Source organism: Pygocentrus nattereri, chromosome 25 (genome assembly GCF_015220715.1).
Source record: "Pygocentrus nattereri isolate fPygNat1 chromosome 25, fPygNat1.pri, whole genome shotgun sequence".
NCBI classification, from domain to species: domain Eukaryota; kingdom Metazoa; phylum Chordata; class Actinopteri; order Characiformes; family Serrasalmidae; genus Pygocentrus; species Pygocentrus nattereri.
In genome coordinates this window covers 4,915,028-4,987,116 of record NC_051235.1, presented here as the reverse complement: position 1 = coordinate 4,987,116, position 72,089 = coordinate 4,915,028, and the positions used below count along the sequence as shown (strand labels likewise).

General features: G+C 40.9%; 1 protein-coding gene across 2 annotated transcripts; it reads left to right on the top strand.

Annotated features, from left to right (window-relative positions):
* Positions 1-12,344: 12,344 nt before the first annotated feature.
* On the top strand, positions 12,345-48,854 carry vasna (vasorin a). 2 transcript variants are annotated; one of them, XM_017684059.2, is made up of 2 exons: positions 12,345-12,562; positions 45,249-48,854. In XM_017684059.2, exons 1-2 carry the CDS (start codon positions 12,459-12,461, stop codon positions 47,350-47,352), a joined length of 2,208 nt encoding a protein of 735 aa, XP_017539548.1. In that variant the 5' UTR covers positions 12,345-12,458; the 3' UTR covers positions 47,353-48,854. The 2 variants fall into 2 exon arrangements, with proteins under 2 accessions (XP_017539548.1, XP_017539549.1); XM_017684060.2 differs by having other exon boundaries at positions 45,244-48,854.
* Positions 48,855-72,089: the final 23,235 nt, after the last annotated feature.

Below are 72,089 nucleotides of genomic sequence, written 5' to 3'. Positions count from 1 at the left end.
CTGATCACAGCCAATGAGTAAAGAGATATAACAACTGGAGTGAGGCCTTATTGACGCTACATTAGGGATCGATTGCTATGTCTTTTTAGGGCCAATACCAATTATAAGTAAGCAGGGAAATTAATAACTGAGATTTAAGGCCGATACTCAGCAGCACGGCTTTGTCTGATCCACTCAGACCAGCGCAACACACACTAACACACCACCACTGCAGTGCTGAGAATGATCCACCGCCCAAATAGTACGCGTTCTCTGAGGGTCCATTGGGGTCCACTGAAGAACAGGGTAAAAGGGGGTAACAAAGTATCAGAGAAACAGATGGACTACAGTCTGTAACTGTAGAACTACAGAGTGCAGCTATACAGTCAGTGGAGCTGATAAAGTGGACAGTGAGCGCAGAAACAAGGAGGTGGTCAGAAGGTTATGCCTCGGCGTATATCAGTGTTTCTTAACCCTGTTTTAAACCGAATTTTTTGCTTTCGCTATGCATAAAAGCACAAACAGGTCTGGTCCAGCAAGTTTTGCTTAATTTGTGTCTAGCCGTAGTCAGCGCTCTCCACCACTGTTACATAAACACCAACTGAGGGAATGTTTTTTGAAAGAATGATGTTCCATGTGGTTTGACCAAGAGTGCCAAAATATGTGAAAGAAACTCAGGAAATTTTCAAATCAAAAGCACAGAGATCCAAACAACACTAACATATGCCTTCTTTACTGTGAAACTTTAAAGCAGTATAAATGCACACTCAGAACCAAAGAGTACACTCACAAACAGCTGATACTAATCACGGAGTCAATCGGAACCAACCAGTTCTGGGACAACTGGAACAAGCTTGAAAAATTGGCAATACAAAATGGTGATATTTGGACAAATCATTTCAAAACATTCTTCAGGAAAGTAGAATCAAACTTCAAAAGCTTGAAGAACTAGAATTGGCTGTAAAGGATAATCAGAAGCCTTTAGACTCCTCAATTACTGAGCAGGAACTGAAGGAGAACATTAACAAACTAAGACCAAAGAAAGCCTGTGGGCCTGAAGGAGTATTGAACGAGATGATAAATTTCTAAATTTAAACTGGCTATTCTAAGTTATTTAATCTGATTCGGAGTGTAGGTTACTTCCCGGAAATCTGGAATCATGGACTAATAACCCCAATGTTTAAAAATGGAGATGAACTGGACCCTAATAATTACCGAGGCATCTGTGTGAACAGTAATCTGGGGAAGTTGCTGTGCAGCATTTTAAGCTCTAGATTTCTGAAATTCCTTATGGTGCACAGCGTAAAGGTGGGGAGTGATGAGGCGGACGCACATGCTGAGATAAGCGACTTTTATTATGGGCAAATCCAGGGTCATGGTCAAAATGGTCCAGGTTCATATAGCCGACACGAAGAGCAGGAGGGACAGACATGACAAAAATGAACACAGAACTCCAAACAGCATAAACATAAAAAACCAGCACAATTAAACAGAACAAATACCAACACAGACCAGGGCAAACACAAGGCTTAAATACCCGAGGGCTAACAAGGGATCACAAGACACAGGTGGAAACACAGGGCGGAACAATCAGGGGCAGAGTAACCAAACAAGGGGCCGGACTGGGATCAAAACAAAAACCAGGCGGACTAGACCAAAACACAACACAAACACATGGACAGGACTGGGAGGGACCAATCGTGACACACAGTGTCTTGAGTAGAAGTCAAATTGGATTTTTACCAAATTCCCACACCACCAATCATATTAACACCCTACACACCCTAATTGATAAATACATCATCCAAAATAAAACCCAAATTTTTGCATTTTTTATTCATTTCAAAAAGATTCAATTTGGCACCAAGGATTATTCTACAAACTTACAGGAAGTGGTGTAGGGGGTAAAACATATGATCTAATTAAATCAATGCATACAGGAAATAAATTCAGCATAAAAACTGACAATAAACAAACAAATTCCATATCTCAGGAGCACGGAGTGAGACAGGGCTGCTGTTTAACCCCAGCACTATTTAATATCTACATCAATGAATTGGCGCAGATTTTAGAGGAGTCCACAGCTCCCGGTCTCACTCTGCACGACGAGATTTAATTCCTGCTCTATGCAGATGACCTGGTTCTGCTGTTCCCCACAGAACAGGGCCTACAGCAGAACGTGGACCTAAAGACAAATATAATGACATTTCAGAAAGGATCCAGATTTCAGGGAAAACAACACACATTTAGTTTAGGTATGAATAATATTCAGTATTCAAATAGTTACAATTATTTAGGTTTAAACATCAGTTCTTCTGGAAATTTTAACCTGGCAGTGAATGAACTGAGAGGCAAAGCTCGCAGGGCTTTCTATGCCATAAAACAACAAATTTCTGTGGAAATTCAAATCAGAATTTGGCAATCAAACTTTTACACGTTTAAAAGACGGCGACCCCCACTCATATCATTATAAAGCCCTGCAGTACCAAGAGATGAGCAAAGACAACAGTCTCCTCATTCAGCTGGTCCTGAAGCACAGTTCAACACAAACACACACTAACACCTCACTAACACTCACCAACACAAAACACTCACACCTCACCAACACAAAACACTCACACCTCACCAACACAAAACACTCACACCTCACCAACACAAAACACTCACACCTCACCAACACAGACTCACACCTCACCAACACAGACTCACACCTCACCAACACAGACTCACACCTCACCAACACAGACTAACACCTCACCAACACACACCAAAACCTCGCCAACACACACCAAAACCTCGCCAACACACACCAACACACATTAAAACCCCACTAGCACCCCCACTAACACTTCACAGGCTCAGGACCAGAACACACCAGGAAACCTAAAAAGAGTGAACCAAATTACAAAACAGCTCAAACTGAATTACCTCACCTATTGGGAAACTGAGTCAAACTCACAGAGCAAAACGCAGTGTTATTTGGCCTTAAATCGTCAGTACAGCGGAGCAGATTACCTGAGCACACTGACTGACCCTAAACTGAGGTGCACCTGAGACAGGCAGACACAGGAAATCTTGGCTACCCAAGGATCAAAGACTGTGCCAGCAGAATAGCCCTGAGATAGAGCTGCTCACATTTACTCACATTAGAACAGAATTCTTCACCAAAATCACCAAAACATGTCCCGTGTTTGAGAATCTTCCCCTCACAGAGAAGCTACCGTAGAGTAGACAGAGAGAGAAAGAGTGAGTGAGAGAAAGAGAGAAAGTCAGAGAGAGAGACAGACAGAGAGACAGAGAGAGAGAGAGAGAGAAAGAGAGAGAGAGAGAGACACAGAGACAGAGAGAGAGAGAAAGAGGCTCTCTGTGATTCTCTGTGATTTTTGTTGTGCTTTGACAATACAATTGTACATTTGTCATGTCAATAAAGCAGATTTGAACTTGAGACCGAGAGGGACAGAGTGTGTGAGAGAGAGACAGAGAGACAGAGAGAGAGAGAGAGAGAGAGAGAGAGAGAGAGAGAGAGAGAGAGACTGAACTGCTGAAAAGAGCCAATATTTTCTACTGATTTGAGTCTGATACCCACTGATACCCATACACCATCTCTATTAACAGCACAGCACATATTAGCACTGTGTTTGTGTGTCAACTGAGAGAGTAGCTTCATAAAGAGCTAAAAACCCAACACACACACACACACACACACACACACGCACACGAGAGACTGTGCAGATAGGAAGTGGTTGTGCGTCCAGCTGCTACTTTCTGTGTTCAGTACTGCTAATCTCCACTTCCACTGCCGTTAAAGACACACCAGCTCATGTTACTGCAACAACACAGGCTTTAAATCAACAACTACAACAACAAAAACAAAGCTGCAACACTGCACATGAAAAGAGCTGCTGTGGACGTCTAAAAACAAACAAACACCACAGAAAGAGGTCCTTGTAGGAAGAATGCAAGAGCAGCAAAACAAACTACCTTTGGTTTTATAAAAGAATAATTAGCAAAAATCACTGTTTTCCAGAGTCGACCCTCGCAGAGTCGACCCTCGCAGCAATCAGATTTCTGCTTTGTAGCCAGTCAATACACAGAAGACCACGTGACGTAAACGTAACGTACAACCCCAATTCCAATGAAGTTGGGACGTTGTGTAAAAAATAAATAACATAAATACGACAGCGGAGACCCCGGACTGCTGAGCAGCTGAAGCTGTACATCAAGCAAGAATGGGAAAGAATTCCACCTACAAAGCTTCAACAATCAGTGTCCTCAGTTCCCAAACGCTTATTGAGTGTTAAAGGAAAGGTGATGTAACACAGTGGTAAACACGCCCCTGTCCCAACTTCTTTGGAACGTGTTGCAGGCATCAAATTCAAAATGAGTGAATATTTGCAAAAAACAATAAAGTTTATCTGTTTGAACATTAAATATCTCGTCTTTGTAGTGTATTCAATTGAATACAGGTTGAAAAGGATTTGCAAATCATCGTATTCTGTTTTTATTTATGTTTTACACAACGTCCCAACTTCATTGGAATTGGGGTTGTAAAACTCAAACTTCATGCTGTGGCTTATTTTTTAAACATCAAGTCACTTTACCTGAAAATATGAACACATCATCTAGAAGGTGAAGAAGATTCAAATCATTTATTTTGTGTTTGGTTTCAGCGCCGCGCCAACAGCGTTTTGCCGCGTCTCGCGATGTCCACTGTCTGATCTCGGGCATGTACAGACTGAGAAATCTGATTACTGGGCTAAATTCCAGCCTTTTTATCAGATTTCTTAATCGGATTTCTAGATCGGAGTTTGGTGCCTACATGACCATTTGAATAATCAGATAACTGCAGAAATCAGATTATGATGGGATTATTGAGTGCATGAAAACACGCTCGGTGTGTCCCAATTCAGGGGCTGCATCCTTCAGAGGACACTGTCCACGAAGATGCTCTGCCCTATGACCCTAACCCTTTTGACTCACCCTGTATATTGAAATCTTACTATACTTATAATTTGAAAACTGACTTTCAAAACTGCCCCACAAAATGTTGTACAAGGAACTCCAGGACTGTATATGCTCTTAAAAGCTGGTAGGATGATGTGAAAAATCAATTCCAATACACGAGACATATTCAAAACACACAATATGCATTGTTAAGCATTTTTCTGAGATATAATAAATTGGAACAGACAAAACAGAACCTGTAGTATGATGCATGTTCGATGTTTTATAAACAGCACTGCACTAAACCCAATAAAACAGGACTAACTGCGCCCACTTTATAATGAAATGGAGTCATTCAGTGTTCTTTCAGTGCTGATGATGTAAATATGCTCAGAAAAGCTCATTGTGGTAGAATTTAGCACAATAATGAAGAAATATCATCATATTGGCCACCAACAAAAGCTACATACAGCAGTAGCAGCTGATCTGGGATCAGCATCCAGTCACCCAATGCTAAAAAAACAGCAAGGCAAAGCCAACATGCTCACAAGTCAACGCTGCTAACAAGTAAATCTAGCTGTAAAGGTTACCAAAGGCAGAAAAGGGGTTTCAAATAAATTACCGGTCGCATTATCTTTCCTGCCATGACACCACTCTGTTTAACACACCTAAAAGACCCTCACCAGGGATCGATGAAACGCCCACAAACTCATCAAAATTCAGCAAAAAAATCCCCTAATGCCCTTAAAAGTTACTCAGATGTAACTTTACACCTCTGTGCTCATTCAATATGCGCAGAACTATGAATATGCAAATAGAAGTTAGCCTACAGGGCTAATGCACTAACCTTATCTTGCTAACGCTATACTAGTAGCACTAGCAAGATAACCATGACAGGCTTTCTTCATGAACAGCCCCAAAGTTGTGTTTTTTTTGTCAGAACTCACGTAACAAATATTGTGATCTTCTAATTCACCAAGCTTCTCGCTGTTGTCGGAGGAAAACCTCGTACCTCCAAAATGGTAACTTTACAGGAGAAGGAAAAAACCTGCTTTACTTTTAATGCAAGTCAATGGAACCAGAATTTTTGCCAAGTCATTTTAGGCCATTTGTTTCAGTCCATTCTTCATGAAATTTACACACAGCGTAAAGGACAACAGGTACTTTTAAATAATGTCAAAAGCTGAAAAACAACAAAAATGGAGCTACGTGGTTTTGTTCCGACAGCAGCGATATTCTAACCGTACGCCAAACAGACACTGAAAAGACTTCTGAAAGACTAAAGTCTGACACCCTCTCACATCGAAAGACCATCTCAGTTTTTAGTCACACGCTGATTTTGACGACGGGGAATCTTGCAGTCACTATTCGCAAGTCTGGAAGTAGATTTTTGAGATTATTTCCCATCATGCATCTGGGGGAGATTTAGAAGCAGAGAAGGCCTTTTCCATCCACTCTACAGTCTAGCTTCAGCAAAGCTTTAGTGGCATCACCATCTGTTTTCGAGTAAAATATACAACGGTCCTCTACGCAACCTGAGCGCTCTCTGGACGTTTGGCCGGGGACAGTCCGATTTCTCCAAATAAACTCTGCCTGTTTTTCTCTGATTTTCAGACCCTTTCACATCAGCAGAAGGCTCGTCATTTTCTCCTTAAACTTTGCACCTGAAAAACAGGACACGGCTCTGCCTTCTTTTGGGAAAAATTCCAAAATTTGGCTTGACATTACGACACGTAGCTGCACCTGACTCCTGATCCACCACCGTCCACCTATGTTTATGCTAATGATATGGAAATACTCACCTCTCCAGGAGACGGGATTGGTTCCTTACGTTTGTGACGTATGAAGCCCTGGCATCTGTGAGACTGGCGGGCTGCGGTTTCAAAGCAGAAACACAGAGTTTATCGCTCATAATGTGTTTTCTAGCCTGTAAAACACGCCACCTGGACATTTCAGCTAACAGGTTTAAAAACTTGTTTTTCACTGTTGGGGTCTTACAGAAAAAAATACCTCATTATATCAGTATATCCTCAGCCTGCAGGCGTCAGCTAACGGCGTTAACGCTAGCTATCTGGCTAAGCGAACACAGACTCGACTAACGCCGGCAACAGGTCAAATGAACACAGCCTAGAGTTGATTTCAAGTCACTAAATCACTCAAATAAGATTCCCATACGTCTAATAATTAGTAAGAGTGGAGATAAATCTGAGAATAACGTCAACATGAACGGTTTTCTTCACTTTTCCTCACCTCCCCAAAGACGGCTGCGTCCGTTGAGAGCGCAATGTATTCTGAACGGTAGCTGACTCCTGGTCGGGCTCGCGCTGGTCCGTTAGATTTTGAATTTTGAAACGTGCGCGTGACGGAGCGCGCGGCTGCCAGCCGTAGACATACTTACCTAGATGCCGCGTTGGCGCGAACCAGGCACGTCAACAGCGCCGCCATCTTGAGGCGGTCAACATCGCAGCTGGACCGCATTCAGTGCCATTACAGAGCGGCTGTTTAAGAAAGATACTGTCCAAAATGACACTATTTCAGGAATATTGCTCTCAGAAAGAGGCACAGGATTATATAACATCAGTGATTCACACTCATGTTTGTGTGGTGTTTTTGTGTAGATATGGTCGTGTGGTTGGTGAAGCACAGAAAACCTGTTTTTCCTCTGGTTTTCTAAAGATTAAAGATTAAGAGACCCTTATTAGTCCCACAACGGGGAAATTCCACCTCTGCGTTTAACCCATCCGTGAAGTGAAACACTCTAGTGAGCACACTTGTCCGGAGCGGTGGCCAGCCCAATCCAAAGCGCCCGGGGAGCAGCTGGGGATTAGGCGTCTTGCTCAAGGACACCTCAGTCACACACTGTCGGCTCTGGGGATCGAACCGGTGACCTTCCGGTCACGAGGCTGGTTCCCTAACCTAACCCCATATTAAGCATATTTTATCGTGTAGTCTATTTACCACCTTAAATGGTGCATCCGCCAGCTCCTTGTTCAAATTTTCCCATTCAACCTTAAATGGTGCCATTTCAGGCAGTGCCTGCTGCACCATTTAAGGTGGAATGGGCAAACTCAATCAAGAAGCTTCGTCCATCTTACTGTCTTTTGGGAGTTTATTTTATGAATATGTGTATTGAGATTAGAAGTGATTCACTCATTGATGGATGTGCTGATGTGTGTGTTTGTGATTTTATTGGCGCTAAACTCTGTTTTTAACGTCAGGTGAAGACTGAATGTTTTACTGCTGGTCTGGATGGCAAATTATCACGATCAGTTATGAAAATAATAAAAGCTACAGAGAGCAGCAGTGCAGTCTAGCATAATCTGTGTCTGAGGATTATAACAAAACAAATTTGGCAAAAATCGGTTGAGTAACAAGGAAGTTGTGGCCGATTTAGTCGCCTCTCAATACACAAAAATTCACAAAACGTGAATTTGTTCACAAACGGATCTTGACCTCTCCAACATGGTGGACGTGCAGACGTATTGCCTCAGATAGAAAACAACTGAAAATGCAGCATCCATATATGTTTATGTTGATTGCGGCTGTGCTGGATTTTAAGTGCTGATTCAGTTTATGTATCTTGACAAACATTATTATAAAGCCCTGAAACTCTGCTCTGTATAACTGCTTTAAAACCTAAACCAGTGTGATGGATTAACTACTTGCCTGGCCATAATAACAGTACAGCAGCAGTGCAGAGCAGAGCTGGGATATGTCACTGAGAGCTCCAGTTGTTCCTGATGAAGTAAGCTAACTGGGGCTGATTTGTGAGGTACACAATGTTAGCTGGACCGTACAAGCTGATTTACAATTGGGAGATGTGCCCACTACTCCTTTTAGGTGGTTCATTGTACAAAAAACTTTTTTTACACTGGTGGTGATAGGAACCATGGGTTGCCAGGTCTTCATGCAAGTATAGCCTTTTTATTTACAACCCCATTTCCTTAAAAAGTTGGGACACTATGAAAAATTTACATAAAAACAAAATGCAATGATGTGCAAATCATTTACATCATTGAAAATGCTTCAAAGACAACATATCAAATGTTGAAAGTGAGAAATGTTATTGTTTTTTGGAAAATATATTGCATTTGATGCCAGGAACACATTCCAAAAATGTTGGGACGTGGGCAACAAAAGGCTGGTAAAATTTGGTAATGCTTAAAAAACACCTGGTGGTTAATTGGTGACAGGTCAATAACAAGACTGGATATAAACAAAGCTTCTTTCAGAAGTAAAGATGAGGAGGGGTTCACCACTCTGTGAAAGACTGCACGATAAAATAGTGCAACAATTCAAGAATAACATTTTTCATTGTAAAATAGCAAAAAACTTTTGCTTTTCATTGTCTACGGTACCTAATAACATTAAAAGATTCAGAGAATCTGGAGAAATCTCTGTATGTAAGGAACAAGGCCGAAAACTAGTATATGCTGACTGTGATCTTTGGACCCTCAGATGGCACTGCATTAAAAACAGACATGATTCTGTAGTTGCAATCACTGCATGGGCTCAGGAACACTTCTGAAAAACACTGTCTATGGAAACAGTTTTTCGCTGCATCCACAAATGCAAATTAAAACTCTAAAACACAAAGAAACCACTTATGAACTTGATGCAGAAACACTGCCACCTTCTCTGGGCCTGAGCTCATTTAAAATGGACTGATGAGAAGTGGAAAAGTGTCCTGTGTTCCAAAGAATCAAGATCTAAAATTATTTTTGGAAATCACAGACACTGTGTTCTCCGTGCTAAAGACCACTCAGCCTTTAATCAGTTCACAGTTCAAAATGCACTGAAAAATTAAAAATACGACAAAGTAAACCCTGAACTGTTGAGCAGCTGAAATCATATGTTAAGCAAAAATGGGAAACATTTCATTTCCAAACCTACAGCACTCGGTCTCCTCAGTTCCCAAACGCTTTCCGTTCCCAAACGCTTTCAGAGTGTTGTTAAAAGAAGAGGTGATGAAACATAGAGGTAAACAGGCCCCCGTCCCAACTTTTTTGGAATGTGTTGTTGGAATGAGGTTTTACTATCCACCAGTGAATCTACATGTGTCTTGTGTTTTATTATTTTCAAAATTAGCAAACAAATAGTAAGTGTGAATTTAAAAAGTGTGTTCACTGTAGAGGGTGTGTTAACTTAGCTTCACTTAGAAAATCAACAAAATGTGTCATTTGACCTGGACACCCACATTTTTGCCTACAACTATGCTGAATTTAGATATTAAATAAGTGCTGTTAGCTACCAGCACTAAAATCAAAACTTAACAATATTAAGTTATTGTCTTATAATCAAAACTTAATATAAAATATTTAGCCTACGGCTCATAACATGGTCATTTCATACTTTTTTCCTCACTGTCATTCTTGTCCCAATCATCAATTTTCAATAATGATGAATGACCAACTGGACAAGACCATTTTTCCCTGATTGGTCCCCATATAAATAATGCCTATTCCTAAAGCCTGGAAATCATCAAAAAGTGCTGGACTCCAGCCATGCAGGACCTTGGACCCCTGGGCTACTAGATTATAGGACAGTAGAGTGAGCGACAGTTCATGCATGAGGAAGAGGAGGGAGGGAGGAGGTAGGATTGTGTTTCTGTTCCTCGTTGCCTCCTTGGCATTCGCCGACTCAAATGGGGCCTCACATGCCACTTTGGGTGACAGGCGGAAGTACAGAGCTTTCCCAAGACACCGAATAAAAATAGGCCAGCTGCTATTACGAAAATAACAGACGCACACTTGGCACTGTTCGGATTTATGGAATAAATATGGATAAAGCAGATACAAGGGAAAAGGAATTAAAGTGCATCCAAGACATGACAGTCAGATCCAAGCATTCTAAACACACCTCAGAGAAATTCTCTCTCTCTCTCTCTCTCTCTCTCTCACACACACACACACACACACACACACACACACACCTGGAGGATTATTCACAAATGAATCATTATTTTTGAACTCTTTTTAGGGAGTTGCATGAATCGATTCAAAAGAATCACTGAATCAAAAAATGTGAATATCCCCATATGGAAGTCTGATACCTGGAAATATGTGGATTTCAAATATGTGACCTATATTACCACATAGGAATTTCCTTTGTCCAACATGTAAAAACACATATTGATATATATGCAACATATATGGCAACGTTTTTCAAAATTGGCCATTTTCAACTATGGGACATTTCCATCATATATTAGCGTGTACAAACATATGTACCTCATATATGCAACAACATATGATAGAAAGTAATAATCCAATAGAGATGGGATATATTACTCATACATGCTAGCATCCTGGTATATACATTTTTTATTGCATTTATGTTGCATAATACTTTTGAATACTTTTGGAAATATAGTGTGCATATATATATATATATATATATATATATATATATATATATATATATATATATATATATATATACACTATACACTTATTCAATTTACACACAATTTACACACAATTTAAAGGACAACAGGCATTTTTAAATCATGTCATGTCTGAAAAACAACCACCAAGGGGTTACCATAGCAAACACTAAGCAACAATCTAGTAACCACCCAGCAGCACCCTAGCAACCACTTGGGATTCCACAGCAACTACTTAGCAACACCATAGCAACCACCTAGCAACACATTATCAGCCACTGGCAACACCACCGAAACGACCTCACAATACTTTAGCAGCCAATTGGGATACAACTGCAACTGCCTAGCAACATCGTAGCAACCACCGAGCAAAACCTTGGCAACCATTTGGGATACCATAGCAACATCTTAGCAAGCAGCTGAGCAATCACTCTGTTTTTCAAGGAAATGCTTTATGTAGTTGCTAATACTAGAGAACCTGTAGAATTTCCACTCTGCAATATCTTCCAGGTTTCTCGAACGCTAGAGGGCGCTCCCGAGCGAGTCCAAAATGAATGGAGCATTTGAACAAAATCATAGTTTATAAATTTCCTGAACAGCATAAAACACTTTTTAATGTTTTTAAACTCGACTTATAAGAGTTTAAAATGGCACCGCATGTATGTCCATGACGTCAGTGAGCGCGAACAGCCAATGAGCTGCTCCACTCGCCAGTCAATCGTCAAGCCTAAACCGAGACTTCTTTCCAAAGGTGATTCAGGCAAGGCTTATGGCGTGAAACTGGAATGCCATCGCCACGTCATACTCCTTCTTACCAACAAAACGGGTTGATATATGAACAAAACGACAGCATGAAACATTAAAATGTGGCATATTTCTGTCCACAGTGCGCGGTGAATCAAAGGAATCGAAACACGCGGAGTTCGGTTCACTTACGCGGGCGCTTCGAAAGAGTCGAGTCAGTGAAGTGACTCGTTAGGCTCCTCCTCCTCCTCCTCCAGACTTCAGCGCTGTTGCACAGCGCGGCTTCACTCCAGCCATTCACAAAATATCACGGTGTGGAGAGCCAGCGCGTCCGGACACGAGCAGCCCGCGGACCCCTTCACCGGACAGCCGTACTTTCTTCTCTCGCCTTTCTCTGGATGCTCTAATGGTCAGCAGTGGCGACTGCAGAGGAGCAGCTTTGAACTCGGCTTTATTGCGAGCTTCTCCACTGAGCCAGGGGTGCATTTGCTTTTGCAGCGTTGAGGCTGGGTGAGTGTTTCAATGGACCCAAGTTCTCTGTGGACACACAAGTGTGGTGGAACATGTTGTTCACATCCTGGTGGATTTAATAGGTCAGCATGAGGGAGAAGCTGCAGGAGGACCACCTTAGTGTGTTATAAACGATTACCCCTCTCTGTTTGAAGCAGAGCTTCATGCTTTGCCACTGAATCTACTTGTATTGACACCTGGGCCGTTTTGTCCTCTGATAATTGGCTTGTAGAAGTCAGTAAGGTTGGTTAGTGTGGTGGGTAACACGTCTGCCTTCTATGCTGCAGACTGGGGTTCAATCCCCCACCAGCGTAAACACCTAACACTGTACCAATTAGAGTCCTTGGGCAAGACTCCTAACGCTTACCTGTGTGAAATAATCAAATTGTAAGTCGCTCTGGACAAGAGCGTCTACTAAATGCCATAAATGTAAGCATGTTGCTTTAAAGAGGAATTCCAGCAGTTTTCCAAAATTTCTGCATAATTCAATCACTCAAGTGTAAACAGGCATTCCGAGTGATTTGGTGTGATGTGGCTTGCTTGTAGAGAAACTTACACACTCTGATTGTCCTTATAGTGGTGGTGATAGGAACCAGACGCAAGTAGAGACATTTAATTTATTATCCAAAGCCACAGTGCAAATATGAACGTTTATTTACCATCCAGAACCACCGGTGAACACCCACATGTGTCTTATGAGTCTTTATATGGGACATTGAAGATGGTAAAATAGGCATAAATCCGGAAAAGTAAGTTTTTCTTGGGGACTATTTTGCCTTTTAACGCTGTGCATGGATCCCTCCACCATGAATGAGTTTAAAAATGATGCCAATTTTTACATTTAAAAAAATATTTTGAGTTTTCCTGTATGCGTATATCATTCATATTATTTAACGTAAACAACAATATAAATAAATTACAGGGATAAAAGTAATAACACTAATAATAGTACAGAGTCAATTGGTTGTTGTGATAATGGATTCCTTTCATTGCCTGTCATTATACAAAATTATATCATGGTACCAATAAAATTCTTTTAGCACAATTACATATGAATCATTGCAGAAGATTATAGTAATTCAACAAGCAGCTAAGGTTCATGTTTCCATGTACCCAATCAAAGGTAAATCCTAAAGAACACCATATCTGTTTCTCAGAGCAGGTGATTGGTTTCGAAGGCCGAATATTTCTAAAACTATTTCATGTAGTAACTTTCTGTGAGGGGGCTTTTAGAGGCGGACGTCTGGTTCCTATCACCGCCACTGTGAACAATGCTGACTCTGCAAGTTTCTCTAGAAAGATGCTTTTCACACCAGACCACTCTGAATGACTCGGTTTATTACGTAGCCCATAAATCCTACAGAGGTTTTGAAAAGCTGTTGGACTTGCCCTTTAAAATTCTGATTTCAGTGAACCTTCTGCAGTTAGTGAACGCCTACACAAACCCAGGCAGTGCTGGTGTCCAGACACTGTTGGGGAATTTGACTTGGCTTGAGAAAAGAGGAAAAGTCATGACGATAAAGTCGGAGTCAGCGAATTATGTGTTCCGATCAGCTGAAAAAAGTCAGCCTTCGGTTTTGAGTCGAGCTAAAATGCAGTAGCAGCCGAACGTCAGCCCGGACTGTGGTGGCGTCTGAGCACCACTGGGACTCTGTTAGGGACGGTCTGGATGACGCGGTCATTTTTGTAGCGTCAAAACCTCATTTAGACTGAAACAGTTGTTCTCCATTACAGTTCATTTCAAAAACGACCAAAGAAAACTTCTGATTAGTGACCAAAGCTTATTGTCAGAACTCACAGTTCAGCTGCGTGAAGCTTTTTTTGGTGCTCACCTGAAGCTGTTTTCCTGTAAAAAGCTTCCAAAGTGCACAAAGTTGCTACTATATTATAAACAATCATACTTTGTAGTCCTGTGCAAAAGTTTGCACCCCCCCCCCCCCAAATAATATCATTTTGTTATTTTCAGTCCTTGTTACTATTTATTACTGTTTAATTGAACACTTTGGGGGGAGAGATTTCCTGTAAAATCTGTAAAACTTTGTTAAACTTAGCAAATGTATCACAAATACTGGGAAATATTCAGAAAAATGGCACATTTACGCTCCCTTTACTGGAGATGTCAGCTTATCAACAAAACCAACGGCATTGGACGGGAGGCTGCTCAGACGCTTGCGTTGGACTGTGAGTAGGACGGCGTATAAGATAAGGAGTTTGGAAATGGCACACAGCTGCTTTTGAGCAGATCCCCGGCCCCTAGCGAAGGTCCGCGTGCTGCTCTGGCGCTAATCTGTTTAGTTCCACGGGGCGTAAAGGAGATTACAGGCTGTTATTCCGCTTTTTAAGTCCATTATACTTTTCTCTTTTTTCCCAAGCAAGACGAGGAGTTTGAGAGAAAGGCTTCGTTTTTGTGAAGTAAAGTGTTAAGAAGTACTTTGGATCTGGCGATTTTGGCCCGTAGGCCGCTATTAAATGGGTGTACATCTTGCTTTAATAAGGTTTTAAAAGCTCGATTAGATGAAATAAAATACACTAAACCTCCAGAAAGGAAGGGTTCCATGACCTTCTTCATGGTATCTTTTCTTTGGAATTGAATGGTTTTGCACAAAAAAAGCAGTGAATGTGGAAAAAGGCTTTGTTGTGCTTTTAAACGCACTGGTCACTGGGAATGTTCATGTGTTTTCCGTGGCAGATTTCTTCCATGTGGTTTCTTACGGCTTTTGGAAGCCTTTCTCAGAGGATTCAGCTACGCTGCCAAATGATTCTATTATTCTGTTATGCTTTTATTCCCAGGGGTCAGGTTGGTTCAGCACAGTAAATTGAGTGGTGTCAGATGAACTCACCTGTGTCCAGTTGAACCCTGTACGGTGTAACGTTTTCTCAATGGGACACTCGCGTTTGTTTCATTTGCTTTCACTGGCGTGTGGGGGCGGCACAGATTTGGGAACTGGTACCGGGTTTTCTTCCGACAACAGCGATACGAAGAGTCACGTATATATATATTCATGTGTGTGTGTATAATATCTAAACCATGTGGCCAAGTTCTAAAACGCAACTTTTTAAAGGGGCCAAATTGGAATGAAGACTAGGGGGTAATACACATATTTTAAGATGGATATGATTATATTTGATTTTTCAAATTTTAAGTGTTGGTTTGACTCAGATTAACAAAATTCTTTCAACAAATCCAGAAATCACAACTTTTAAGTGACTTAGGAAGGAAACAAGCTCAGTCATTCAAGCGTGAGTGAGTGAGTGAGTGCCTAGCATAAGCCCCGCCCCTTATCCGCCCACTTCGCCCTGATTGGATGCACCCAGATGCCCAGCTCTGTTCGCTGATTGACAGCGAATAAGGGACGCCCACTTTATTCGATACTGTGTTGAACTGTTTCATTACATTTCTTTCTCGCATGTCGAGATATTTTAAAAGATCTATGAAGTGAATATCGCCCGACACTAACGATACCCGATATATCATCAGATCGGTGCAGACTGTCTCAGAGGTGACTGGAAGGCCAGGGAGGCAGCAGGATGCTGGCTGGCTGCCAAGGTGCCCATTTGCGTGAGGCAAACTTTAGCGAGGGATGACCGTGTGAGAAAAGCAAAGACAGGGATGGAGGGATATGGGAGGAGAGCAAACGAGGAGAAAAAGCAAACATTCCTGACTCAGTGTCTCAGCAATTTAATTAAGGGGCTGCGAGCTGCTGGAGTGGGCACTCAGAGGTGAAGGCTTTAAACCCCCCTTCCACTACAAGCACCCGCCCAACCCCGCTCTCAGCTTGGACTAATCCCAGGGGTCAGCTAATAAGTACTCGGGTCAGGCCACCGTGACAGCTAAATAGGGGGAACATCAGAGTGGAGGCTTTACCAGCCACAGAGTTAATAACTGGATGATGGACGTAAGGAAACACTGAACAGGAGGAACTGTGTGCAGTAAAGTGTGAGAGCGTTGGTGGAGATGATAGCCAGAATGATAATGAGGATAATGAGGTGACTTTTAATTAACCTAAAAGTCAGTCAAGCGTCAACCGCTTAGTGGGAACAGTGGAATCCATACAGCATGGCATACTGTACTATACTATACTGTAATATACCATACTACACTTCTGTAATAGTACATATCATACACCATTTAGCATTGTGCTATTCTTGACTATGCGTACTTTATGTCAGTTAGCATCGTGCTAACCTATAGCATACACCAATTAGCATCATGGTATACTATAATAATTGCTGTATGGTATACTTAGTATTGTGCTATACTATATAGTAATTAGCACTGTGTTATACTATACATACTATATTATTTACCAGTTACCATAAATACTATACTACCAAATACACCAATTAGCATTGTGCTGTATTATACTTACTATACCATTCACCTGTTTGCATTGTGCTGGACTGTAGACCATTTAGCATTGTGCTATACTGTACATACCATATTTTATGCTGTTACACCAGTTGACCCTGTGCCCAAACATAGCTTGGCCAACTGACTACATAGATTTTTTGCCAAAGTGTCGCTTTAAAGGCTCTTCCTTACAGCCAGTAGAGGATTGGACTTGGACTGGAAGCTTCCTAGTCATAGAATTAGCAAGGTTGCTGGATGATGGAGGTAAAAGACTTAAAAAGAAGGAACGGTTTGTGTGCTGTCGGAAGAAAACCTCGTATCTCCATTTTTGTTGTTTTTCACTTTTTGAGATAATTTGAAAACGCTTGTCGCTCTTTACATTGCATGTAAATTTCAAGATGAACGGAGCAAAAGAAACGGCCCAAAATGACTTGGAAAGACGTCTGGTTCCATTGACTTGCATTAAAAGTGAAGCAGGTTTTTTCCTTCTCCTGTAAAGTTACCATTTTGGAGATACAAGGTTTTCTTCCGGTAGCAGCTCTATGAAGAGTCGCTCAAGTGTCAGCCGCTGAATTAGAACAGTGTGCTCTGTTTCTGGACGAAAACATACTGTATTGCCTCAGCATGTTACCCCACCGCACAGGAAATAGCTTTTCCATTTTGGCAAGGTGAGCTCATGCTCCCAATTTTCTTCCAGTGAATCATAACCATATGTGGAGGAGATACAGATATTTATGGTGAGTGTCATCAGTTGCTCTTTAGCACTACTACTATGTCAGCAGCATCTATTAGTTATAACCGATGTGTATTCTTCTAAGTAAAGGCTGTAGAAGTAGTCTCATTTATTACACATTGCTATAACGTAAGAATAGCTCAACTGGTTTGTATTGAAGTCCCTGTAGTTACTGATTAATAAGTATTAGTGTTTAATAAGCCGGGATTTTAAAGGGTTAACCTGAAGTCTACAATGTCAGAAACCATGTAAACAAGTCTGTATACACCGATCAGGCTCCAGCAGCACTGCTGTGTCTGATCCTCTCGTACCAGCACAACACACACTAACACACCACCACCACGTCAGTGTTACTCCAGCACTGAGAATGATCCACCACCCAAATAGTACCTGCTCTGTGAGGGTCCATGGGGGTCCTGACCACTGAAGAACAGGGTAACAGAGTATCAGAGAAACAGATGGACTACAGTCTGTAACTGTAGAACTACAGAGTGCAGCTATACAGTAAGTGGAGCTGATAAAATAGACAGTGAGCGTAGAAACGAGGAGGTGGTCAGAACTTTACGCCTGATTGGCGTATGATTACTCAACTACCATATGGGTTTGAGGCAAGAACGTGATGATTTAGCCATGCGGGCTGCATGCTAAGTAAAGTGCACCATATAGTGACCTACTTACTGTAGGTTAACTAACCCACATCATATTTCTCATGATCATTTCCATGACGTTTGAAGCCAGTGTGATGATCTAGGCCAGCATTTGCACAATGCTAACTGTTCCTAATGCTGCTATTTGTTAGCTTTGTTAGCCTCATAACTCCAGAAGCTATCATAAATGAACAGAGGCAAACTTCTCCATGGTGGCCTCCAGCGTCAAGCTTCTCAGATCAGCTTCACGTGATACCTGAAGCAAATAGACTAATGTAAACAGTGTTGTTATCTCCGAGCGCAGGCCGCAACGTTAGCATTTCACCCACTAGCATTGCATCATGGGCTCATTCACCTTGGTCACCTTTGTCATAGGTCATGGCTAGCAGGGTGTAAGAGGGCTGACCCATTGGCAAGGCTGAACGTTTCTAAGTGCCCTAGCGTTATAAACCCGTAACCCCATGCTTGCTTTGTTTTGTTCTCCGCCACGTCCTCCGTGCTTTCCCTCCATGCCAGTGAGCGTACCATAGTGGTAATTGGTGGGGTGGAGGCTTCAATTACTTAACACAGTATCCACGTAGCTAAAGACAGACTACGTCTGAGGTTTTAATTCTACGTCGCACTCACTTTTTTAGTATGTTGTATATTTAATCAGAATATATATTGAACAACAAGAGGCCTTAATTCAGATTTTTTGGTTTTTGGAACTGTATTTTTACTCTAGTACATCCCAAATATGACTATGCTATTATATACCGCATATGTACTATGATAAAAGACTGTTGTTGTTATTTGTTTTGTCTTAAAAAAAAAAAATAGGTTCTCTGCAGAAGTGTTAATTTTCTAAGGCATAGTAAAAATTTATCATTATTATTATTATTAATAGTAGCAGTAGTAATAGTAGTAGTAGTGTTTCTTGTGGGCACAGAATGTCACTTTCAATGTAGAAATAATTTGTAAAATGATCTGTATTTTTGCCAGCTATATAGCTGCTGTTATGGGCTAAGCATTTACAGAATAAATGATTTTAAGATTATTTGAGATTAGGATTTGCATACCTTTACAGAAAATGTTTTATTAATGTAATATAATTTTAAGCAGTTGTTGCAGTTTTTTACTGCCAAAAATGACAACATGACAAAGTAATTTAAAACATACTGTAAAATAACAGTAATTTCTCACTTTTCTTAATGTTTAATGACTGTAAATTTGTGTTTTATGGTATTATTACAAGAAAGGTTGAAAAAACATTATTATAAACTCAATGTAGAAATGAAATGAGTATAAAAATAGTAATTGTAAAATAGTAATTGTGTGTTTTAATGAAGGATATATTACTGGTAAAAGGTATTTAATTATGCTGCAATACTAATAAAAGCAGCAACCCTGTATTGAAAAATACATAATATGTTCTACCTGTTGAAACATCTTGGGAGATTATTATGGTCAAGACATTTTAAGACTATGTCTATAGACATGCCTTTATATCTGTTCATGAGCTCTTCAGATACTCGATTAGTTTAAATGCACATCCCTACTGTAGCAAACTCAATAGGAAATGAATGGATTTTGGAATTCATGTTTGGTGCCCTGGGATTTGAGCGGCTGACCTTTGGTTTGCCACATGCGTCCTCCACCACTGAACCACATCTAACGAGCCACATCTAGGCCTATTTATGAAGACATTTCCTGCACCACTCCTCTTTATCACTTCGCCCATATATCTCAGGCTCGTTAGCTATATGTGTGTGCGTTTGTCCAGTCTTAGCATGCACTTGTAATAACATCCCATAGGCATTTGCCCTGCCTGCTCTGTACACCCAGTGCCAGAACTGAGGAAAGAACCAGAGCCAAGAACAACACAAGTGTGTACACAAACACAGATCTGCAATATAGGGTGGCTAACTCTGCAGCCTTGACCACTCAAAGCCTTTAATCCACTCGCAACTCGGCCTCCTGACTTAACGCTTTTGGCGAGGAATTGAACGTAAAGCCCAAATGTCGTTGAGCAGCCAGGACGTGTTTGGAGTCTTAAGCTTCCTTCGTTACGTTTGAGCTACGACGCTTATGAAGCTAACAAGTGATGGAAGCTTAGCATCATACAAACTACATGCCCAAATGATCACTCATACTGTGTTGAGGTGCTACCGAGTTTTCTAAATTTCTGAGTAATTAAGCTGGTAAGATGTAAACAAAGTCATTCAGAGTGGTAATTATTACGCTATTTTATTATTATTATTATTATTATTAACTATTTTTGACGTTTCTCAGTTTTTGACATTATTTGAAATTGCCTGTTACCCATTATATTGTATGCAAATTTCATGATGAATGAACTAAATGACTTAAAAAACATTCTGGTTCCATTGACTTGCATTAAAAGTAAAGTAGGTTTTTTCCTCCTCCTGTAAAGTTACTGTTTTGGGGATACAAGGTTTATTTCCGACAACAGCGATATAGATGAAAACAACGGCAATGTGTAAATTACATCTCGGATGACTTTATAGGAGGAATGATGTGGCGTATCAAAAAATATGAGGTATGCTAACTAGTGGAATTATTGCTTCCTGTAACTGTCAAGTTGCAAGGAAATTATGTTGCAGGCAACTCACAGTATGCGACTTGTTTCACCGTCTAAAGCCAGCCTAAGAAAATGTTTTTATTTAGATTTTAGCACTACATATGAAAGCATTGAAGATGCGTGTGGGTTCACTGGTGGTTCTGAATAGTAAATAAAATGGCTATATCTGTGTTGTTGGCTTTGTGACCCCTGGTTCCTATCACCACCACTGTAAAGAAACCTGGAAAAAAGCTCACTTTTCTCTGCAGTGAACATGTCAAAACACTCTAAATGGCTTTGTTTACATCTCAGCAGTAGAATTACGCCGAAATTCCTCTTTAAATAATCTCAATTGGACTTTGTCAGTGTTGGAGTAAAACTTCATATGCAGGGTGATTCAGAAAGATGAATTTGATTTTAGAATGATTTATTTAGCTCATAAATCACAGAACAATGCAGTAAACAGTAAATGTTTTAATTGAGCTTTAAGTTTATTATGTAATTTAACAAGATGGGATGACAGTCAGAAACTCTGACCCCCTCTTACAATTGGATTGTGATTTGTTCCTAGGCACCTCATGGTTGTACAAATATGGTGCTTTGAAATCGGATGAACCTTTTTGAATCACCCTGTATATAAAAAATAAATGCAATATAATACAATAGAACAGATGAATTGGGATGTAATATTTCAGCTTTTTAGGTCTTCACTGTTATTCTGAAAGGAGGAAAATGGTAAAAATAAAGAACGACTAAACTTTTGTCTGGCGCTGTATCTTACTCACTTCTGTTGTTTTTGGTATCTCGGCTGTTTTTCTTTTTTGGGACATCTTGCACACAGACGAAGGGCAGCCACTGCACTCAGGATTAGACTAAACACTGACGAAGCATTATTCAGCATCTGAGAGAAAACACTGATGCAATTATGCTAAAAAGAGAAGTGAGTGATTTTTGTGATTTTGGACACGTCCTGTATCTCTTCACTGCAAGGCTGAGGTGCATTAAAGGGAAATTACACATCTTTTTTTTTTTATTTCTAACATTATGAATCTTGAATGTTGGCTGAGAAATTAAGTCAGTTTCTAAAATGACCGTTAGACAGTTCTGAGAGCAGCCGAGAAGAGCAAAGTGGTCTGTTTCCCTGCAGGGGGCTCTTCTTTTTCTCCGGTTTGTTCATTATTTGATCTGACACACCAACACAGTTCTGAGGCAGCTGCGTGGAATTTTTTGAGTATTTATATATTATTAAAATGATTCATTTATATATTTCGCTGTTGTTGGAAGAAAACCTCATATCTCCATTTTTCAGTTTTTGACAGTTTGAAAAGCCCCGTCGTTCTTTACTTTCTGTGTAAATTTTATGAAGAACGGAAACAACGAAAAATTCTGGTTCCATTGACTTACATGAAAAGTAAAGTAGGTTTTTTTCTTCTTCTGTAAAGTTACCATTTTGGAGATGCGAGGTTTTCTTCCGATGACAGTGATATGTTTCTTGAATAGAACACAGGTAAACACTTATTCAGCTACTTTACTATTAAAACAAAAAAATTAAAAAAGACATTTGAAATTGAGCTTTAAGACATCCAACCAATATCATATTAGTGTAAAATTAAACTGTCTACAACTTTTCTAATTTTTCCTTGTGTGAGGACCAGACTGCCTTCTATTCAGAAAGAAAACTTTTAATTTATTTGCCAAAATCAAAGTTTAAGCATGTTTATAATGTTGATACTTTCTGACATGAACTCCAGTAAACATTTGGCTTCGGATTTCCACTTAAATTCAGTAAGATTTTGTTGCAGCACCCTTAATTTCACTTAAGTACAGTTTATGTGTACTTTGTATACCCCTCTTTGAATATATAATTTTCAGCTCAACTAAGTCAAATGATCAGGGGATCAAGGGAAGGAGAGGAGATTCCTCATTTGTTGTCGTGGCCTGGATTGTTCCTGAGGAATCCTCTGTGTTTGTGTGTGTGTGTGTGTGTGTTTATGTTGTGTAAGGATGATGAACCACTGATGTGGAACTGACAGGCCTGTTTTTTCAAGCTGCTTGTAAATTGCAGAGGAATGTGTGTTTGCAGAGACGTCCACCACTGCTCAACATTCCTGACCATTTTACAGTCCACTGAACACACACCCACTTTCGGTAATGAGTGAGAGTGTGTGTGTGTGTGTGTGTGTGTGTGTGTGTGTGTGTGTGTGTGTGTGTGGGTTATGGTTTTAACAATATCAGAATTTTGTTTATTGGATTGAACGCAGAAAAATATTCAAATGAGCTTAATTAACATCTGATTTGCATCAATACAGATTTCTCCAATGTTAAACTTGGATTCATTCATCACGTTCTGAAGGGAAGATTAAAGGAATAGTTAGGTCAAATAAAGCTAACAACATCTTCCTGTTGGGTGGCTATTAGCTTCCATTCATTTTAGCCACATTAGCATGTTATTTGTACGTCATTAGCATGCTATTTGTATAATGCGAATAAAGTCGCCTAACCCTGCGACTTTTTGCCTTTTGTTGACCAAAACACTAGTCGCTCATCGCCTGTGGGCATTTCTGAACTCGAGTGGACCGTTGGTTGCCATGGTTTCACTCCATAATTCATCCTCTAGTATCTATGAACCAAAAATGGAGTGTACGTTTTTACAATGCTGGAGTTTAACTGTGTACTACGCTGCTCAATGCTCAATTCCTATTGGTAATCGTCACATCTCTTCGCTCCTTATTTGCATAAAATTAAACTCTGCTCAATTTTGTAACATCGCTGACTCCGCCCACTTTGCGTCGCCAACATCCATTGACATCCAGCCGCTTTGTTGCATTGCACCGCCCCCGGTGTTTATGCAGGGTAATATGCTTTACACTGTCCTCTACACCTCATGTGGATTATTTCTATGAGCATAAGATCCTGAATAACACTGTTTACCTGGGGCTACTGAGTGGTCATCTAAGCACTGCCATTATTGTCGGTAGATCGTGAGTTCAGTCATCAGTGATGCCTGTTTTGTTGTTGTTTGCTAGGATGACCTTCCCACTCATCTCTCAGGCTAACGCAAGCTAACACAGCCTGTTAGCTGATGTACTGAGCAATTAATGCTCTCCTCTAAGCGTGATGCAGAAATCAAATGCAGAAAGTAGATAAAAATACACGCAACAAACTTCACTCATGTTTTAATTATCTTAATGAGTGTCTCTTCCTAAAACTCAAGTAGGATTGGGTGGTGTGGTGCGTGTGTGTGTGTGTGTGTGTGTGTGTGTGTGTGTGTGTGTGTGTTTAATACCTTTCGACCATCTCCAGTTATTACTGCGGTAAATATCATCCTGCATTATTTAAAAATAAAAATCACCAAATAAGTCATTAACAGTGAATTTTTAATACACAATGCAACACTATCACCCCCTCGACCCCCCCAACAGACATACATAGCAAGACCTGGACAAAATCAATCAGTGCCGCAGACTCTATCAGCTAGAAGAAAAACAGATCTCTTCCCTTCAGAGATCAACAACACAGATAAAGAACCTGAGAACACACACACACTCACACACACACACACACACATACACTCACACACACACTCACACACACACACACACACACCATTCCTTCATAGTATCCACAAACACTCCATTGTGCCAGAGAGATACTGAGTTTCCTTCATGTGTAGCTACTCTAAACACACTGATACTAGAGGCCCAGCATGTCAACACCTCACACACACAAAAGCGCACAGCATACAGGGGACATTTTGTTCTCTTTCTTTCTCTCTGCTGATTGAAAAGAGTCATTTTGCTCCATTGTTCTCTTCACATTTCCTTGTAAGTTTAGTCTGTGATGTTTCACACACACACACACACACACACACACACACACACACACAAACCCTGAGGTTGTTTCTTAAACTGCTAAGCAAACTTGTCAGCACAGGCTCTCAGACAGATAAATCTAGTCTGGGTTCAGAATGCCACAGTGACACCGGACCCCCGCGAGTGTGAGTGTGTTTGAAAGCCTCCACCAGCACCCAAGTAAACACGGCTCTTATGTGCTAATACGCATAATTCAGTTCAATTTCTTAGAAATAAACAGGCTTTGTTACTGCGCCTTTAAGACAGATATGTAATACAAATATGTCTCTATTGTGATTGGCTGCGTCATTCAAATATTTGTGTGTGTGTGTGTGTGTGTGTGTGTGTGTGTAATATATATATATATATATATATACAAAGTAGTCTTCAAAATAATAGCAGTGTGTTCAAAAACATGAGTTAAGCACAAAATCTTTAATATTTTTTATTTCCATGCATTGGGAACATTGCACACTGTTTTCTAAATCAAAACATGAAGAGGAAAGTATAGAATTTTTAACTAATTTACAGAAAATAACATAAAATGAACATTGGGATGTTCACAAAAATAGCAGTGTCTGCATTTGTCTTTACAAACTCAAAATATGTACTTTTTTTAGGACTTAGCATTCCTGTGAATCACTAACCTAATATTTAGTTGTACAACCACAGTTTTTTTTAGAACTGCTTCACATCTACATTGCATAGAGTCAACCAACTTCTGGCACCTGTCAACTGGTATTCCAGCACAGGATGCTTTGACGACATCCCACAATTCATTTGCATTTCTTGGTTTTGCCTCAAAAACAGCATTTTTGATGTCACCCCACAAGTGTTCCATCAGATTAAGGTCCGGGGATTGGGCTGGCCACTCCATAACCTCAATTTTGTTGGACTGGAACCAAAATTTTGCTCGTTTACTGGTGTGTTTAGGGTCGTTGTCTCGTTGAAACACCATTTCAAGGGCATTTCCTCTTCAGCGTAAGGCACCATGACCTCTTCAAGTAGTTTAACATATGCAAACTGGTCCATGATCCCTGTTATACGGTAAATAGGCCCGGCACCATAGTAAACATTGCACCACCATGTATGTCTTCAGAGTGTACTGTGACATGAATTTAGAGTTTGGGGGTCGTCTGATGGACTGTCTACAGCCCTTGGACCCAAAAAGAACAATTTTACTTTTATCAGTCCAAAAAATGTTTCTCCATTTCTCTTTAGGCCAGTTGATGTGTTCTTTGGCAAATTGTATCCGCTTCAGTGCATGTCTTTTTTTCAACAGTGGGACTTTGCGGCGACTTCTTGCTAATAGATTAGCTTCACACAGGCGTCTTCTAACGGTCACAGCACTCACAGGTAACTTGAGACTGTCTTTGATCATCCTGGAGCTGATCATTGGCTGAGCGTTTGGCATTCTGGCAATTCTTCGATCCATTCGAATGGTAGTCTTCCGTTTTCTCCCACGTCTCTCTGGTTAAGCTTTCCATTTTAAAGCATTGGAGATCATTTTAGCTGAACAGCCTATCATTGTCTGCACTTCTTTATAAGTTTTACCCTCTCCAATCAACTTTTTAATCAAAGTACGCTGTTCTTCTGAACAATGTCTCGAACGAGCCATATTTCTCAGGCTTTCAAGGAGAAATGCATGTACAACATGTGCTGGCTTCACCCTTAAATAAGGACCACCTGATTCACACCTGTTTCTTCACAGAATGATTGACCTCACTAATTGAACTCCACACTGATATTATTTTGAACACTTAATTTGAATTCACTTAATTATTCAAGTACACAGACTCAAGAGCATGCATGTCCTGAATGCTGAGTCGGTTGTTTTTCTAAGAATCTACTGCACCAACTGCTAAATTGTTTGTCATATGGTAATGTAATTTATACCAAAAACAGTGATTAATCTGGTTAGTCATATTGGACTGCTATTATTTAGAACACAACTGTATATACACTCACCGGCCACTTTATTAGGTACACCTTGCTAGTAAAAGGTTGGACCCCCTTTTGCCTTAAGAACTGCCTTAATTCAGACTTTCAACAAGGTGTTGGAAACGAGATTTTGGTTGGTTATTTGAGTTCCTGTTGCCTTTCTATCATCTGGAACCAGTCTGCCCATTCTCCTCTGACCCCTCACATCAAACAAGGCATTTTTGTCCACACAACTGACCGCTCACTGGATATTTCCTCTTTTTCGGACCGTTCTCTGTGAACCCTAGAGATGGTTGAGCGTGAAAATCCCAGCAGATCAGCAGTTTCTGAAATACTCAGACCAGCCCGTCTGGCACCAACAACCACGCCACGTTCAAAGTCCCTTAAATCCCCTTTCTTCCCCGTTCTGATGCTCGGTCTGCACTTCAGCAAGTTGTCTTGACCACCTATACATTGCAGCCATGTTTGTACATATACACACATGCACACACACACTTGTATGTAAACATTTCTAAAATTTGAAACTACACCATATGTCCATATGTTGGAACAAAACTTTGTATCTTCAAAATTATTGGAACAAAACTTTGTCTTTCCAAAATTATAACTTTACAGGAGAAGAAAAAATAACTTGACTTTTAACGTAAGACAATGGAATTTTTTCCAAGTCATCATGGAATTTACACACAATGTAAAGGGCATTTTCAAATTTTAACAAAAACTGAAAAACAACCAGTTATCACTGTGACTGAAAAAATGTATAGTTATTATTGTGCAAAAATGCACAGCTAGCTTAAAGACCCTCTCCTGTATTGTTTCACTTGTAAGCTTGTGATAGCATAAGGGACATGGCTTAAAACAATGATGTTGGCTAGCTAGCTTAGCAACACAAGTTACCCATGATGTGTTTTTATATATATTTATATATATATATATATATATATATATATATATATATATATATATATATATATGTGTGTGTGTGTGTGTGTGTGTGTGTGTGTGTGTGTGTGTGTATCTTAACTAAGTTAACTTAGCTAATGTTAGTGTTAGCCTAGGTAATGTTACAGTAGCATACGTCAGAAGTGGAGATATGAAGTTATGAAGTTTTCTTTCTATAACAGTGATATGTTGTATTTTGGATGTTGGTGCACTGATCAACCAGTATGACTATGCTGGGTGACTAACTAAACAGGATAAACCAGCTTAGACCAGCATGCATCTCGCACTCATACTGTTGTCTATAAAAATGGACAAAACTAAGTCAGAAATTCAGGCTGCTGCTACTGTTTTTAGCTAAGCAAGGTGCTTCTATCCTTTTTATAGCTAACAGTATGTTATACATTTGAAATGGTTTGAGGTAAGTGTGTGATAATATAGGCATGCAGTTAGCACGATGCTAACAATGGCACATAAGCTTCCATTACTGGTTAGCTACATGATCGTAGCTCAAGTGCAAAACCTTTGGAGTAGAAGAAACGCATTTGGATTGAGGAGGAAACTGTCCATGTGAATCGCTCCTAAACTATTCCTTGAAGTCTTAGAATGGTCATTTCATCACTCTGTCTAGACGCTAGAAACGAACTCACAGTGTAACACAGCTGGTTAGGAGACATGCTAACACAGCTGGCTTAGAGGGGCCCTGAGGGGGTGATATAGCAAAGGAGGAGGTGGGTGGTTGAGGGTTTGTTCCAGCTTGCCTCTTTCTCTGCTCCTTACACATCTAATAGCTACTAACAAATACTTAGAAGCAGGGATGCGGGTAGTGGGGGTGCTAAGGCTGCAAGGGTTGGTTAACTGCAACTGCTAAAAATAATAAACAAATATTAGATATATTTGTATATTAGATATATTAGATAAATATTAAACAAATAAAGATTTTTACTTGAAACTAATTTGAATGAAGTAAATCCTTGTATCTGTTTGTTTTTTTTTTTTGTTTTATTCATATATGGGACATTCTACAGAAATGTCCACTTTTCTGTCTATCCTTTGGAGTCATTGGTGTTACTGATCGTCACTGGTGTTACTCATAATAAAGGTAATACCAGAGACATTTTAATGAAAAAGTCATTTTACTAAACGGCTGCTACAGACCATCAAACTGCATGTTGTCAATCATGGAACATCCACTAAAATATGTAATTTAATCAATTTTTTATTCTATTTTTTCACAATTACTTCAGAATAAAGTCGGCCACACCAGTGACTTCAGCTAAAAGCTTCATATGAGATCATGAGCTGAATGAGAAAATCTCTGAGAACTGAAAGACACAGCGGACCCACCACGAGCTTCTCTTCATAGATCCTCAGAAAAAACAGGTGAAAGGAAGTCGAGTGACGTCATCATGTGATTTTTATGTCAAAATAAGAGTTTTTGTTATACGGTAACACCAGTGACACGACTCCTGGGGCCCACAAATTTCATTATATAATTTATAGTGTTTATTTGGTGTTGGTTTTCTTTATATCTTTTAATTTATATATTTCATAGTCATGTTTAGATTATTGCAGTAACATGTAATATAACATGTTTTTTTCTTTAAAATATGGCCTCACCCATCACACATGACTGTGAGGACGAGCTCTTCTGAGGTGCTTGTAATTCTATATAATTGATTTAAAAAACAATATTGCAAAGATGTCATTGTTAAAGTAAGTAATTGTTTTATTTTAAAATATGAATAAATTGTAACTCTAACATGTCTTTTGAGTGTAATATATCTGGAAAGGCTAGGGACACAAAAATGGATGATTCTGTAGAATGACCCATATTTTTTAAAGCCTGCACAGCTGGTGAGGAGACCCACTTGTGCTTCAGCATGCCCCAACTTAAAACACCATCCCTGCTTAGAAGGTGCCACTGTAGCCCCATTTTACACACTTTACATGCATGTTTTGCATGAAGTAAAATTGTTCTTTTTACTCCAAGTGTAACCAGTCAGCAAAGAAATGTTCGGTGCCAGTTTTCACTTTGCTCTTTTAGCTTTGGACTGTAGTTATAAGGCTAATGTAGCTAGCTGGTATTGGACGCCAGTCCATTTGCATTGTGCAAACTGACTTGGCAATGTGAGTTTTGACACTTTGATAATAGCAGCCACATGAGCATGTCTGTTTGAGATTGCTTACCAAATGATATAAATGTAAAGATGTAAACTTTAGGCACCAAATATGTCCCGATTGATTTTTGGGGGATAATTTTTTTAATTTGATTTTGTTTTTGTCAAATTTTAAGGCCAGAGATGAGTTTTCTGCTTAGTTAGAAACAAAGTATTCAACTGTCTGTCATCTGTGAACTCGCAAGTGGTGTTTTTGAGCATGCAGGTGTGTGTACCTGTATGGCAGGTGGTTAAGCGTGTGTGTACGTGTGCTGTGAGTGATGTTTGGTCAAAAGTCTTGCTGCATTGTAAACACAAAGCTACTGATGACAAGAAGCCTGCAAAACAGGTCAAGCCAAAGTGGCCGTAACCTGCATATACCTCTTCATTGATGTTTCCAGGTTCAACCCACAAATATGTCTCTTATCTGTTGCGAAGTTTGATAAGGTTTACAGAACATTGGCAGAAATCCTGTTCAACTCGGTGAGAATGTGTAGCACACAACTCAGTTTTTATCCAAATGGCTAAATTATTTATGTCACACTGCTACAATGTTTGGAGTTGCTACATAATGTTGGGACTACAGTTTGCAAGCTATGCTAGTGAGCTAGGCTACACTGTTGAAACTAATTTGGCAGGTCAGAAACAACAGTACTGCGATGGACTGGCGACCTGTCCAGGGTGTATCCTGCCTTTCGCCCGAAGACTGCTGGGATAGGCTCCAGCACCCCTCCGCGACCCTGACGGAGAAGCGGCTTAAAAAATGGATGGATGGATGGATGGGATGGATGGATGGATGGATGGATGGATGGATGGATGGATGGAAACAACAGTAATTCAAGATTTTTTCACCATGCTAACATTAGCTAGCTTGATTACATGAAAAAAACTACACCCACTATATCCTAATTTTGGGACTGTCACACACATAGAAAATAAATGTAATTTCAACTGAATAACACTGTAAATATATGCATTTTGACAAAAATAAAAAGCTAATTGGCTCATCTCTCATTAGGTTGAATGGGATTTTATTCAGTGTTCGACAAAGCTTTTCCAAACTTGGATCAACTGTTATTTTTTTTGCAAAAGTTTGGGTGCCCTGGTCAATTTATGTTTTGAAGTGAAATTAACCCTCTTTTATATGATTAGTACTTAAACACAGCATGGACAGGTCACTTTAGGTGTTTTTCACAAGACAAATGCAGATGAATTAAAAAAGAAAGAGTTGAACTCCATTGTCTTTGTCTGAGGATGTAAAGCCAAGATCAGCCACATACCAGAGCTGCTGTCACTGCCACCTAAATACATGCTGCTCATATCTAACATAGCTTTAATTCTTTAATACTGTGCATGCCGAAAATTGCATCTCTAATTGATGCCTTCCTTCACTGCTTATTCTTCCCTTTCATTTCTATATGAACACTAGTATTATACAACAGTACACGCAGAGGCGGTGTGTGAATATCTGTGAAGAATACATGAGTACATTTGGGCTAAAATTGTTTTCCAGTGCAAAACTATTACTGTTACTGCTAGGCCTTCAGTTCAGGCCATACATTTCAAAACTAGAAAACTAGTCATTTTTGCTAGCCCCTCTATGGGATTGTGCTTGGCATCAGTGAATCTATGGCAACCAGTGGTCAGCTCGAGTTAAAAAATGCTCACAGGTGATAAGCGACCAGCAGTTTGGGTGAGAAGAGGCGAAAAGTTGCTGCCAGTGTGAATGCAGCATAGGGCCTTCAGTCCAGCTAATTCCAGATATTTCTACCAAGATAACCTAGCGAAAAAGTCCTGATTGAACAATTTTTGTTCAGGTTTTGTGCTCAACCAAAATGTTATAGTCAATATATAGTGAAGAAAGCATGGTCTAAGCTATATATGTGTGTTTATATATATATATATATATATATATATATATATAAAAGGAAAAAACATACTTAACGTTTAATGTAAGTCAGTGGATCCAGACCTCTTTCCAAGTCATTTTGGGTCATTTCTTTTGGTCCATTAATCATGACATTTACACACAATGTATAGGACAACAGGGCATTTTCAAATTATGTCAAAAACTGAAAAACAAAACAATTGAAGATAGGAGGTTTTCTTCTGATAACAATGATATGTGGATTGCAGCAAGTATTAAGGCTGATATTAAGGTCTCCAGTTAAGTTAGAAATACACATACTTCATTTCTGGTGTCATAGAAGTGAAGAATGTGTCAATTATTTTAAACTGTACTTTTTTATATAGTGTAATAACTGAATGTTATTGGATATACGGTCTATGTGCTGTCTTAGTGTGCGTGTGTACCTGCTTCTGAATGTCATAAATGACGTATGACGTTAATAACTTACTAGCTGGAGGACAGAACTGTCAGAGAGAGAGACAGAAAGTTAATGAGGGATTAAAAAAGATGACTGGAAGAAAATGTGACTGTATCAGATTCTTAGAATACTGTGGCATGTGTCAGGCGTTGTGTATGCGTGTGCAGGGAAGCAGGCCGGGTGGAGAAGAGTGGATGTTGAATACTGAATGTGCCATTCATGCAAACTGTTAGATCTGAAGAGTTTTTAATCTTATAGGTAATGAGGCACCAGGGTCTGTAGTGATATAGTGATGTGTCTTTCATGGATGAGCCAGCTTTTATCGCTTTTTATGACACCAGATATTTTAATAACCAACACGTGTGATTTTTGTTTGTTAGTAAATCAAAAGGTATATTAAAGAGTTATTCAAATTAAAATTAAAATATAAATAATATTGCTATTATTTGGGAGCCAAAAGAATCTGTTGTTACTGGTATTCTGACTCACTGAAAAGTGCTAGAATTCCCAACAGAGAATCCCTCAGAATCCCAGCACAGCAGCAGTTGTTATTACTTAGCCTATCCACAGATGTAGTAGTTAATTTTTAAACGGAAATGAGATCTAAGATAATATTACCAAAACACAAAAAAGGCACATTTCATGAGTGGAGACGTTTGTTTCAGTTTGGCATATTTAGAACAGTAGGATAGAGAGTAAAAAATTTTGGCACCCTAGACAACCAGCTTCCGTTAGTTTTGTCTGAAATTGATATATAAAATTTATTTCTTTTGATGGAGTAGCTGCTATGACAGCTACACAGTCTACTAATTACATTGCCAATGGCAATTATCGGGGTCCAAGCACTATGTGCCATATGGAACCAGAACTTCAGGGCGTTTTTAGGATGATTTCTAATGGATATAGGGTTTAAAATGAAGCTCCTGAAACCAAGCACAACCACTATAAGAAAATCTAGCCATGCTATTCACTGTTGTTAACAAGGGCCACACTCAATGCTCTATTATTTTGATCTTATCTGAAGCAACATTAGGATATTGTCTTTTAATCTTCATGTAAATACATAAGCCAAAACCCTTAACAAACAACCTACCTCATTGCTAGAAAGTGAAGTCATGACAATGCTTGGCACTTTGGATAGGTGGGAATTGGAGGCGGATTCAAAGCATCATTCCACTGTTGTTGTAATTCATCTGTTTAACCAATATCCTAAATCTCAACTATTGCACCTTTATATAATCACTTTTCTATAAAGAGGATGTATTTTTTTTTTTAATTGTTATAGGGCTTTCTATTTAGACACTGTCCCAAGGCAGCTTTCCTGAAATTTTCAGAATGGATTGCTGGCATGACCCAGTTCAATAAGATTGAAGAGCAAAAAATGTTATTTATAGCTTTAGTTATATTGCAAATTTGGCTACTAGAAAGAGCTGTGAATTTGTATTTGTGTTTTATGTGTTCATTTGGCTCAAACATTCTGAGCTTTTGGGTTTAAAAAAGGCTAAAAAATTGTGAGTAAAGCTGATATTGGCCATAAAGTAAGCAGAATTAGCTATAAAAACTGACTGATACGTCTTTAACTTAGATGTCTGAGCCAGTCAGATGTGTAATACTACATAAATAGTGTTAATGTTCATAGGTTTGATGTTAATCATCAGTGTTATTCTACAATGTGGAAATTCCTTCTACGTGTAGATGGTGATAGATCAGTGGGAGTGACAGCATGCAGTATGTTTGCAGTGGATCAGAGATGTTCTAGCTGTGTTCTTGTCATGTTCCCGAGAGGTCACGTTTCACTGTGTCTCACTTATAGACACTGTCGAAGGGGATAGTGTGCAACCTGATCCAGAGATGTGAGTGTCAGCCAGAAAGAGATAAAAGCAGTGTTTGAACTGTGCACGCGAGCATGCACGAGTAAACGCTAACTCCATGAAGCCCTGGGCCATATAGAATGAGCTTTTCTCTGCTTTATAGCACCTGCCTCAGCCTAAAAGCCTCTTCATCCACCCAGTGTCTCTCTTTGTGTCTTTAAATTGAGTTAACTGTGTGTGTGTGTGTGTGTGTGTGTGGGGGGGGGGGGGGGGGGGTTCAGTTAGTTTGGGTGTTTTTTTTCTCTATTTCTAGGCTATTGTGTTGTATTTCATTGTATTGCATTGTTTTGCATTGTATTGTATAATGAAAATTCTTAGCTAACTTTAATTCAAGGCATAATCAGCCAAATCCCAGAAGAAGCTAACCATAAATAAAAATAGTTTACTTAAAATAGATTTTCTACAATAATTATAGTACGTAGGTTACAGTGAGAATGGCATCCAAGACAATGAATTACATTTGTTAAACTTATACTTTGCATTATGATTCAATCATTTCCAAAACTGTGGCTACACACACTTGTAGTGCTGGCAAAAATATAGTTGATGGCACCCTAGAAAACAACCTTCCATTATTTTTTGTTTGAAATTGATGTTTAAGATTTATTTCTATTGATGGAATAGCTGCTAGGAGAGCTACACAGTCTAGTAATTACATTGCTGGTGGCAATTATCGGGGTCCAAGCACTATGCCCCATATGGAACCAGAACCTTCTCATTTTTTTTAGGATGAGCTTGATTTCTAGTAGATGCAGCATTTAAAAAGAAGTTCCTCTAAGCAAGCATAACCACTGTAAGATAAACTAGCCATGGTATACACTGTTGTTAACAAGGGCCACACTCAATGCTCTACGTATTGTATAGTGACACACAAAAAATGAAAATTCTTGGCTGAAACTGAAATTCAGGGCACAATCAGCCAGATCCCGAAAGATGTTAATAAGTAAAAACAGTTTACTTTAAAAAGATTTTCTAAAATAACTACAGTTGTGTACTTTTCATTTCCAAAACTGAACAGAAATTAATGTAGTGCATAATAAGTTTAGAGAAGAAAAAGAAACATCTGGGTCCAGTTTTCATTACAAGAGTACACATCACTCCGAGGGTCTGAGAGTCTGGTGCAGAGCATTCTGGGTAAAAGAATTCAGCGGTGATCAGGAGCTGGTGGTATAGCATAGAAGTGTGGGCATTTACACCATGCACACATATATGATGTACAATCCCAACTGTGCACACACATCAAAAGCCTGTCTGACCCACAGTCTAACCTCAGTGGCCTTTGACCTCTGGCTGAGCTCCCTGTTTTGATGAGAGTTAAAGGTCAAAGTTCACCTGCCATTTGTGAAGAAAATACTGGATTTAGTCATTTATACAAAAGCTCAGACATCCACCTGTCCAGTCGACCTCAGACAGGCAATAAGAGGCCAGCATTATAGATCTGAGAGTGATAGTTTACTGAAATATCTTGCCTTTCCCTAAAAGTAGTTGATCAGCCAAGACATGTTTGGTGTCTGAGGTTTTCTTCTTTAGTTTTGCAGTAAAGCTACAAGGCTGATGAATCTAAAAAGCAATTGAAGCTTATACCTCAGAAATTGGCATTGTGTCAACAAGCATTATTATGCCTGATAAGTGCAAAATAATAGACTTGCTTATATGATTTCTGACATTAAATAACTTCATTATCTATTTAAAACAGTATTTAGCGTACTGTTAGCTAAAAAATCCTATTCTCTCACTCTGTCTACAAAATGCACTAAACAACTCAAGAAAACAACGACTTAATAGCTCAGCGTGATTTGAGACAAGTGTGTGACAATTTAGGCATGCAGTTTACGCAGTGCTAATGCTCGTTGTCAGCCAAGTTAGCCTTGTAGCTATAGAGCAAAATTAAAGAAGCTAAAAACAGTAGTAGCAGCCACATTGAGGCCTGAATTTTGTCTGTACCTTTGTCTGTTTTTTAGAGGCAGCAGTGTTTACTTGCAGTACAAGTCTATATGTTATGTAGTATTTATAAATGCAAATACATGAGGCGTTGTCGTGCTAAATTGAAGCAACTATGAACCAATAAGTAAGCTATTTATGCTGAAAAAACAGCATAGACCAGCATCTAAGCTGGTTTATACAGGTCTAGTGCTGGTCTGGTCACCCAGCACAGTCATGCTAGATGACCAGCACATCAGTATCAAGAATGCAACATATTGCTGCTGTCGGAACAAAACCTTTTATCTCCAAAATGGTAATGAAAAAAAACATACTTTACTAGAATTTTTCCAAGACTTTTTTTGGTCTTTTTATCATGAAATTTACACACAATGTAAAGGGCAACGGGCATTTTTGAATTGTGTCAAACTGTAAAACAACAAAAATGGATTACATACATTAACAGAAATATACTAGCGCTATATATATATATATATATATATATATATTTATTTGTTTTTTTAAGTGTTAAGAAAATCCTCAGAAACATAGTGAAGTGAAAGCCAGTAATCTCAGTGGTCGGCGATGGCCCTAACAGGCAGTGAAACCAGCAGAAGATTCAGTGGTGCAGTTGTTTTGCCATGAGCAGCTTTGGTGTATCCAGTCTGCTGCCTTACAAGGCCATAGAGCTGAGGCTCAGTTACGACCAAATCCATTTCTGACAGCAGCCTCTCAGAAGTGGCGTCTAAGGTGTGCTGCATTGTTTGAATGCTTCAGAGAGTAAAGTCTGATTAAAGTCTGTGTGTGCGTTTGTTTTCATACATTCTCAGAAACTTCCTGAGTGTAAGAAAACCAGACCAGTTGAGTTGGGGTTAGGATTGAACGTCTCTTTTTAGATTACATTGTGTGTGTATATATATGTATGTATTTTATATATATATATATATATATATATATATATATATATGTGTGTGTGTGTGTGTGTGTGTGTGTGTGTGTGTGTATTTATATAACATATATATAATAATACACAGGAAATAACCAGAATGTTTTGCTCCTAAAACGTTATTAAAATAACGAATGCAGTTAGAACACAGCTTCACCAATGCAAAAGTTTGGTTGCTTCTGGTCAAATTTTATAAAACAATTTTTAATCAAAGTATAATAAATAATAATAACAAAATATAAACGATGCTATAGCTTTTGCAAAGGCCACATTTTAGAAGCATGTTTTCATTTAGAAATTTAACAAAACATAAAAAAGGTTCTTCCACATTTTCATTTCACTACCAAAACATACATTTAGTTCATATTTTGGCCACATTCTACATTTTAGAGCAGAAGTTGAGACTGTATCCCACATGGTGAGCAGTTAGATCCCATTATTTTGTGTGCCAAAGTCTTAAAATCAATATGGAACAATATGAATCTTCACTACTGAAACACGTTTCTGGCAACTTTTTTGTGTTTCAGTGAAAAACATTATGATTTTATGTGTGTACAGCTGTTCAGAGCTGTGCTTGTTAGTCATGTACTGCCTAGTGCTTTTGAGTTCTGCACGAAAATGTGCTAAATTTGTCACCACCGAAACACTTGGTAAAGTGGACTATTCAATAAAAGAAACAGAATTAAGGTACAGGCCAGTCCAAGTACAAGTTAGTTAGTCCGAAATGTATTTTAAACTCTAACCACGAACCAATCCAGTGGAATGATCCACTTAATAGACAGGACATGTATGAACTTGTGACCTGGCGTGTAAAAACGAACCCGTGTTGTGTTTGACGGGGCTGGAGAGATGAATGAAGACTATAATCCTGTAATTAGCTGCAAGGCAGGTAGCAATAAGGTTGACTCAGTATATTAGACCTGTGCTGTTCAGTTTAGCCTGTGGCTTCTTTATACCCGGCCGACCAGGTTCACCCTCATCAAACCTGTATGCTTACTCTTTTGCAATACTCTTCAACAGTTTACAGTTGTTATTGTTTTGCTATCGTTATGTTCACGTAATTGGCTTAATATGTATTTCACTTTATCCGGCAGTTAGTCGTTAGCCACACAAGTTGATTGATTGAGAAGTGTTCTATCACAAACGCTGTATTTCTCCACTGAGGCGCCGTTGCTAAGCGACAACTTTGACAGCTGTAGGAGGCGCTCAAGCCATTTGAACGTTTTTACTTCTTACTGTGCCACAAACAGAAAACGGACACTGTTAAGGTCACATCTGACCGACAGCCGATTTGCTCAGACTCTGAAGATCAGACGACACGTCTGGCGAATGGTGGTGGGTTCATTTCTGGCTGATTCCAGGTTGTTTAGGTTCTTCTGTCACAGCTGCCGACTGAAAAGCTGCTCAGTGGTGACGACAGTTTGGGAATTTAGTGTAAGGAGGTGGAGAACCAAGCAGCGAGTGGGCGGAGCTCGTTACTCTGACGTAGCAACACGCTGCTAGTTAAAGAGCTATAATTAGGAGGAAGGAACTGAACATTAAAACATATTAAAGCCGCGTTCACGGCCAGTTTATTCATTTCTTACTGTATTTATTTAACTGCTGTATTAAAGCAGTAGAGCACTCAAGGTTATGTGTTATCGCTATAACATCACGGCTGTGATGATCTACAGCCACCAAATCACAGCCGGGACGTTATTTCACAATAACACACTCCCTCTCGTGTTCTGTTGCTTAAGCATAGCTTGTTATGTAATGCAATACAATTCAAATTCAGTGTTCATTCTGTATTGACAGGTTTTAGTCTGTTCTTCTGACTTTACTCCACTTGCTTCAATATCAGTGACCAAAACGTGGTTGATAGTCAATTCATAATAAACTCACTTGAATTCATAATATCTCTTACTTAGACAAACGCAACTGTGGTATCAATTCAAAGCTTCGAATCTGCACTTCATACAGACTTGCTCTTGCTTCCGTGAGCTACGGTAATAATTAAATAATGGTAAAAAGATTTGTTGATGAGGGAGAAGCTGAAATATTCCTTATATCAATGGAAACAGCATGGCAGTGGGCAGTACAGTGAGAAAGACAGAGAAAGAAAGTAGAGTAAAGGCCCCATGTTACCCAAAGGGCCCTGTTCCCCCTTCCGGCTGAAGATGGAGTATTAGGGTTATTGCAAAATTCCTGCCATGCCGGTGGGATCATGCATTATAAGAAAGGGGAAAAAAACAGAGACCGTGAGAGAGAGGTAGGGCGGGAGGCTTACCCGTCTTAATGAAGCAGGTTGAGTTCCTGTCCCGCTGCCAGTCAGAGTTGGCCTGTGGCCTGCTTGTCAAACAGCACTGCTCTGAGTGAGTCAGAGACGCTGCGCAACATGGCCCAGAACAAAGGAATGAGATTTTGAGAGGACAAAGCTTAAATGAGTTCTCCGGCTTTTTCAACCTGATCTCTGGCCGCTGTGCTGGTGTAGTAGCTTCAGTTACCACAGACGCTAACTTTAACACATTACTCTGTACTTGGAAAGGAGCAGAAAACTCGTCGACTTGAATTGTGCATGTAATAAAAACCTTTGGGCACTTGCTGAATGTGAAACTACAGCCTTTGCACTCTAAAGTTGGCAGTGTGTTTCAAATGAAAATGACGTTTCGAAGCAAAACAACATCTTTTTGGATCGTTCAGTGGGGCATGCAATGCTTGCCGGACCGAACTCCTGTGTCGTTTGTTCTGAGACCTCCCTCTGACTGTGATTAGTTCTAATTACCACCGCATTTGATCTCAGACCTCCCCCTGAGTGCAGTTGGTCCCACTCTCCCCATTGTGCGTTCTGCGACCTTCCCCTGACTGTGATTAGTCCTAATCACCACATTGTTCAACCTCCCCTGACTGTGATTGGTTCTAAACACCACATCATTTGTTCTGAAACCTCCCCCTGACTGTGATTGGTTCTAAACACCACATCATTTGTTCTGAAACCTCCCCCTGACTGTGATTGGTTCTAAACACCACATCATTTATTCTGAAACCTCCCCCTGACTGTGATTGGTTCTAAACACCACATCATTTGTTCTGAAACCTCCCCGTCTGTGATTGGTTGCAATCACCATGTCGTTCACTCTGAGACCTGCCCCTGATTATGATTGATCCTAATCACCACGTTATGTGTTCTGAGATCTTCTCCTGATTGTGATTGGTCCCAATCACCACGTCGTTCATTCTGAGACCTGCCCCTGATTGTGATTGGTCCCAATCACCACGTCGTTCATTCTGAGACCTGCCCCTGATTGTGATTGGTACTAATCACCATGTTGTTTGTTCTGAGACCTCCCCCTGACTGCCATTGGTCCTAATTACCACCTCATTTGATCTCAGACCTCCCCCTGAGTGCAGTTGGTCCCACTCTCCCCATTTTTTGTTCAGAGACCTCCCCCTGTCTGTGCTTGGGCCTAAACACCACATTGTTCAACCTCTCCTGACTGTGATTCGTCCTAATCACCATGTCATTCATTCTGAGACCTCAACCTGACTGTGATTGGTCCCAATCACCACATCATTCATTCGGAGATCTCCCACTGACTGTGATTGGTCCTAATCACCACGTTGCTCGTTCTGAGACCTTGCACTGACTATGACTGGTCCTAATCTCCACGTCTCGAAGATGCGTGACTACGTGATGCGTGAAGATGCGTGAAGATAAGAGTGACTACTTAGGTATTGTAGTTCTGTATTGAATGACATAGAATTTAAGAGGACAGTATTATAGCAGTTCACTTGCCACCATAAAGGCATTGAATTTTGACACCTAGCCTTACCTAGTGGTAGCTTGAAAATAGAAGGTGTACTCGTTTAAAACTTGTATTGAACAAGTTACAATAAGAAGCAAGAAGATTTTCCCTGAAATACGTCACACAGCTGACGCATAATGAGGCCTTTAAGTAGAAAATTGTCACTATGGCAGAGGTGCCTGGTTGTCCACGCCCAGATTAAGCCTAATTCCATAATAAAAGGGTTTTCAGCAGAAAATTCCTGTTGTAGTTTCGATTTAGTAGGCCAAATCTGAGAAAATGCTGGCCAAAGAAGCTGTCACTGAGCATGGGTTTAGACGTCATTGCATAGCTATAAGATACAAATACATAAACCTCTGAATTCATGCAGGAAAGTGAAAGGATGCCTTATATGGGATTTCAGAAAAGGTTTTAACTGATTTCAGTTGAATCAGCAGAAAGAAAAGGGTGACGTCTCGCAATTGGAACACCGCACATACACACACACGCGCACACACACACACACACACACACACACACACACACACACACACGCACACACACTTGCCCTCTCAGTGTCAGACTTTTCCACAAAGTCGCTTGAGGCCACAGCTGATATCAGGAAATGAGCAAACCGCAAGGACGTTAACATTAGCCCTTCTGAAAAGAGATTATAACTTATAACACTACAAAACAATATACAGCAGATGAGAGAGGTTTGAGGGAATGAGGGAGGGAGTGTAAGAGTGAGTGATATTAAGGAGCAAGCGTACCTGGCACATGGGTAGCATTTCATTGGCCTGCGCAAAGTCTTTAGTTAAATTGGGTCCATATGTGTCCATCTTCTCTGTGATGATCTCATTCATTCAGAATTTAAATCACATTGACAGTCATTTGGAAATTCAAGGAAAAAATGTCTTAATTTTTAATAGCTATAGTTTAATGTATTTAATGTATACCTAAGGTATTCATTAGGAACACCTTGTGTCTACACTCACTGTCCGTTTTATTAGCTCCACTGTCCATATAGGAGCACTCTGTAGTTCTACAGTTACAGACTGTAGTCCATCTGTTTCTCTGATACTCTGTTACCCTGTTCTTCAGTGGTCAGGACACCCACAGGACCACCACAGAGCAGGTACTATTTGGGCGGTGGGTCATTCTCAGCAGTGACACTGACGTGGTGGAGGTGTGTTAGTGTGTGTTGTGCTGATACGAGTGGATCAGACACGGCAGTGCTGCTGGAGTTTTTAAACACTTTAACCACTCGCTGTCCAATAAAGTCGTGGCCCAATCTTTTGCTTTCTACAGTATGCACACATACAGCAAGGCCAGTAAAGTCTAAATCTCATTCTTCTCTCGGAGATTATGTAGCTGATAGTAATTATTATACAGTGAACATTGTCACATGGAACTAGAATAGTAGACATAACATTAAATTTACATGGGGTTCTGAGGTAATTTCCTTTTTATGGGTGCTACTCTGTGACTTTGTCTCCAGATGGATTGGCCATGTTGGTGCTTTTCTCCCTCCTTCCCTAAAAGATTAAGGTCAAATTAGCTACTGTTTTCACCAAGCTTAGCAATTTAGTCCTGGATGCTCATCCCAATTATTTTCCTGGCAGATGTTGCCTTGCATAGAGTATCCGTATTAAATGCTTTCGAATTGCGAAATCGTGGATGCTTTGGAAGAGTCCCTCAAGCATTTACTTGGTTTGAGAGGTAGAACTTCATCTCTGTCCTCTCTTCACTGGGAGAGCATGGGCAGGAGGAGAATGACAGTCAGTCAGAAAAGTGGGATCCCAAAGAGTGATTGAAGCAGTGATTTTAAGGGATATATTTTTTTTAATAATGAAAAAAATGTATCATTGTCAGTTCCTGAAACACCTGGGTCTGTAGAAAATACAACCAAGGTGCAAAAAACAGTGGGTCCTGGGAGTCCAAGACCCCGTAATCAACTTCTTGGACCCCTTAAATGCCTTAAAATCAAAATTCTGGGGGGTCCCTTGAAATAAACTTAGGACATCATGCTAACTGTTCGAGAAAAATAGGCACAGTTGGTGAGCTTCTGTCCTTGGTATTCTTAACTAGATGTATCACTGCTCTGTCTCAGGGTGGTGCTGTAAGAAACTGGTTCACCCAGTTGGTTTCTATATAGCCTAGCAACTGTCACTACATGCGGAATACCTCTGCAAAACTTTATATTATGCCGTAACATCGAGAACTTGCCCAGTTTTTCCACTGACTGTTACTCATTTCTCAAACTGAAGCTAAAAGAGGAAATGAGTAAGATCTCAGTTAATGTGCATTGCCAGAGTAGAAAAGAGCATTTCCAGAAGAAGAGCTGATAAACCAAACATTTTGAACCATCAGCTCCGCTGTAGTGAGTAAGCAGCTAGCCAACTCTGGAGTGAACTTTGAAGTTTGAATGCAGGGGGTATTTTGCCCACCGAATGCAACCCACTAGAAACTTCCGGTAATTTTTTTTGCCATCTAGATGCAAGAGTTTTATCAACGAAGAGATGCACAACAGTTTTATTACAGATGTTTCCTTGAGTAACTAATCCAATCCAAATAGGGTTTTAGACTGCAAAACAGAGTTGCTGTGGATTTCAACAAAAGGGCCCTTCATGTTCGACTACACAAATGAAAAATGATTTATTATCGCACCCTAAATGTTGTTTATGAGCTCAGATTAGATTATCAGTGCAGAAAAACAGCACTACACACTTGTATGTACATGCACATGTAACTGTAGCTGAGCGCAGGTGGTATTTTTGCAGAGGTATAACAACAGTTACACTCGACTGCCGCCTAGGTTTATTTGTCCATCTTTCTTCCGACTTTATGATTTGTGTGTGTGTGTCTGTCACAGTGGGTGGGCTGGTCTGAAGACACTCTTAGTGCTGAGGGTCTGAGGCTTGCCTGATAGCTTTGCCAAATAAACAGCAGAATTGGCAAGACGGTGTGTGGTACCTCAGGCAAGTCAACAGTCTCACCAGCAACAGAATAATGCTAGTACTGGTGCCTGTGCTTTTGGCAAACCCTGAAGGAAAATAAGAGGCATATCCACAAGCTCCTCATCGTCATACCACAGGGCAGTGTCAGTTACAGTACACTGACGTGTCTGTAAATGTCAACACAAGCTTCCCCATGCTAATGGTTTGGTTTACAGGTCTCTCTGACTGCAGGTGGAACAATCATAACCTGGTCTTATGTAAAGATGAGTATTACAGGATGACTATATATTAAAGGGCAACTGTTTTCCCTGAACACAATGTGTTTTATATTGTGGTTATATTGTTACATATTGGCGAACCTTTGCTGTGATTTGATTAACCTTTTAAAATCCCAGGCTTATTACATATTAAGGCTTATTATTTAGCAACTACAGAGACTTCAGTGGTTGAGTTATTCTTAGATTATTGAAGTGTGTAATGAAACTCTAGCTATTAAAGGTAGCTATTAAAGATTGTTTTGCATTATTTTGGCCAAATCCTTCCTGTGTGTTGGATAGCTTGATTGCCTCGATTCATCAAAGCAACCACAGGAACTCATCTGGAACATCTGAGATCGCTCAGGATGCTCACAACTAGAGTTGCACAGATACTGATACCATAGTGGTGTCAGCACCGCTACTGGCACTTAAATGGCAGTATCAATATTGGTGGTGGGGATACCAAAACTTGTGACAGATACCGCAATCTGACACAATCTGTAACATCAGCATTTCATGGAAGGGCAGTAACAGTGAGTGATGTACTAGTTGGAATTTTTCATAAGCTATTGGTTTCAGAGATATGTCACAAATACACCACATAACAACATGCACACAGTTAAAAACACTAATAGGAGCTTCTTACCTCAATGACTGAGTATGCTGTGTAGTCAGTTACAGTCTGAGTCAATGTTAGTCCACTTTGTTATTGAGGGAGTGAATGTTAGGGAGACATATGGAAGGTAATGATAGCCTTTATCCTTGGTTTAGGCTTTAGCCAGGCCTTTGTGTCCACATGCACTGTCAGGCAGGGTATCATGGTCATTTGCTTGAAAAGCTGAGAAAACTGCAGCTCAGCTACTGCTAATGACAGTGTGAACTACTGTAATATTAAGTAAAGCAGCAAGGTCTGACGCTTGGAGAAGTAAGCAAAAATAAGTGGGCTGCATGTATGAGACAAATGACTTGAGAAATTCACATGCAAAACAGTATTAAGCACCATTTTTGCTGAGCTGGAGCAGCTGCTGAACGCTTAAATATGCAGACCACAGTTTATCAACGTATTGTTCAGTTCTATTTTTAACTATTTTGCACAATAAAATTATTTACATTTATTTTTTGTGTTAAATATCTTACTATCGGTGCACAAGGTTAGTCATAAGCATCTCTAATATATATATATATATATATATATATATATATATATATATATATATATATATATATACACACACACACACTAGTATTTGTTACTCTATCAGCCGATACTCAAGAATCAGGTATCAGTATCGGAAGGGAAAACATGGTTTTGGTGCATCTCTACTCACAACAAAAAACAAAAGGCTAATGTAGCGATACAGATTAACAAATTATATTTAGTATAGTCCTAACTTTAGTGTGTTGCAAATGTTTACAATAATTTCAACAGTTTTGATGACGTTCTCTTTTTTGCAGGACAGTGTTGGAGTGACGATGCGACTGCAGGCCCTAGTGTGGCGACTCCTCCTGCTCCCCCTCTTGGTACTTCCTTGTAATATCTGCAGTGCATGTCCAAAAGCCTGCACATGCTATATTCCACAGTCCATCTTCTGCATCCAGCGACGCTCTTCCTCTATACCCCTCAATCTCCCTGCCTCCACAAAAGACCTTTATGTGTTCCAGAATGGTATAACATCCCTGCGACGTCAAGACTTCCTCGGTCTGGTTGAACTGCAGATGCTAGACCTCAGCCAGAATGCTCTCACGGAGATTCCTGATGGAGTTTTCAGGTCCCTTACTTCTCTACACAACCTAGACCTATCTTCAAACTACATTACCCACCTCTCCAAGGACAGCTTTGCTGGGCTGGTAAACCTAGAGAGGTTGTACCTCCACAGCAACCTCATCCAGAGCATCCACCCAGCTGCATTTAAGAACCTAGAGTACCTGCTGGAACTGAAGCTGCAGGGGAATAAGATAAGCATACTTCCTGCTCTCCATCTACCCAAATTGCTTCTTTTGGACATTAGCTACAACAGCATCCCTGCTCCTGGATCAGCGGACCTCCAGACACCACACTTGGAGTCACTGAAGATGGCTGGACTGGGACTGACCACCTTGGATGAAGGATTAATGAGAAGTTTAGGGAACCTGCACGATCTGGATGTGTCTATCAACAAGCTATCTCGGATTCCACTTTCTCTAAGATCAGTGAAGGGGTTGATCCGCCTTAACCTGTCTTCTAACTCTCTAGGTCTGCTCAGGCAAGAAGATTTCCAGAACTTGGTGGGATTGCAGGAACTGGACATAAGTAATCTGAATCTTCAAGGGTTCCCTGTAGGCTTTTTCCAGATGTTCCCCAGATTGCACCATCTCACAGCTGCTGAAAACCCCTTTAATTGTCTGTGTCCACTGGCCTGGTTTTCCAGTTGGCTGAAAGAAAAGAAAGTTGAGCTTGGCCGGAAGGACGTGACACGCTGCCACTTTCCTCCCTTAAATTCAGGCAGAATGCTGGCTGAGCTGGAAAACAAGGACTTTGGCTGCCCCACAACCACCACTGAACTGTCTGACGTACTTACCATCAGCAGCACACACAAACCTCCAGATCCCACAACTGCTTTGGGAACCACCCATGCCTTCCCTCCTCTTCCTCCCAGTGATGAGCCATCAGTTGAGACAGACTCCCATCTGTCTCCCGAGGCAACTGCCTCGCCCAGAAGCCACGAAGAACATGAAGAACACATGTGCCCTCCAAACATCTGCCTGAATGGGGGCATATGTAGATTTGATCAGCAGGGACAAGTGGACTGTCTATGTCAACCAGGTAGATCTGGAACATACTGTGAGGACTGGGATGAACCCCAGCCTCCACCATTATCTCCAAAGAATGATGTGGTTCCTACAGTTTCTATGTTAGACAGCATCAGCTCCCATCATGTAACCAGCACCTCCATCACACTGGACCTGCACCGTTACATTGAATCACGGCCACACATCCGTGGAATTCGCTTGGTTTACCGGAACCTGTCTGGACCAGACCGCAGACCACTACAGCTCAATGTGCCTCCTACCTACCCAGAGTATACACTGAGAGGACTACATCCCAACTGCACGTATTCTGTGTGTGCCAGTCCACTGGGTGAGCCTGCAGAACATACCAAGAGCTCCTGCATGGAGACTCAAACTGCCGGGATCTTAACCTCCTCTCACCAACCTAGTGTGAATAAGAGTGAACCTTCTTCTACTCTTGTGCCCATACTTGTAGCAGTGGCTGTTGTCATGGCAGTAGCCATAATTGCAGCAGTGGTGGTGGTTTCACGGAGGAGAAGGGTCAAAAGCCCTGCAGATATGGATCTAGATGAGCCAGCTCCTTTTGAGTTAGAAGGAGTGAAGACATGCCTGGAGAACGGGGCAACACCTAAAAAACACCCTGAGATCATGCCCTGCCCTCCAGTATCTCAAAACGGCATGGAGTATGAGATCCCGCTGATCCAACAGCAGTTCATAGCCAACAACAACACAGATGGCAGGATACCCTCATATATTAAAATGCAAAAATATGCTGCTCAGACCTCCAGCCCCTAGGGGCAATGTCCTCCATTACCCCTGCAGGCGGGCGAAGTGTAGACACTGCACTTTTTGGTGGACAGATGAGCAGTTTGCATCATTGTTGGTCAAGTATGATTGTTAAAACTGACTTTTGTAAGTATTTTAACCAAGTGCAATTGCCAATTTAAGGTATTCAACATTGCTGAATCAAAAGTGCCTTTTTGCATGTTAAAAACAGCAAGCTTCGACTGCATAGCTCTCCAATACAGCTAGAAGCGACAAGTGTTGCTGGACAGGAGAACACACTGTTTTCATGAAATCCATGTACCGAGTGATGCTGGTGCTGAGACAAAGAGGAAAGCATGGCAGACAAGGGTAGGATGGGAATCTGAAAGACTTTAAACATACCTACCTTTTGACTGCAGACTTGTCCAGAGCTGAGGTTAAAGATCGATGTGAATCTTTTGTTCTGTTTTGACATAGAGAAAAGGACCAGTACTCTTTGACTTCATAGAAAAATGGGATTGACTGATTTTTCAAAAGGATGTACGAGGGCATCTCTTTTTCTCTAGGAAAACGAGCACTGAATAAGATCTGTGACTGTGTCTGCTCCTCTGAGAAACTGCACTGATTTGAGTTTAGACTCTGTGACAGAGTCCTTCGAAAGGCCTAAAGAAGAGATCCTGGACAAGTTCTTCAGATATCCTTCCTTCAAGCTGCAGCTTTAAAATGCCCCTTAACACTTAAGTCCTTTTCTAGAGATTTGCTGTGAAATACAAAACTTACCATGAAGAGACTGTTTACCCTTTTGCATAGTTTGTGTTGTGTATGTGAAGGTTTTCTTTTTTGAGCTGATATTTTATTTTTCTAAGGTTTTGTATCTTAAAAACCGCTGATATTGTTAGCAGTGCCATCATTGTTTCTCTTGCATTGTAATTGCATGACTAGCAAGCATCTTCCATCCACCTAGAGAGGCTGGTTTGTAGTGCATCCTCTGACAAGTCATTGATTGCAGTGACAGTTACCATTGTCATTTTTCATAATGGCATTTAGCTTAATACTATTACAGCAGATATTGAAAGGAGTGCTGCTGAAGTTAATGTGTTAATACTAAATTAACAACATGTTAACCCTTTAATTGTTAATGGTGCTAATTTCTTTTTTAACACCATTATCAAATTATCCTAGTTTAATCCTGCAAGCCATCCATAGTAGTGCTAACTAATGCCCAGCTGCTCGCGTACTGTTGTTATAGCTCCACGATTGTATCTCTCAGATTCAAATACAACTTTTAAATTAAAGTTCCAGTGCTAGTCCCCTTGCTAAATGTTATTTCCAGCTACTGCCATGGTGAATTTTGCCATAGATAGAGTCTGAAATATCATTTACAAGCTGCTGTTGATTCCAATATCAGTAATTCAGCAGTACCTGAGAAATCAACAAGCAGCAAACTAACAAAAGCAACAGCAAAGTGGAAAGCTCCAGTTTCCTCCACCGTAAGAACAAGAGTTGGAACCATTCATTGTGTATATATATATATATATATATATATATATATATATATATACACACAATATATGACATACACACTCATTGTTTGGAACATGGAGCCACTGTTGCTCTCACTCAGTGTCAGTGATCACACATGTAACTATAACAAAATGCATCTTTTTATAAAGAAAAAATCTTTCTCTAGTGTCAGGTGTGGGCGAATAAGACATGCAATCAATCGCTGCACAAAATAATGCAACTAATCATGATGAATTATTTTACACCCATAATTGAAACATAATGAAACATACTACTTATTCACATTTCAGTCCACTTGGCTGTCTTTGAATGTTCAAGGTCTCATAGTGCTTTTTAATCATTAGTCCATGGAATCATTAGTCCTATAAACCAGACCTTACTGTTAAGCTTGGTTTCATTTTACCCCAGTGCAGTTCTAGTTCAAAGGCATGGTCAATGTTTCAGCCTTAAAGGCTGCAACTGCAAGTAAAGCACTTGAACTACAAATTAGAGGCACTCCAGACATATGACAGCAGAGTGACACAGAACAACAGATACAGTGTTCAACAGTACTGTGATGGCTCGTGCAAAATAATGAAGTGCAAATGTAAATTGCTGATTTCAGAAATGCTACTCAGACGAGGTACGCTAGCACTGAAAACTGCAGAGGGAACTCTAAGTCTTATACCAAATTAAGGGAGGTGATCACCTCATACTGACCATGCTGTGGTGGTCAGCCCCAAAAATTTGCAAACTGTGTGTGTGGGCTTTACTGCCCGCGGACGGAAAAGGTTCAAAGCTATGTGTAGTTTGTGTTTATCCATAGTCTGTCTGGATCTGAGAATTGCAATCATGTGTCTAACACTTCAGAAAGCAAAGCCGCTCCTTTATCTGCTGTTTGATCTGAAGTCCAAAAGGGCTCAAACACAGAAGTGGATTTGGCCTGTAAGTGAAATTCTGGATGAATGCTGCGGTTATTTGACAGCGGGCTGGTTTTACAGACTCTGGTTTTTTCAACAACACTTGTCCACTGACCATGTAATTCAGGGCCTTTCACATTACAAGGCTTTTGCTGTGATTTCACTGTTGTGATATGTTAGGATACGCTGGCGGAACATTGATTTGTATTGCACTGGGTGGGCTCTTCGAATATCATAGCAAACCTTTTGGTTTGAAAGGTACTGCAAATGCAGGAAATGTTTGTTTGAATAGAGAAAGTCATTCATCTTTTTAATTTTCTGCGTAATTTAATGGTTGAGATGAAAAGTCGTTCAGGATGGCTTGAAGTTAAACAGTGCATTGTCGAGAAATTTGCTTGCTCAGATTTCTCTCCAGTGGCGGTGATGGAGACCAGAGGTTGTGGCGTCTGTAAACCAAATACAGCCATTTTATTTACAATCCAAAACACAAGCGACCTTAAAATATGTCTTTTGAGCTTTTATATGTAATGTTGATAATGGTGATGTAGTCAATCTGGAAAAAAAAATCTTTGGGGACAATTTTGTCTTTCAATACCCCGCATATAACATCATGATTGTATACAAAAATTGCATTTAGGCCAAAATCCTGTCTCAAACTATCATAACACAATGTCTCAGGCTTCAGGCTGTAGGTTCCTAACCATAGAATGTAACAGCTTTCTGTGATGGAGCTTTTAGAGGCATTAAACTCTTCAGACATCTGGTTCCTATCAGCACCACCGTGAACAACTCTGAGTAAGCAAGTTTCACTAAAGTGGTGCACTTCATATCAAACCACTCGGAATGGCTTTGTTTACGCCATAATGATTTAATTATGCAGATGCTTAGAAAAATCGGTGGAATTCCCCCTTAAAGGGGAAACTGACGGAAAAGTAAAATCCCCCAAAATGCAGCTGATCAGCCGAAGTGTTGGTATTTGGTGTTGGACAAAATTCATGCCTCTACCGTTTAGTGTTTTTTTTTTTTTTTTTTGGCTACACAAAGTACCTTTGTCCATGTTTATTGACAAGAGTATGTCATACAGTATCACAAACACTTTTATTTCAGATTTATTTCAACTTGCTAACTGGTGGCCATAAGCTCCCATTACATTTTCTCTACATTAGCTTTGTACCTCCAAATGAACCCAAAAGCATGCTCCAGGCATTGAACATATCTTGGCTGATCGACTACATTTGAGGTAAGGAGAAAAATTATTAGATTTTTTTTCTTGCCAAACTATCACTTTAATCTACTTAAAGGGGAATTCCAATCATTTTTACAGTTTTTTGCATAATTCATTCAGCCAGGTGTGACAGAGAGTCATTGAGAGTGGTTTGATGTAAAAAAGGTTAATTGCAGAGAAACGTACCACCTCAGATTTCTTTACAGTGGTGGTGATAGGAACCAGGTGTCGTGATGTCTACATTATTGCAATATTGTGTACAATATTGTACAGAAATATTGCCATTTTATTTACTAACCAAAACAACCGGTGACCTGACACGTGAAAGGATTTAAAAATGTATGTTTTAGGCCACAAATTTGTGACCATTTTTATGTCATAGCTTTAACTGAGATGGCTTTTAGAGGCATTAAACTCTTTGGATGCCTGGTTCCTATAACTCCCACTGTAAAAATCTCTGTACGTTCTCTAGAATGTCATGTTAAATCTGTCCAATCAGCAGTGTAGCTTCAGGATTGTAATTTGCCAGTCTGGAAAGTTCCAGCAATTATAGGTCAGTCCGCAACCTCCCACTGCCCAAAGCACTCTTCACCCATGAGTGTTACACAAGCACCGCCCAGTCGCGCAGATGGGCCCGACACCCTGCACGTCCAAACAATCCAAACATTTAAACTGGAAAGAGGAGCCGCTTCATACGGTGTGAGGGGCCGAAAGTATCTGAAGCATTTTCAGACCCTCTTTCAAGTTCCCTGTTTACTTTGGGAAGTTTGTTATTTTTCTCCGTAATGTTTTGTGTGTACAGAACCAAGGCTTGTCTTTTTTTTGTCTAATGTAAAAGCACATACGTATGTGTTTTTAAAAAAAGAAACATGATGTCTTTTAAGAAAATACAATGGAAAAAAAAACAGCACTTTTGTTTGCATTTGTTCTTGATGAAATCTCACTCTTGTGCATTGTGCTGTGGGACTACAGCGAAGCTAAGGCATTCTGATGTTTCACAGGTCTGAAGCTGTGGGGTAATAACATACAAGTCACATCCACAATTAGATGGTGCCGTAAAGGGGCTGATCAGTTTGTACGTCTTCTGTCCTAATAAGAATGTTTACTTATCGCTGTTGTTGGAAGAAAAGTCTTGTATCTCCAACATGGTAACTTTACAGGAGAAGGAAAAAACCTACTTCAATTTTAATATAAGTCAGTGGAGCCAGACATTTTCCCAGGTCATTTTTGGACGTTTCTTTTGGTCCATTCATCATGAAATTTACACACAATGTCAAGAACAACAGGCATTTTTAAGTTATGTCAAAAACCGAAAAAGGACAACAGAAAAAAATACGAGGTTTTCTTCTGACAGCAGTGATATGCAGGAAAGACTTGAATGGCACCTTGATTGGCTACACATGATGCATCGGAGTTCACGATGACCAGCTGATCTGAGACGAGCCAATCGTAAGCTCTTCACTGGTTTAGTTTTTACATGAAAGTAACCAAGCTCAATCTGTACTGCATGGAACCACTGTTTTAGCATCTGTGAATGCAGTGAAGCTTTTACTCCAAGCAATTTTACACCATTTCTATTGGTTATCATGAAATTTTCACACGTCTGGTCAGTTGGCATTTTCAAATGATGTAAATTACAGTATATTGCCAAAATATTTGAATCACCCCTTCTACTTATTGAATTCGGGTGTTTCAGCCACACCTATCACTAACAGTTGTTTAAAATCAAGTATGTTGCCATGCAATCTCCTTAAAAAACAGGCAGTAGCAAGGATTGTAATAAAGAGCTTAATGACTTTAAATGCGGTACTGTCAAAAGATCTGCCCTAGACAACTGTAAGTGCTACTATTATAAAGTGGAAGCATCTAGGGCCCATGTGTCCGCCATGCAATCCTATCCAGCCAAAAGTAACTTCCATCCAAAAGTATTTTAATTTCTATTGATATTAGCCTGTTTCACAATGTGTTACACTACACTCCCTGGCATGCACTGCAACATAATGCACTTCAGCTCTCCTACTCCAGCAAAACAATGGCCAGATCGGGTTATAGCACAGCATTAATTAAAAATGAAATGAAAACCTTTTTTTGTCTGGCCCACATATTTGATGACATTTTTAATATGGCCCTTTTACTGGTTGAGTTTAGCACCCTTGATCTAGGAGGAACAGCAGATCAGCAATGAAGTGGTAGACCACACAAACTCAAAAAGCAGGGCTACTGAGTGCTAAAGCATGTACCATGCGTAAAAATCACCTTTTCTTTTTGGCATCACTCACTGCACAGTTCCAAACTGACTAGATCACCAGGAGGAAGGTTGGTGACCCTTGTGTGAAGCACCCAGCCACTGGACTCTGGAGTGAAAGAGGGGCGGGGATGAATTCCAAGTTTTCGCTACCCCAGAATTCCTTAGAATTCTTCAAGAAACAAGAACAAGGTCCTTTATGAGATTTGGTTTGGCGAAGGAGTCGTTAAACCAAACAATGCTAGCATGGCTAGTAATGAATGAAAGATAGTTTTGCTAGCTTTATAAGCATCTTATTCTTCTTATAAATGTATAAGCAAAAATTCCACAAATCATATAAAGAGTTCCTTCCTGAGATTTTGTTTGGTGTGTTTCCAGAATATCTTTGGGAATATACCAATTAAATATTTCCAGACAAAGGAGTTGTCAAACCAAACAATGCTACCATGGCTAACAATGAATGAAATAGTTTTACTAGCTTTATTAGCATCTAGTTATCACATTTCCTGTGAGCTGAAACACCTCAGCAGCTTAAACACCTCAGCAGCTTAAACACCTCAGATTAAAGATAGTTTAATAAGACCTTGTGAAACTGGCAAATATATGAAATCTAAAGTACAACTAGCGAAGCTAACTTTCATTGACCATTAGCCTTATTAGCATTGTTTGTTTGGACTCCTTTAACTTTCACCCAATCACGGTATCAAAGGTTCTTCATCAAAGAAAGAAAGGGTGAAATTAGTGAGAACCAAACAGCACAGTCTTGTTTAGTGATGGTGCCCAAATAGCAAGAGGATAGCAGGCCACTGTTGGCCCGCTGACAACAAAGCTGGAGGCCCAGCGGCTTTATTGTTAAGAATTTTCCAGGCACCCCACCTATGGTCATGCAGAGTATTAGCCACTTCCAGTCACTCATTTTCCACTCACAGACCAATTTACTTATTTTTTTGTTCAGCATTTCTTCAGTATTACTTCATTAATTCATTTTATCAGCAACATTATAAATAAACCTGCTTATGCAGCTGTAGCCACAGTGTCAGCAGCAATTTTCAACAAAATAATGTTTTTATTAGGCCTTTTAATTATTTTTTTCCCCTCTCAATAGTTTGGAACATTTGTAACAGTTTTTTTTCCCCAAAAAAGAAGATTATGCACATTTAAAAATCCATTTGAGGCAATTAAATACTAGTTAGAAGAGCATAGGACAATAATCTGGGTGGTCCAAGGGTGGACAAGCCGAGGTAAACAGCCAGTGGACCCATATATCTGCTTGCTATCTGGGTGCTTGCGTTCGTTCATTATTAGCGGTATTAGGGTTTTTTGGTTTAAGGCTAATTACTGTTTTATACTGTTGCACAATCTCCAACTCAGTCCTCCTAAATCTTTCTCCTGCTTTCCGTCTCTGTTCTGTGTTTGTTGTCGAATTTCAGTGTCCGTGGTAACAGAATAAACGGAATAAAGCTCGTCTCCAGTACGAGGTCAGTTCTCAGGTATGTGGACCACGCAGTGATGACAGAGCACTACAAAAAGCCAGACTCCACACATGTTCACAGAACTGGGGCTTTAGCTGGTCTGCAGGTCTTTTGGATTTGTAGTGATAATTAACAAGAGCAGAGTTAAATGAATGGCTTCCTGTGTAGTTAAGGCTACTCATAGTTTTATGAATGTTTTTGTGTGGTGGTGCTAATGGCCCAGAGCTAAAACAGAGCTCAGAGATTTGTGCTCGGATGGTTTGGACCCTTTTTCCTGTTACTCGGGCTGATCTTTCACAAACAGCAACAACCAGTTAAATGAGAATTCAGACGTATTGGGAAAATATCAGATACAATCTCACAAAGGAACTGAGTTCATTGAAGAGTTCATAGAAAATGTGATAAACAAATGTTGATAAAGCTAGTACCTTTTATTCATTGTTAGCCATGCTAGCATTGTTTGGTTTGATTATTCCTTCGTCTTTAAGTATTTTTTGGCATCTTTCCCAAGACATATTGGGAATACTCCAAACAAAATCTCACGAAGGAGCTCAGTTTCTTGAAATATTCATAGGAATTGTAATAAACAAATGCTAACAAAGCTATCAAAGCTACATTTCATTCACTGTTAGCCATGCTAGCATTGTTTGGTTTGACTGCTCCTTCATCTATGAATATTTATTGGTATATTCTCAAAGATATACAGAGAATACCCCCAAAAAATCTCACAAAGGAACTCAGTTTTTATATGATTTGTAGGAATTTTGATTTAAAAATGCTAATTACACTAGCAAAACTATCTTTCATTCACTGTATTTCTTAATTCCTTAATTATTGCTGTCTTTTAATACAAGTAGTCAAACATTAATTTCTGTGAGTTTGCAACTGGGAGCGTGTAGTACTGTCTCCACGGCTGCTGTGACTGTATGATGTTATTCTGAAACATCTGAAAACACTTCCCAACAGGATTATTCTTTAAGGGAGATGGTAAAATGATCATAGGGAATATAGTTTATGTTTGGACAAGCTTGCACAAGGGAGAGATTCAAAATGATGTCAAGATTTTAATAGTGTACAGTTTAGATTCACTGGCTACAAAGTGGGTTTCCCAAAGCCACAGTGGGTTAACTGACACCGCCTTGGTTCTTTTCCTGGAATCAGAGGCCTGTCATTCATGTAGATTTGTATATTTAAGTTTTTAAAAATTTCCCAAGCCACTTTAAAATCAAATTTACAATTTTCCCTTTATGTGAAGTTGATTAGCCAAGATTTTTTTGGTGTTTGAAAATTGCTTCTTTAGCTTTGCATTGAAGCCAAAAATGTGCTTTTGTTCACTTTTATACACAGCGGTCTGCCACACAGTATCAGAAACAACACAAGTTGGTCTGTTAGCTTTGTAGCACCAGGGCAAAACTAAAGAAGCAAACTTCAGACAATAGACTTGTTTTGATTGTGTACATTTAAGTTAAGGAGAAACTTGTGCACCAGTTTATTCCTTTAGGATCTTAGGAATTGCAATACACAAATATGAACAAGCTTGCTTTTCAAACTATAGGCAGAGTTTTAGCAGAGTTCAGTGGAAGTGTGAAGGGTTTTGGAGTTGTAAAAGAGAGTAAGTGGTTGGCCCTGGGCCACCATCCCCCACCCATGTCCCAGCTCAGAGCCTCAAAGCTCCATTGTAACCTGAAGGGCACATTTTTGAAATCAACATCCTGAACTCCTCTGAGCACAGCTGCTGGGTGAATGCCTGTGTAGGTGTGGAAGGGTGTATGTGTGTTCATGGCCAAAGGCTTTGTAGAAAGGCTGTGAAGTTTATTGCAGGACCCTGCAGTTTAATCTTTCATTCAGTAGCCTTCCTGACTGTCACACAAAATTGGATTTTCTAACAAAGACTTCTGCTCTTATCTTCATACAAGTCTGAATCAAGTCTCATGTCTCTTGAATGCAAGTCCAAAGCAAGTCTCAAGTCTCTGAGGTACGAGTTACAGTTCAGTTCAGGCCTCTGGGACGCGACTCCTAAACCGAGTCTCGGTGAAGCGAATCACTGTCCCATTTCGAGTCTTTGGGATGAAAGTCTGAGTCAAGCCTCTGGAATTCAAATTTGAGTTGAGTCTTTAAAATGCTAGTACAGGCCATGTCTTGAGTCTTTGCAATGTGAGCCTGAATCAAGTCTCTAGTCTCTGAGAAACTAGTCTCGAGTTTCTGGGGTGCAAGTCCGAGTCAAGTCTCAAGCCCCTGGGATGCGACACCTGAGTTAAGTCTCTGAGGATTGAATTAAAGTCGCATCTCGAGTCTTTGACTTGCGAATCCGAGTCAAGGCTCTGAGGTACTAGTTTGAGTCAAGTTTCAGGCCTCTGGGATGTGACTTTGAGTTTGAGTTCTTTGAGATGCTAGTCCAAGCCACGTCTTGAGTCTTTGCAATGTAAGCCTGAGTCAAGTCTCAAGTCTCTGGAGAGTGAGTCTTGGTTTTTTGGGATGCAAATTTGAGTCAAGTGTCTGAGGTCTGAGTCCTAGTCGGGTTTTGGAAGGAATATGGCACAACACATTGCTTGGCACCCTGCTGTTTTTGAGGCCATGTGATAGACCGGTTAGAATGCCCATGCAAATCCTCCACCATTAAAAGTGCCTACAGTGGGCATGTGAGTGTTGGTACTGGACCTTGGAGCAACAACTGAAGGATGCCTGGTGCTGTGGGTCCCATTTTCTTTCACACCATGTGGACAGCTGTTTACCTGGGGAAGTGATAGTACTGGGATGCACTGTGGGAAGAGGACAAGCCTTTGGAGGGAGTGTGATGCTCTAGGCAATATTGGGTAACTGTGGGTCCAGGCATTCATGTGGTTGTCAATGTGACGTGCCAACTACTGAAACATTGTTGTGGACCAGATACACCCCTTCATGGAGATGATATTTCCCAGTTGCAGTGGCCTTTTCAGCAGGATACCTTGCCACTCTGCACACATTGGCCCACATTTATCAAGCATCTCAGAATAAAAATGCTGACCTAAATTCAGGTCTTATCAGTCTATGTAGTGCATAGTAAAAGGCATAAACTGATCCCAGATCAGGTATCATACACAAAGAACTTTGCACAATATGGGCCAGTGTTAGGGAATGGTTTGAGGAACATGATGAGTTCAAAGTGTTGCCATGGCCTCCAAATTCCCTAGATCTCAATCCAATTGACCATTCGTGGAATGTGCTGGAACAACAAGTCTTATCCACCATGGCTCCACCTCTTAGCTTACAGGACTTAACGGATGTACTGTAAACATCTTGGTGCCAGATACCACAGGCCACCTTCAGAGGTCTTGAAGAGTCATTGCCTCAGTGGATCAAAGCTGTTTTGGTGGAATGCGATGGATCAACAGCATATTAGGCAGGAAGTCATAGGCTACATTCACATTACAAGCCTCATTGTTTGAATCCATTTTTTTGCTCAAATCCGATCTCTCCATCATGGTGGTTCTCACTCGTTTAGGTAAGTGATTCAAATCTGTTATTAATTTGAACGAACCAGCGTCCTGAAATGACCTTCATGCTCACATCCTACTCAGTAGCGTCACCTGAATGAATCACGTGCATCATCAGCACAAACTAACGAGCAGAACGAGCTTCGCTGAGAAGATCATTAACTCTGATCAGCTCTCAGCTTCGTTATTAGAGCCAGATGAATACGAATACATATCCAATCTAGGACCACATATGAATGTGGCTCAAGTCGGATTTTAAAAGATCAGATTTGTGTCAACACAGCCGTGAAAACATCAGATCTGAGTCACATTATGGCAAAAAATGGCACTTCAACCTGGTAATGAGAACATGTGTTTCACCTCATCTGTGTGCACTACTAGCAGCTGTAGCATGGCAAAATTTCCCCTGTTGCACTGCCGTATTCGCCAAGATTACGCTAAAAGCAGAGAGTGTGGTGAGCATGCACAGCAAACAGAGCTTAGACATGCACAATAAATATCATTTGAAATTAATAAAGCATTCAAAGTGTAGGTATGGTTCTTGTGAACAGTTTCTCATTAGATTGAAAGGGAAGTCTGCCAATACTCTGTAATGCTTGTCCAAACTTGCAACAGAAGCTGTGAGAGAACATATTTCTGGGGTTAGGAAAACATATTTTACTTTTATGTACCTGAATGTAATGAGTTCTTATACAGAGTCATGTTGGACCATGTAAAGGCTATATATATATATATAATGATGCACTGATGTGACAGTGAGGATTTACACATATCATAAATTAAGACAGGCAGTTATAGAATAATAATAATAAACACACAAGGTTCTTTTTCTTACTTGCAGAACGTATGAAAATTACTGGGCTTTTGGGGGAAGGGTTGGAGGTGAAGCAAGAGTTTTATTTATTCAGAGAAATCTGGTGTTAATAAAAAGAGAGCAGGGTTATTGGGGCTTAGAGAGTGGGGGAGGGGGAGAGAGAGAGAGAGCGAGAGAGAGAATGAGGGGGCGAGGGAGAAATTGGTGGGGGGGGGGGGGTGTTCTCAAGTGGAAACTGATGGTTGGAATTGATAATGGCTTACACTGGCCACCACAGAGCCAAGTGCTGGCAGATATACGACTGACCGTCAAACCTAAATCCATATGCAGCCGATCCACACAGCTAGAGGGAGAAAAGGGTGGAAAGAATGAGAGCATTTAAAAGACAACTATGAAATTCAGCCAGTGAGTGGTAGAGACAAAAAAAAAAACATTACTTTACAAAAGTTTAAATCAAGGTTTTATAAAGGATACAAAAACAGATTTGGTTGACGACAAGTGTGAAGTGATTTTAATACGACGCTCATTTCGTGGGACTTTTTTTAGGAATAATAGGGCAGTTTAAGACAAAAAAATGAAAGTTGTAAAAGTTTTAACAGTTTCAAAGTTAAAAGCTAATTTATTTCATCTAAAAAGTCACTATTTGTAGTTAGAGCCCATATGCCAAAGTTTGCTGACGCTTTGTCAGTCAAAATAAGTTCAGCACATCCTCTACAGCGCATGTGTAAAACGCAAGGCCACAGAATGTCCCGCAAAATTATTTTCATTTTCTAGAAATATTAGCCCATTTCACAAGGTGCTGCACTACAATCCCCAGCATGCACTGCAGAATAATGTGCTTAATGTAATGTAATGTAGCCTATTGTAATGTGCAAAATGTTGTGTACTTTAGCTTGTTTGTTTATTTATTTATTTATAATATTTCCATCTCAAGTTTCACTATAACTGCCTTTATTATGATTATTTTGGTGGTGTTTTGGTGTATTTTGAATAGACAATGACAAAATGTTATTTGACCATTAAATAAAAACAGACATTTGTGGAGGTTTTTCTTTTAAAATGACCCTTTTAGTGGTTGAGTTTGGCACCCCTGCTCTACACGGAACAAACTTAACCCCTTAAATTAATCCTGGGCTTGTTATGTACAAAGTATTATTATTGAGCTCAGGGACTTCAGTGTAAACTAGTTCAACTATTCTTAGGTTATAGAAGTGGTGTAATAAAACCTCAGGCCCCGCCGGCAGGCCCTGGCCATTTAAGGGGTTAAATATGACATTTTTTATGCTAATTTTTGTGCATAGCTTCTATTTATGTTTTGCACGTGGGAAGAAAATAAATCTTAAAATCATAACTTTGTATAGGCCACATTTTATGCTTTTTCCCCAATATGTTAAATTCTGCAAAATAGTAATTGTGCTACTGTGCTGTATTTTAAAGCAAAGTATTTTAATATGAAGAAAGAAGCTATTATTATTATTATTATCATTTTTTTCCTTAGCTATAAAATTAATAGAGAAGAAAATAAAATTGAAATAATAAAAAAATATCCAGAATCCAAAATTTCCTGTATTTGAAAAGTGTTGATCAAATTTCGAGGCCACTAAGTTGAGAAAAAAATAAATCATGAATACATACAATATTATTCATTAATAACGTCTTGGTGGTCACATTAAAAAAGTGAATAAAACATCTAAAAATGTATTTTGGTCTCTACTTTATAAGTTATTACTCTTCTAAAATTCCAAAACTCCTCTACATGTCAAGTGTTTCCAAACTTTTGAAAAGTAGAGGACGATAAACAAGACATGAATTAAATGAAACGCTTCATTAGCTCTAAGGAAGGCTAAGCTAATGTGACCTGAAACAGTAAATGACCGGTAACTATCAGAAGGAAGCAGAGCGCAGCAGGACTGGACAGAGATAAGATTCCTTCATGCTAGCAGAGCCAACACACAAGAGAGAAGCAGTCCAGCTAACTGTCCGGCAAAACCGCTTACTATTTTTTTGGCTTTTAAACTGTAGTTTGGAAATAAAATCTAATGTAAACAATGTCCCCCCTGTCCCAAATGTAGTCAGTCAGCCAAGACATGTTTGGGCCACTGCTCTACCACTTTAGCAAATGTAGCTAACAAGCACAATGGAAGCTTATGTACACTGATTAGCATTCTGCTAACAACAAGCGTAAATCACCACACACTCGCCTCAAACTGCGCTGAGTTGTTCAGAATCTCAAATAGACTTACTTATGTGGTCAAATGTACTGGCCATTTGACCACATGTACTACCCATTCAATTGCTTGTTAACACAAATAGCTAATCAGCCAATCACATGATTGCAACTCACTGCATTTAGGCCTGTAGAGGTGGTCAAGACAACCTGCTGAAGTGCAGACCGAGCATCAGAACGGGGAAGAAAGGGGATTTAAGGGGCTTTGAACGTGGCGTGGTTGTTGGTGCCAGACGGGCTGGTCTGAGTATTTCAGAAACTGCTGATCTACTGGGATTTTCACGCTCAACCATCTCTAGGGTTCACAGAGAACGGTCCGAAAAAGAGGAAATATCCAGTGAGCGGTCAGTTGTGTGGACAAAAATGCCTTGTTGATGTGAGAGGTCAGAGGAGAATGGGCAGACTGGTTCCAGATGATAGAAAGGCAGCAGGAACTCAAATAACCAACCAGAATCTCTGAGGAACGTTTCCAACACCTTGTTGAAAGTGTGCCATGAAGAATTAAGGCAGTTCTGAAGGCAAAAGGACCTAATAAAGTGGCCGGTGAGTGTAAATCACAATGAACAGATTCAGGCTTCAAAGTAGAGCAGCTGCTGCTAGTGTTTTTAGCAAAGCTGTGTACTTTTGTCCAGTTTTACAGCAGGGTCTGCTGGTCTGGTGCTGGTTTAGCATGGTCATGCTGGTTTACCAGCACCCAAAACACATGCTAGTTCTATGCTAGATCTTCTCTTGCATCCTAGCCCACCAGCATTAGTACACTGCTGCTGCAATAGCAACTTTAAGATGCAAACGGTCTGGAAGTTGGGGCACGTATCGGAAGGATTAAAGCTGGATGAAAGGGTTGGAGATATGAGGGTGGAGAGAAATTAGAAAAGAAGAAGAAGAAGAAAGAAGGAGGCGAAAGCTTGGCTGCGGTTTGGATAAGCGCTGGGTTTGAATCAACAAAAGCCAGGAACGCTCCGTCCAGCAGGCTGATGTTTTCATAAGCCGCCAGCTCTGGACAGCCCAGGATTAGCCTAGTAGCCTCAAGCCTACATACTCAAAATGCACGGGACAGGCCGAAACCACAGAAGACACTACAGATGGAAAAGCTGTGCAAATACCTTCATTTTTAAAGGCCAAATCTTCTAATTTTCTGAATTTTCTTATATTAGGTCGTTTTTGTGATGTTTTTACTATGAGCTGGCAGAGATAGAATGCCGTTGGTCTTCTTATACCCTATAAAGGAGTTTGTGTTTAGCTTATTACTGTTTCTGTTAATGCCTTGGATTTAAATAGATCATAATCCTAAAAGGGTAAATATCTAAAATCTGAATATTATTATTCATATACTTATTTATTTAAATATATATATTACTGTTACCTCAGTTTGAACTTATGCAGTAGAATGGTCGATATACACACACACTGAGCACTGGACACACACACACACACACACACACACACTTCAGGCACATACACAAACATACACACATTGTCAACTTACTGCTTAACTCTACTCATTCCGCACACCCCCCCGAGGAACAAAGCTCTCCATACACTCACACACACTCCCTCCAGCCACAGGCCTTGTTCCCCACAAGGCCTCTGAACCTCTGAGCTGACCCCTGACCCCACAGGAATGGAGTGTGCTGTTGAGGCCTGTCCACACGTCCACATGTACAAACTCACACACGTGCAGCGGAGCAGAAGCTCCTTCACGGCAAAAAACATTTCTGACTTCATTTTTTAACGAAAGCTCCATTTTCAAAACTCAAAGGGGTGAAAAACCTCGTCACCATCAAAAATCTTATGTCCAAAACCTTAACATTAATGTACATTCATGTACATTTAAATTCACAAATTAAGCTATACTGGATCATTTCTATTGACTAATTCTGTTGATGAATTGATCAATAGAAATGGTCCAAATGTTAATGCAATAGAAAATGCAACTGACAGTTGCAAATGGTAAAAGGAGGGTGTTTGATATGCCAGTGATGATGTCTTAACCCTTACTAGGGTTAAGGGTAAAGTTTAAAACATTGAGGCAGTTACATATAAACTACTCTGTCTGGACGCACATTTCTTATTAATCAGCTAATAAAGTGTCTTGGTGAAGCCTCTGCTTAAAAAACAGTAGCATGGATCCTTCCGTGCAAAATTATATTAGATCAGTTTCAAACCCACCTTTTTAAGTAAAGTCTTAGAAAAAAAACACATTTTTCAAACAATTAACACATATCTAATATCAGACAAGTTACTTGAGAACTTTCAGTGAGGTTACAAAAGTACACAGTACAAAGACGGCCTTTATTTGCATTATTAGAACTTCATGCAGCTTTTGTTACCATTGACCACGAGATGTTAATCCAGCGTCTTGAATGCTGGCTCGGCCTCTCGGGCACAGTTTTAGAATGGGTTAAATCATATTTTGTTGATAGACATCATTCATCACGAATATTTGCTGTTTCTTGTGGAGTTCTTCAAGGTTCAGTTTTAGGGCCTTTGCTTTTCTCTTTGTACATGTCATTTGGAAACATAAGATACATTTTCATAGCTGTGCTGATGACAGATAATTACACATCTCCATTCCTTCTGAAGATCAAGACTCTGTAGACAGACTAACCAGCCGTGTGTCAGATTCTCAGTGGATGTCACAAAGTGTTCTGCAATTAAATCACTAAAAACTGTAATACTGATCGTTGGTACAGAAAATGCTTTATGAGAAACTTGTTTCCTGAAGTACGAAACCTGGATGTGATCTTAGACTCTGAGCTTCGTTTTAACCCGCATGTAAACACAGTCACTAAAGTAGCTTTTTATCATTTGAGAAATATTGTTAAATTTCTGCCTTTTCTGAAACTTTACAGGGCATTTTCAGGTTACATCATATATATATCACTGCTTTTCAGTTTTTGATATAATTTCAAAGTACCTGTTGTGCTTTATATTGTGTGTGAATTTCATGATGAATACACCAAAAAATGGCCCAAAATGACCTGGAAAATATTCTGGTTCCATTCACTTCCATTAAAAGTAAAGTAGGTTTTTTCCTTCTCCTGTGAAGTTACCATTTTGGAGACATGAGGTTCTGTTCTGACACAGTGACATGTTACATTATATATAATATTTTAGTATATATATTACACATGAGACTTATGTATGACCCCATGTCTTAACAAACAGAGGTGTGTGTGTGTGTGTGTGTGTGTGTGTGTATAGGGGTCTGCTAGTTTGCTACAGACACTGCAGAAAGAGGCCACAGCACCCCAGGGCTTTTCTGCCTTTTTTCTGAGGTCTGTTCTGGGCTTTTCTCCTGCCTGTCTCTGGGCTTTTCTGAGGGCTTTTCTAGAATCTTCTGAAGGTTTAACTTTCCTCAGGCTCAACATGAGCTCTTATTCAGTAAAAGCTCCACCACCCACCTTACAAGCCCCCCTTTTATGAGTGCTTGTCATGCCAAATAAAGAGCAAGTTAACGCAGGCCTGGGGATACAAGTTTGTGTTTGACAGGGTGGGTCGGGGTGGGGTGGGGGTCTCGAAAGCACTGCAATACCCACACACGCCTACTGTATTAAAATAAAGACTTGTGATTTTGAGTCAAGACACAATTCCGATATGTCTGCGTAATTAATTGCGAGAATACTTCAAGAAAGTAAGTAATTGTTATGGTATAATAAGTCAAAATTTCTTACTTCATTATTACTTATTATAGATACTAATTCATTATATTTGACATTATTCATTATTGAAAGATACAAAGTCATCGTTGCAAGATCCTAAGCCAACATTTTGGGGACAACAAGTCATTTTTTCCAAGATACTAAGTCTATATTTGGCAATAACGAGCTTCTATACATTCCTGATCAAACGTCCCACTCTGGAATACTTCGGAAACGATATTTCATCAAAACACAAACAGACTGAAGCTTCAAAAATGACTTTTCATTCTGTTGCGATAAGGATAAGATAAGGAACCCACTCTTGGCACTTTACTAAAAGCCAGTTGTTTCTCAAGCCAATATTTAGATCATTTGAGGAGGAAGCAATATTAAAATCAACCTAAAAGTTTATGTTAGCACCTGTTCAAGATTTTAGAGATAAATAAATATGCAGGCTGTGGAGGAAATGGTGAAAATGGTTTGTACAAGGGTTTGCCACATTAGCCTTGTAGCTCCAGTGCAAACGCTTTATTCACCAAATTATTGGTTTAAACACAAGGTAGAGCTCAACGGAGCCTAAAAGAAGTGACTTTGGACACAATTGAGAACTTGAACTGAAGCAGTTTCCCACAGACGAAGCCAGATATGCTGTTGAAACAGTCACCATTGTCCTCCAGTCTGCCGCCCATTGTATCCTTATTATGAGGTGCAAGAATGCCTGTCCTCTGAGAGCCCATGGGCAAGGTCATGTAGCATAGCGCGCTAGCTCTACTGTACAATGGAGCACAGCTACGCTCACCACTCAAGTGCTGATTGGTACGTCTAGAGGGGCAAGGAAGTGTCCTAGCGTCAGCAGCACGGCCTGTGGGAGCCCACGGTTGGTCAAGAGTGGCGGTGGGATGGGGTCGGGAAGAGTCTGCAGGAGGTATTGAGCTGAGATGGGGAAATGTTTGAAGGGTTGGAGCAGGATGTGCTTGGACAAAGAGCCAGATGTGTGAACTCCATCTCTCTCAACACTCCACTCCTACAGAGAGTCTTTCATATGTCTTCACTAAGCGTTTTAGCAAAACAGCCTTCGTCCAAAGACCAGGTGGCTTGACTCCACACCTGTCTCAACTCTGCTCCCAAAAGCATTGCGGACTCTGAATTATATTACATCTTTTCTTGCTCAGATACTACTTTCCAGCTCTTTCACAACATGCCCAGATGAATTTCTCTGTTTCTTATGCATGCTGGGTAATTTTTGGAGGGGGTTTTGGAACAAAAATGGACCTTCAGAGGGTGTAGAACTTGGAACCCAGAACGTTTTTCCACCACATGCTCAAAAACAAGAGCCGCCCTAAATGGGAACAGTTGAAGTTTATTTTAGGGACCTTCTTTAGAGGCCACTAGAACCACCATTGATCACTGTAATTATCTGTTTTATGGTCTTTTTGTTTATTTATTGACACTCTAAAGCAACTAATGTGACTCATGAGATACATTGCTATTTATAGCTAGCTTAACTTATTCGCTGAGATGAAACGATACCACATTGTTCTGCACATTTAGAGAAAATGTACAAATACATCAAAATGTGCAATCTACGTCACCTGTAGAATCAAGCAAAGCTTAGATTTCTCTCTGTTGGCTGATGTATGAGCGAAGACATCATAACACTACTGAAACCTTACCAAATGTTTTAGTAGTAAATGTTGCGTTAATGACAATTTTAGCAAATTTTGAGCAGAACTTAAAGCGCCAGTTAGTATATGGCGCAGCTTTCCATCCATCCATCCATCCATCCATCATCTTCCGCTTCTCCGGGGTTCGGGTCGCGGGGGCAGCATCCTGAGCAATGAAGCCCAGACCTCCCTTTCCCCAGCCACTTCCACTAGCTCCCTGGGAGGGATTCCGAGGCGCTCCCAGGCCAGCTGGGCGATATAGTCACGCCAGCGTGTCCTGGGTCTTCCCCGGGGTCTCCTCCCCGGTGGACTTGCCTGTGACACCTCCCAAGGGAGGCGTCCAGGAGGCATCCTAACAAGATGCCCGAACCACCTCAACTGGCTCCTCTCGACGTGAAGAAGCAGCGGCTCTACTCCGAGTCCCTCTCGGATGACCGAACTTCTCACCCTATCTCTAAGGGAGAGTCCAGCCACCCTGCGGATGAAACTCATTTCAGCCGCTTGTATTCGCGATCTCGTTCTTTCGGTCATTACCCAAAGCTCATGACCATAGGTGAGGGTGGGAACATAGATCGACCAGTAAATCGAGAGCCTTGCCTTATGGCTCAGCTCTTTCTTTACCACAACAGACCGGTAAAGAGCCCGCATCACTGCTGACCCAGCACCAATCCGCCTGTCAATCTCCCGCTCCCTTGTACCATCACTCGTGAACAAGACCCCGAGATACTTAAACTCCTCCACTTGAGGCAAGAGCTCATCCCCGACCCAGAGAGGGCTCTCCACCCTTTCCCGCGTGAGAACCATGGCCTCGGATTTGGAGGTACTGATCCTCATCCCGGCCGCTTCACACTCGGCTGCAAACCGATCCAGTGAAAGCTGAAGTTCACGGCCTGATGTCCCCAATAGGACCACATCATCTGCGAACAGCAGCGATGTGACCCTGAGGTCACCAAACCGGACACCCTCCATCCCCTGACTGCACCTAGAAATTCTATCCATAAAAATTATGAATAGAATCGGTGACAAAGGGCAGCCCTGACGGAGTCCAACTCTCACTGGGAAAAAGTCTGACTTACTGCCGGCCATGCGAACCAAGCTCCTGCTTTGTTTGTACAGGGCCTGAATGGCTCGTAGCAAAGAGCCATGTACCCCGTACTCCCGAAGCACCTCCCACAGAATACCCCGGGGAACACAGTCGAATGCCTTCTCCAAATCCACAAAGCACATGTGGACTGGTTGGGCAAACTCCCATGAACCCTCGAGAATCCTGGAGAGGGTAAAGAGTTGGTCCAGTGTTCCACGACCAGGGCGGAACCCGCACTGCTCCTCCTGGATCCGAGGTTCGACTATAAGCCGGACTCTCTTCTTAGACCTTACCAGGGAGGCTGAGGAGTGTGATTCCCCTGTAGTTGGAACACACCCTCCGGTCCCCCTTTTTAAAAAGAGGCACCACCACCCCAGTCTGCCAATCAAGTGGCACCACCCCCGATGTCCACGCAATGTTGAAAAGGCGTGTCAGCCAAGACAGCCCCACAACATCCAGAGCCTTGAGGAACTCGGGACGGATCTCATCCACCCCTGCAGCCCTGCCGCCAAGGAGCTTTTTAACTACCTTAGCGACTTCGGCCTCAGTAATGGACAAGCCTATTCCCGTGTCCCCAGACTCTGCCTCCTCACTGGAGAACGTGTCGGTGGGATTGAGAAGGTCCTCAAAGTATTCCTTCCACCGCCCAATGACGTCTTCAGTCGAAGTCAGCAGCACACCATCTCCACTATATACAGTGCTAGTGGCACACTGCTTTCCCCTTCTGAGTCGCCTGACGGTTTGCCAGAATCTTTTCGGAGCCGACTTAAAGTCACTTTCCAAGGCCTCACCGAACTCTTCCCACACCCGGGTTTTTGCCTTGGCAACGACTGAAGCCGCAGATCGCTTGGCCTGTCGATACCTGCCAGCTGCCTCTGGTGTCCTACAGGCCAACCATGTCCGGTAGGATTCCTTCTTCAGCTTGACGGCATCTCTCACCTGGGGTGTCCACCACCGGGTTCGAGGATTACCGCCCCGACAGGCACCAACTACCTTGCGACCACAGCTACAGTCAGCCGCTTCAACAATGGAGGAGCGGAACATGGCCCATTCTGAGTCAATGTCCCCCACCTCCCCCGATATCTGGTCAAAGTTCTGACGGAGGTGTGAGTTGAAGATCAATCTGACAGGTTCTTCTGCCAGACGTTCCCAGCAAACCCTCACTATACGTTTGGGTTTGCCTGGTCTGACTGGCATCTTCCCCCACCACCTGATCCAACTCACCACCAGGTGGTGATCAGTTGACAGCTCAGCTCCTCTCTTTACCCGAGTGTCCAGTACACATGGCCGCAAGTCCGCTGACACGACTACAAAGTCAATCATTGAACTGCGGCCTAGGGCGTCCTGGTGCCATGTGCACTTATGGACATCCTTGTGTTCAAACATGGTGTTCGTTATGGACAAACTGTGGTTTGCACAGAAGTCCAAAAACTGAACACCACTCGGGTTCAGATCAGAGAGGCCATTCCTCCCAATCACACCCCTCCAGGTCTTACTGTCATTGCCCACATGAGCGTTGAAGTCCCCCAGTAGGACAATCGAGTCTCCAGGAGGAGCACTTTCAAGCACCCCTTCCAAGGACTCTATGAAGGCTGGGTATTCTGAACTGCTGTTCGGTGCATAAGCACAGACAACAGTCAGGACCCGTTCCCCAACCCGAAGGCGTAGGGAAGCTACCCTCTCGTCCACCGGGGAAAACCCCAACATAGAGGCGCCGAGTCGAGGGGCTATGAGAAAGCCCACACCTGCCCGCCGCCTCTCACCATGGGCAACTCCAGAAAAGAAAAAAGTCCAGCCCCTCTCAAGGAGATTGGACCCAGAGCCCAAGCTGTGTGTTGAGGTGAGCCCGACTATATCTAGTCGGTATCTCTCGACCTCGCGCACCAACTCGGGCTCCTTCCCCGCCAGTGAGGTAACGTTCCAAGTTCCAAAAGCCAGTTTCAGCAACCGAGGATCAGAACGCCAAGGCCCACGCCTTCGGACACTGCCCGATCCACAATGCACCGCACCCCTACTACTGCCCCTCCCATCGGTGGTGGGTCGATGGGAGGGGGGACTCATGTAGCTCCTTCGGGCTGGGCCCGGCCGGGCACCATGAGTGAATGCCCGGCCACCAGACGCTCGCTGGCGAGCCCCTCCCCCAGGCCTGGCTCCAGGGTGGGGCCCCGGTAACCCTGATCCGGGCAGGGTACACGAGTCCTGCTTTGTTGTCCTCATAGGGGTGGTTATGGATCACACTTTGTCTGGCCTGTCACCTAGGACCAGTTTGCCATGGGAGACCCTACCAGGAGCTTTTGCTCCAGACAACATAGCTCCTAGGGTCCTTCAAGCACACAAACCTCTCCACCACGATAAGGTGGTGATCCATGGAGAGGTGGCGCAGCTTTCAATTGTTATAAACACATAAACCCATATGTTTTTGTTGACATACAAAAAAAGTTACCTGCACAAAATTTGTGTTTCGGTACTGATATTTCTTAACTTTCCTCTCTGATTTTGAGACATTGGTGACATTTACATAAATCAGTGGGATCTAACTGATGTGGCCACAGGGCTGCAGCCTCACTTACTGATCAATAATGCAGGGGCTAAAAAAGGTCCCGCCTACAGATAAAAACTTTTTGTGTTTCCATAGTCAGCTTTGTGTCTGATCCACTCGTACCAGCACAACACACACTAACACACCACCACCACATCGTTGTCACTGCAGTGCTGAGAATGACCCACCACCCAAATAGTACCTGCTCTGTGAGGGTCCATGGGGGCCTGACCACTGAAGAACAGGGTAACAGAGTATCAGAGAAACAGATGGACTACAGTCTGTAACTGTAGAACTACAGAGAGCAGCTATACAGTAAGTGGAGCTGATAAAGTGGACAGTGAGTGTAGAAACACGGAGGTGGTCAGAAGGTTATAGCCTCATCAGTGGTTGCGTAGCTGTATAGCTTGCATAGAAATTCACTGATGCAGCTGCGATTCATGCACGATTCTAACATGAATGATTCAGAAGAACGAATTTCAGTAAACTTGAGTCAAATGATCTGAATCTTTCCAAAGAATCATGAGGCTAAGCAGCTCGTGAAGGGAAAAGGCCCGGGTCATGATCTCCATGCTCGCAGCCTCGTGATGTTTATAGTGTCCTTTATCCGATCCAGCATATCCGCAGCCCACATTTAACCTCTTACTCATCTAACTGCTCTAATGAAGATGATTAACATTACAATAACAATCGTTACAGCGTCATCCATGACACGCATACCATGGAGCACCAGCACACGGCCTGACGCACTGGGCCTGGGCGTAATGAGCCCTGCAGTCACAAATGCTTACTCAGTTCAGTTTCAGCCCACTCTAGGCCTGGCTTTTCCAATCCTGCCTGTCTATAGCAGAGGAGTCAGAGAACGAGTGCAAATGAGGGAAATGAAAAGCAGAAATTTTTTTGTCTCTGAAAACCGAGAGAAACTCGTTCTTTGATGGAGAAGTGTTTGGCAGATTCAGTCATATGCAGTGATGGGTTTATCTCTCTCGCTCTTTCTGTCTTTCTCTCTGGGGAAATCCAGCACAGATGCCCTTTTTAGGTGTTTTAGGGTATATCATGCAGCTTTCTTCAGTGCACTTTTACTCCATACACCGATCAGGCCTAACATTATGACCACCTCCGTGTTTCTACACTCATTGTTCACTTTATCAGCTCCACTTACTGTATAGCTGCACTTTGTAGTTCTACAGTTACAGACTGTAGTCCATCTGTTTCTCTGATACTCTGTTACCCTGTTCTTCAGTGGTCAGGACCCCCATGGACCCTCACAGAGTAGGTACTACTTGGGTGGTGGGTCATTCTCAGCACTGCATTAATACTGGCGTTGGTGGTGGTGTGTTGCGCTGGTCTGAGTGGATCAGACACAGCAGTGCTGCTGGAGTTTTTAAACACCTCAGTGTCGCTGCTAGACTGAGAATAGCCCACCAACCAAAAATATCCAGCCACCGGTGTTCTGTGAGCAGCATCCTGTGACCACTGATGAAGGACTAGAGGATGACCAACACAAACTGTGCAGCAGCAGATGAGCTGCCGTCTCTGACTTTACATCTACAAGGTGGACTGACAAGGTAGGAGTGTATAATAGAGTGGACAGTGAGTGGACACAGTGTTTAAAAACTCCAGCAGCACTGCTGTGTCTGATCCACTTGTACCAGCACAACACACACTAACACACCACCACCATGTCAGTGTTACTGCAGTGCTGAGAATGACCCACCACCCAAACAGTGAAAGGAGACAGAGAAACAGAAATAAATGAGGGAGACAGAAAAATGAGAAAAAGAGAAATGAGAGATAGAAAGAGAGAGAATCAGAGAGTGAGAGAGAGAGCGAGAGACAGAGAGTGAGACAGAGAGAGAGAAAGAGAGAAAAAAAAGTCTATTAATGAGTGACTCCAGACTCAGTACAAACGTGCAAACGACACACACTCCAAACAATAAACACACACATTCACACAGAC

Excerpts from the sequence above, each read along its gene's own strand:
- vasna (XM_017684059.2), top strand. The coding sequence starts at position 12,459 with ATGGTCAGCAGTGGCGACTGCAGAGGAGCAGCTTTGAACTCGGCTTTA. Across the intron at positions 12,563-45,248 it reads TTTTGCAGCGTTGAGGCTGG|TGTTGGAGTGACGATGCGAC; the intron begins GTGAGTGTTTCA and ends TTTGCAGGACAG.